The sequence below is a fragment of the Aquarana catesbeiana genome, linkage group LG02 (genome assembly GCF_042186555.1).
Source record: "Aquarana catesbeiana isolate 2022-GZ linkage group LG02, ASM4218655v1, whole genome shotgun sequence".
Taxonomy (NCBI): Eukaryota; Metazoa; Chordata; class Amphibia; order Anura; family Ranidae; genus Aquarana; species Aquarana catesbeiana.
Window position 1 is genome coordinate 154,606,168 of NC_133325.1, and position 60,948 is coordinate 154,667,115.

At 43.7% G+C, this 60,948-nt stretch overlaps 1 long non-coding RNA gene across 1 annotated transcript; it reads right to left on the reverse strand.

Annotated features, from left to right (window-relative positions):
• Positions 1–55,194: 55,194 nt before the first annotated feature.
• On the reverse strand, positions 55,195–59,682 carry LOC141129827 (uncharacterized). The gene is made up of 3 exons (XR_012241877.1): positions 59,428–59,682; positions 59,210–59,307; positions 55,195–55,798 (listed from the first exon to the last, which is right to left on the reverse strand). It is a non-coding gene; the product is annotated as an uncharacterized lncRNA (long non-coding RNA).
• Positions 59,683–60,948: the final 1,266 nt, after the last annotated feature.

Consider the following 60,948-nt stretch of genomic DNA (forward strand, 5'->3'; position numbering starts at 1 on the left):
CAGTGTTCAACTAAAGCTACAAGTTAGTTTAGTGTGACCTCTGCACAGTGTTCAGCTAAAGCTACAAGTTAGTGTAGTGCGTCCTCTGAACAATGTTCAGCTAAAGCTACAAGTTAGTGTAGTGCACAGTGTTCAGCTAAAGCTACAAGTTAGTGTAGTGCGTCCTCCTCACAGTGTTCAGCTAAAGCTACAAGTTAGTGTAGTGCGTCCTCCTCACAGTGTTCAGCTAAAACTACAAGTTAGTGTAGTGCGTCCTCTGAACAGTGTTCAGCTAAAGCTACAATAGGTGTAGTGCGTCCACTGAACAGTGTTCAGCTAAAGCTACAAGTTAGTTTAGTGTGACCTTTGCACAGTGTTCAGCTAAAGCTACAAGTTAGTGTAGTGCGTCCTCTGAACAGTGTTCAACTAAAGCTACACGTTAGTTTAGTGTGACCTCTGCACAGTGTTCAGCTAAAGCTACAAGTTAATGTAGTGCGTCCTCTGAACAGTGTTCAGCTAAAGCTACAAGTTAGTGTAGTGCACAGTGTTCAGCTAAAGCTACAAGTTAGTGTAGTGCGTCCTCCTCACAGTGTTCAGCTAAAGCTACAAGTTAGTGTAGTGCGTCCTCCTCACAGTGTTCAGCTAAAACTACAAGTTAGTGTAGTGCGTGCTCTGAACAGTGTTCAGCTAAAGCTACAAGTTAGTGTAGTGCGACCTCTGCACAGTGTTCAGCTAAAGCTACAAGTTAGTGTAGTGCGTCCTCTGAACAGTGTTCAGCTAAAGCTACAAGTTAGTGTAGTGCATCCTCTGAACAGTGTTCAGCTAAAGCTACAAGTTAGTGTAGTGTATCCTCTGAACAGTGTTCAGCTAAAGCTACAAGTTAGTGTAGTGCGTCCTCACAGTGTTCAGCTAAAGCTACAAGTTAGTGTAGTGCGTCCTCCTCACAGTGTTCAGCTAAAGCTACAAGTTAGTGTAGTGCGTCCTCCTCACAGTGTTCAGCTAAAACTACAAGTTAGTGTAGTGCGTCCTCTGAACAGTGTTCAGCTAAAGCTACAAGTTAGTGTAGTGTGTCCTCTGAACAGTGTTCAGCTAAAGCTACAAGTTAGTTTAGTGTGACCTCTGCACAGTGTTCAGCTAAAGCTACAAGTTAGTGTAGTGCGTCCTCTGAACAGTGTTCAGCTAAAGCTACAAGTTAGTGTAGTGCGTCCTCCTTACAGTGTTCAGCTAAAGCTACAAGTTAGTGTGGTGCGTCCTCCTCACAGTGTTCAGCTAAAACTACAAGTTAGTATAGTGCGTCCTCTGAACTGTATTCAGCTAAAGCTACAAGTTAGTGTAGTGCGACCTCTGAACAGTGTTCAGCTAAAGCTACAAGTTAGTGTAGTGCATCCTCTGAACAGTGTTCAGCTAAAGCTACAAGTTAGTGTAGTGCGTCCTCACAGTGTTCAGCTAAAGCTACAAGTTAGTGTAGTGCTTCCTCCTCACAGCGTTCAGCTAAAGCTACAAGTTAGTGTAGTGCGTCCTCCTCACAGTGTTCAGCTAAAACTACAAGTTAGTGTAGTGCGTCCTCTGAACAGTGTTTAGCTAAAGCTACAAGTTAGTGTAGTGCGACCTCTGCACAGTGTTCAGCTAAAGCTACAAGTTAGTGTAGTGCGTCCTCCCCACAGTGTTCAGCTAACCCTACAAGTTAGTGTAGTGCATCCTCTGAACAGTGTTCAGCTAAAGCTACAAGTTAGTGTAGTGCGACCTCTGCACAGAGTTCAGCTAAAGCTACAAGTTAGTGTAGTGCGTCCTCCCCACAGTGTTCAGCTAACGCTACAAGTTAGTGTAGTGCGTCCTCTGAACAGTGTTCAGCTAAAGCTACAAGTTAGTTTAGTGTGACCTCTGCACAGTGTTCAGCTAAAGCTACAAGTTAGTGTAGTGCGTCCTCTGAACAGTGTTCAGCTAAAGCTACAAGTTAGTGTAGTGCGTCCTCCTTACAGTGTTCAGCTAAAGCTACAAGTTAGTGTGGTGCGTCCTCCTCACAGTGTTCAGCTAAAACTACAAGTTAGTATAGTGCGTCCTCTGAACTGTGTTCAGCTAAAGCTACAAGTTAGTGTAGTGCGACCTCTGAACAGTGTTCAGCTAAAGCTACAAGTTAGTGTAGTGCATCCTCTTAACAGTGTTCAGCTAAAGCTACAAGTTATTGTAGTGCGTCCTCACAGTGTTCAGCTAAAGCTACAAGTTAGTGTAGTGCGTCCTCCTCACAGTGTTCAGCTAAAGCTACAAGTTAGTGTAGTGCATCCTCCTCACAGTGTTCATCTAAAACTACAAGTTAGTGTAGTGCGTCCTCTGAACAGTGTTTAGCTAAAGCTACAAGTTAGTGTAGTGCGACCTCTGCACAGTGTTCAGCTAAAGCTACAAGTTAGTGTAGTGCGTCCTCCCCACAGTGTTCAGCTAACGCTACAAGTTAGTGTAGTGCGTCCTCTGAACAGTGTTCAGCTAAAGCTACAAGTTAGTGTAGTGCGACCTCTGCACAGTGTTCAGCTAAAGCTACAAGTTAGTGTAGTGCGTCCTCCCCACAGTGTTCAGCTAACGCTACAAGTTAGTGTAGTGCGTCCTCTGAACAGTGTTCAGCTAAAGCTACAAGTTAGTGTAGTGCGTCCTCCTTACAGTGTTCAGCTAAAGCTACAAGTTAGTGTGGTGCGTCCTCCTCACAGTGTTTAGCTAAAACTACAAGTTAGTATAGTGTGTCCTCTGAACTGTGTTCAGCTAAAGCTACAAGTTAGTGTAGTGCGACCTCTGAACAGTGTTCAGCTAAAGCTACAAGTTAGTGTAGTGCATCCTCTGAACAGTGTTCAGCTAAAGCTACAAGTTAGTGTAGTGCGTCCCAGCTTAGTGCAGCTACAGGCCATTTGTCTGGAAGGCCAACAAGGAGAGGCAGACAGTCACAAGCCAATAAAAGAGGGCAAGCAGGCTCTGTGTCTAGAGGCAACAGTGCTGGTCATGGAGACAGAGCATCCTCATCAGCACGTGGCCGTGGGACACGCTTGGCCTTTTTTTTGGTAGCTAGCCATGTTGAGCCGCAACATGCGGAAGACTTGGTCGAGTGGATGACTCATCCTCCTCATCCTCTCTCACCCATGCTCAGGGTACTTTGTCTGGCAAAGCAGCTGCCAACGCGGCCTCTTCGCTCTGCTCAATGGCATCAGTGACTCCTTCCTTAACTCCACCATGTCCTCCTGAGGAGTCCCTCGAACTGTTTGACCACAGTGTTGGGTACATGCTCCAGGAGGATGCCCAGCGTTTAGAAGGCTCTGATGATGATACTGAGCTAGATGAAGGCAGTAACGTGAGCATGGACAGAGGGGGTGCCCAAGAAGGACAGCAATCTGGCAGTCATGCTCTGCCTGCTGCAGCATACTGCCAGATTTGCTCCAGTGATAAGGAGGGGGGGGATGATGAGGTCACTGACTCAACGTGGGTGCCTGATAGAAGAGAGGAGGAGGAGGAGGAGGCACATCACCAACGAGGCAGGGTGCCCTCCAGGGGCCAGCCTAAGGGAAGCACACTGACTGCATCACACCGCAAAGCTCCGCATATGCAGGGCGCTGCTGTCTCTGCGCGTTATTCTAAAAGTTCTTTGGTGTGGGCCTTTTTTGAGACAAGTGCATCAGATCGCACCGCTGCTATTTGCAACATATGTCTCAAGCGTATCTCGTGTGGCCAAAACATCTCCCGCTTGACCAGACATATGTTGACCTGCCATGCAGTTCATTGGCAAGTGTATCTAAAAGACCCACAGCAAAGAACAAAGAGGACCTTTCCTTGCTCCTCATCAGCTGAGATCTCCAACCCCACTCCTCTCTGAGACCTGCACTGAGAGGAATGAAGGTGTAGAATTAGGTGTGTCACAGCCAAGTACTTGTGGGCAATCTGTTTTCGGTACACCGACGTCCGATTGTACCAGGCAAATTTCCCTGCCCCAGCTGCTGCACCGCCAAAAGAAGTTTGCTCCCAGCCATCCACATGCCCAGCGGTTGAATGCTAGCTTGGCAAAATTGCTAGCACTTCAACTGCTACCTTTTCAGTTGGTAGACTCTGTCCCCTTCCATGAGTTTGTGGAATGTGCGGTTCCTCAGTGGCAAGTACCCAAACGCCACTTTTTCTCATGGAAGGCGATTCCGGCTCTCTACAGGCATGTGGAAGGCAATGTCTTGGCCTCGCTGGACAGGGCGGTCAGCGGTAAGGTGCATATTACCGCTGACTCATGGTCCAGCAGGCGTGGATAGGGACGTTACCTAAGTTTCACGGCGCATTGGGTCACTCTGCTGGCAGTTGGGAAGGATGCAGGACAAGGTGCAGTAGTGTTGGAGGTTGTTCTGCCACCATGCCTCCAAAATGCCACTACTAATGATAGTGACACACCTCTCTCCTCCACCCCCTCCTCTTCTTCATCCTCCATGGCCTCTTCCTGTGCTTTGTCCTCAGAACCAGCGGTGCTCCGTAGGCATTCAAGGGGCTACGCAAGTACGCAGGCCAAAAGATGCCATGCGGTGCTTGAGCTGGTGTGCTTGGGGGACAGGAGCCACACTGGGGCAGAGGTTCTGTCAGCTCTGTAGGGGCAGGTTCAGAGGTGGTTGACGCCACGCCAACTTAAGGCAGGAATGGTGGTTTGAGACAATGGCACCAACCTCCTCTCCGCCCTCTGACAGGGACAACTGACCCATGTGCCCTTTTTGGCTCATGTACTTAACTTGGTGGTGCAGCGGTTCTTGGGCAGGTACCCGGGCTTACAGGATGTCCTGAGGCAGGCCGGGAAAGTCTGTGTGCATTTCCGCCGGTCATATAATGCCAGTGCTCGGTTGGTAGACCTCCAAAAGGAATTTAACCTGCCCAAGAACAGCCTAATCTGTGACATGCCCACCAGGTGGAACTCAACGTTGGCCATGCTGCAGCGGCTACACACGCAGCAGATGGCCATCAATGAGTACCTGTGCGACTATGGCACCAGGACAGGGTCAGGGGAGCTTGTTTTTTTTTTCCCCACACCAGTGGGCCATGATCAGGGATGCATGCACTGTCCTGTCACCATTTGAGGAGGCCACGAGGATGGTGAGCAGTGACAGTGCATGCATCAGTGACACTGTCCCCCTTGTCCACCTGTTGGAGCACACGCTGCGTGGAATAATGAACAGGGCACTTGAGGCAGAACAGAGGCAGGAAGAGGAGGACTTCCTTAGCTCTCAAGGCCCCCTTTATCCACACAGTGTTCCTGCGTGCCCGTTGATCACACAGAAAGAGGACGAGGAGGAGGATTGTGTCAGTATGGAGGTGGAGCCTGGCACTCAGCATCAGCAGCAGTCTTTAAGGGATCAGTCCCAAAAAACACATGGACTCGTACGTGGCTGGGAGGAGGTGGCTGCGGACCATGTCGTCCTTAGTGACCCAGAGGACTCTGGACCGAATGCCTCAGCAAACCTACACTGCATGGCCTCCTTGATCCTGCAAAGCCTGCGTAAGGATCCTCATAATCGTGGTATCAAGGAGAAGGACCAATACTGGCTGGCAACCCTCCTTGATCCACGTTACAAGGGTAAGGTTGCGGACCTTATCTTGCCGTCGCAGAGGGAGTAGTGCATGAAACATCTTCAGGAGGCCTTGCAGAAAGGTCTGTGCAACACGTTCCCAGAGACTGGGAGGTTACAAACTCCTGTTTGTGGACAACGTGTTGCTGAGGCTTCGGCCAGTCAAAGAAGGAGCGGTGGAGAAGGTGGCCATCTGACCAATGCGTTCAGACAATTTTTTAGTCCGCAGCCCCAAGGTATGATCGGTTCCAGCAACCATCGCCAGCGTCTGTTTTACATGGTGTAGAAATACCTAGGGGCAAGATCTGACTTGGACACCGAAAATCCTCTGGGTTACTGGGTCTTGAGGATGGATTACTGGCCAGAGCTTGCACAGTATGCAATTGAGCTACTGGCCTGTCCTGCATCCAGCATTCTTTCGGAACGCACATTCAGTGCTGCTGGAGGCTTTGTAACCGATCACAGGGTGCGTCTGTCCACCGACCCGGTCGATCGACTGACCTTCATAAAAATGAATCAGTCTTGGATCACCACCAGCTACCAAGCACCTGATGCTGATGTAACCGAATAATTTTTTTTGAAATGTCAGATCCCTTCAAAGACTGCCTATGCTGATGCTGAGTGACTATCCTGTTATGCTGAGTAATTATCCTCTTCCTCCTCAATGATCATGCTGATAGCTTGTAAGAACATTTTTGGTTCTGGGCGCCGCCATCAGTGCCTAAGGCCCAATTTTTAAGCCCCTGTTTAACAGGGGCATGTGATTACAATTTTTGATGCAATTTTTCGCAGCAGGGCTAGTTCCTGCTCTCCAACTAGAGTATCTGTGAGGGGTTGCAGTGTTGTGGCACCAGCACCAGTGACTAAGGCCCAATTTTTCAGCCCCTGTTTAACAGGGGCGTGTAATTACAATTTTTGATGCAATACTTTGCAGCAGGGCTCGTTCCTGCCTTCCAACTAGAGTATCTGTGAGGGGTTGCAGTGTTGTGCCACCACCACCACCAAAGGCCCAATTTTTCAGCCCCTGTTCAACAGGGGCATGTAATTACAATTCTTGATATAATATTTCACAGCAGGGCCCGTTCCAGCGCCCACCAAGAGTAACTGTGAGGACTTACAGTGTTGTGGCACCAGCCCCACCACCACCATCACCAAAGGCCCAATTTTTCTGGCCCTGTTCAACAGGGGCATGTAATTATAATTCTTGATCTAATATTTCACAGCAGGGCCCTGTGAGGGCTTACAGTGTTGAGGCCACAACAACACCTAAGGCCCAAATTTCTGCTGAGTATATAGGGCAGGCCCCTACTTTCAAACATCCAACTTACAAACGGCTCCTACTTGCAAACGGAAGGAGACAACAGGAAGTGAGATGAAATCTACCCCATAGGAAGAGAAATTCTCTCCTGTAAGAGTTAATATGGGAAAAACTTTTCTCCTTTCCACTGATGCTTTATCACCAATCCTTGTTTCACTAAAAACCCCAAATTTTCAAAAAACATTTGTCATTGGGACAAAAAGTGAGGTGAAATCTTCTGAAGAGGAGCACAGACAGCAAAACAAATGTCACAGGGGTGATAACCCTTCCCTATGTTTTCCAAAAAGCTTAAAAACAGATTTTTTGGCTGGAGCTTCACTTTAAAAATGTACCAGTTCAAAATTACAAACAGATTCTACTTAACAACAAACCTACAGTCCCTGTCTTGTTTGCACTGTATTTATACTGCTGTTCAGAGTATATAGGGCCTGGGGGCCCCATGCCTTTCCTTTTTTAATTTGGGTGCGGGTTTCCCCTTAATATCCATACAGGACCCAAAGGGCCTGGTAATGGGCTGGAGGGTACCCATGCCGTTTGTCTCACTGATTTTCATCCATATTGCCAGGACCCGACATTACATTAAAGCCGCAAGCAGTTTTTAATGACTTTTTTTTCTTTAAAAATGTCATTTAGTGCAGGGACTGTTCTAAGCACTGGAAACACGCGCCACTTTACAGGCATACTTTAAGCATCATTAAAATCACTGCTCCCGAAAAAACTGACGTTTTTAAAAGTTTTTTTTGCATTAATACATGTCCCCTGGGGCAGGACCTGGGTCCCCAAACCCTTTTTAGGACAATACCATGAAAATTAGCCTTTAAAATGAGCACTTTTGATTTCGAACGTTCGAGTCCCATAAACGTGTAGCAATAACTCTCGATGGAGCTGCTGGTTTAAGCGGGCTTGTTACCTTCACTCTCCTTCCCTCTGTTTTACCGGCACCGGGTCTAGGGTTCCATTGAGTTTACCTCTGGACGATACACGCACCAACACTTGAGTACGTTTTCAATGCTTTATTAAACAATTTACTAACGAAGTAGCAGGAAAGAGGCAGAAAGGAAACTGCAGAAGAAACTCAAATATCTTCTTGTAAGATTCTTGATAAATGTCCTGGTAGAATTTGGATATTACAATAGAATGCGCTCCCCTCGTGGGACACACTCTTTGCTCGCCTGGATAGGCCTCTCTCACTTGCCTAGCAGCCAGTACGTAGCACAAACAAAAGTCTCTGCCACAGACTTGTTTGGGATAAACCTGTACGATCCTCTGCCACAGGATGTATTGGTCTTTCTGCAATGAACGTCAGTCACAGTGCTTGAACCTTTAAGCCAACCCGGCAACACTATGCTGTATAGTTACTTTAGGATACGTCCTCCAACCGAGTCACCAGGCCCCTCTCCAGACCAGCACGCTGCGTGATCCTTCCATGACGGGTCCTCCCCTGCGATCTCCTCGGTTGTCCAGCTTCTTCACTCTGGATAGACAGCTCATGACCATTCCTCGGCTGCTGTGGTAGGCCCCAGACAAGCTTCTGGGCCCACCCCTGCACCGCGGCGACGTGGGCCTCCGGAACGGAGGACCACGAGATTGCTCTCTAACGCATACCCGTCGGCCAGGAGGGCCAGCAGGTGGCTGTAAAACGAACCCCACAATATGGCGTCTGTCCCATAAATACCCTCGCCCAGAATGCAACTTGGAGGACCACCTCCACCGAGTTACATAGTTACATAGTTAGTCAGGTTTAAAAAAGACACAAGTCCATCCAGTTCAACCATAAAAAAAAAAATAAATAAAAAACAAAAAAAAAATATCGTACAATCCAATAGACCCAATTCTATACCCACAGTTGATCCAGAGGAAGGCAAAAAACCCCAGCAGAGCATGCTCCAATTTGCTACAGCAGGGGAAAAAATTCCTTCCTGATCCCCCAAGAGGCAATCGGATTTTCCCTGGATAAACTTCGACTGGAGTTGTCTCCAGGACAGAAGACCATCCATACGCTTCAACACGTTGCCTTTCCAACACTGACCAGTGATAACAGCGACACCCACCGGTCAGTATGGAAACACACACAACGTCAGCCAAGCTGGAACAGAAGCAAACCTAACCTTCCTAACGAACAAGTTACTAAATTTACCTAACATATGGTAGATCGCAAATCTACCAGCGCTACAGACGTCTAACGTTCGTGCGAATTTTCAGTCCGTTCGCAGGTTCTAGTGCGAACCGAACCGGGGGGTGTTCGGCTCATCCCTAGTAGTTATGCTGACCCACTAAAATTCAAAGATTCTGGAAACCAACAGCAAGTATTTTCAGCAGTGTGTAGTGGGTTTTGAGAGGAGTTTTTCAGCTGTAAAACTGCTCTAGCTTTGAAAAAAGTATAAAAACCCAAAAAAAACTTGGCTATTCAGCGTTTATTAGCATTTTTGAGCCATAAGCTTTTGTGGGAGTATAATTTTCTTTGAAAAAAAAGCTAAAAAACGCTACTGCAAAAATGCTGAAAAACTCATTCTACAGCTACAGCTTTCTACAGCTATTGCTACTGGCTTTTTTTATAACATCCAGTGTGCATTAGGCCTAAAAGTCACCAGCTACAGTATTTGTAGCTACTGACTTTTATTTTTTGGGGGGGGAGACTGGAGCTCCTCTGTCTGCACCTTGCAAAACCTTGAGATCAGTGTACATGCTTTCTACAAGTGTGTTTTTTTGTTTTCCTTTAGCCATGATAACTACAGCTCTCTTACACGGGTTCAATTAAAGTGGTTAAATATATATCTAAACCTGATCTCGATCCAGCGATGTGCACAACAGCCAAGGCTCTCTTGCTCCCCACTGGCTCAGATACAATGGCTCCCGCAACTGTCAATCACAGCCAGTGGCGAGGGAGCAGGGGGCGTGGCCAAGTACCACTCTGTGTGACAAGTAGCTTATTATGGGGACACTCAGCGGGGGGGAGGGGGTGTATTTTTATTTAAAATAGGAGTTGTTCTACAAGAGAAATATCATTAAACCAATGCCAACATCGATTTTGGCATTTTGAATACCTTCAAGTGCAAAGGAGGGATTTGGGGTCTTTTAGACCCCCGATCCCTCCATAAATGGTACCTGTCACTGCCTATTACTGTCACAAGGGATATTTGCATTCCTTGTGACAGCAAAGAAAGTTTTCATAAAGAGGCAGTGTTAAATTTTTTTTAGAGCGCCCCCATCCCCACGTGCACCAAAGAAAATGCATACGTAAGTCACAGCCGCAAATGTAAACAATGTTTAAATCACACATGTGAGGTATCACCAAAATCGTTTGAGCGAGAGCAATAATTCTAGCAAAAGACCTCCTCTGTAACTCTAAACTGGTAAAGGTTAAAAAAAATGTAAACGTTGTCTATGGAGATTTTTATGTACAGTCGTTTGTCGCCATTCCACTAGTGCGTGCAATTTTAAAGCGTGACATGTTAGGTATCTATTTACTTGGCGTAACATCATCTTTTACAATATGCAAATAAATTGGACTAACTTTACGGTTTTCTTATTTTTAAATTTTAGAAAAGTGTATTTTCTTCCAAAAAAATTTGCGTTTGAAAGACCGCGCTGCTCAGATACTGTGTGACATAAAATATTGCAATGACTGCCATTTTATTCTCCAGAGTCTTTGCTAAAAATACATATATATATATATAATGTTTGGGGGTTCTAAGTAATTTTCTAGCAAAAAATAAACAAGTGTCAAAAATAGGCTCGGTCCAGAAGTGCTTAAAGTGATTGCACAGAGCAGGTAAAAAATAAACAAACAAGCTTTCCCATCACTGTAATGTCTGGCATTGGTTTAATGATGTGCGTCTTGTAGAACGACTCCTATTGTGAATGAAAATACATTCCCTGCCTACAATGTCTTGCTACATGCGCAGCAAAAAAAACATTTCCCTGGAAAATTTTAGCAACTATGCATATGTGTTATGTGGGTAGCAAGGGGTTAAAAATGTATGTGGAATTTTCTTTTCTTTCCATGTTGGCATCCCCATCTTGTTGCTTGGCACTGAGATTATCAGTCCAGCCTGTAATAAGAGGAATGCAAGGCTTGTTAAAAAAAAAGTCAGTTAGCAGGTGACAGTTGGAAAAAGAGGATGGGGGGGGGGACTTGGCTCAGTGTAAACAGATCTAAAAATAGCTGCTTGCTTCTCTTGATTTAAAAATAAATCTTCAGACTGGTGTTTACAAACAAAAGCCAGCAATGTCTATGGCCATCCCTATACATGTGTATGTATGGGGGGTGTGACTGTTATCAATGGGGGAAAAAGAATCCAATGAAAGTGTTTTATATCTATTAATATCCACAATACTTACCAGCCCCATGTTCTGTGTTCTGGTGAGGTCCATTGGCTTTAGAGCTGATACCAAAACATCCGATAAGGGCTCTGAAGCTGCACAGTACAAACGCCCCTGTCCTCATAATTTTGATCGGCGTCTTTCTTGGGGGATCTACAAGCTGTTGATTGATATCGTCTTCCATAGCTGGGCTTCCTGTGGTTTGTTTCTCAATGTTATTGTTTTGAGAAACAATCTGTTCACCTCATTTTTTAACCCTTTCGCTGTCAAAACAAATTTTAATTATGACTGGTATTATTTAACGCTTTCACTGCCAAAAAAAAAAAGTAAATAAAATAAAAAATGTCATCCCTTTCACTGCCAGTCCATTTTTTCCATTTTTTAACCCATTCACTGCCAAACTTTTTTTTTTTTCAGTTTTGGATAGAGTGGAGAGGGATTAGAACACCTGTCAGTTTTCATTGCTGTCTGTGCCCCCTCTGGGGAAATTCCGTCTCTCCATCTTTCATATTTAGCACCAAAAATGCTGGATCACGTATCTGACACATGATCAGCGTATCCCTGTAGGGGGCGCACATGCGCCTGCCGCCCCGGCTGTGCTGTTATTTGTTACAGCACAAGCTGCTCAGCGGGTGCTGGCCAGTGATTGATTGCTAGCACCCACTGATTGGCTCTGTCATTCAGGGAAGGGAGCTAAGTGTTGTAAACAACACAGAGCTCCGAATACTGACAGGCAATCTTGCTGTTTTATTATTCCCTGCAAAACAGGGAAAAAAACAGTGAGGTCGCTTAGTAAAAGCACCACATAACACATGCAGTAAACATTGTTAAGCACACATTTAACCCCTTGATCGCCCCTAGATGTTATCCCCTTCCTAGCCAGTGTCATTAGTACAGTGACAGTGTATAATATTAGCACTGATTACTGTATTAGTGTCACTATTGACAGTGTCAGTTAGAATATCCCCCATAACAGCGTCATCTAGTATCAGATTGCCCACCATACTATCACAGTCCCACCATAATTTGCTGATGACCACCATTACTAGTATAACAAAAAAAATTCCAGTATCTATACCAGACACTATAACTTTCATGCAAACCAAATAATATACAGTTATTGGGATTTATTTGGGATTTTTTTTTTACCACAGACATGTAGCAGAATACATTTTGGCCTAAATTCATGAAGAAATTCAATTTTAATTTTTTTAATTGGATATGATTTATAGCAGAAAATAGAAGATAGTTTTTGTTTTCAAAATCTTCAGTCTTTTTTCATTTATATCACAATAAAATAAAAAACCTAGCGTTGATCAAATACCACCATAATAAAGCTCTATTTGTGTGGAAAAAAAAAGATAAAAATGCATTCAGTGTTGCATGACCGCACAATTGCCAGTTAAAGTAGCACAGTGCTGCATAGCAAAAAATGCCCTGGTCATAAAGGGGGTAAAATCTTCCAGAGGTCAAGTGGTTAAAGCGGTATTGATCCCAAAAGCATACATTTATTATATTGCAGCCTACCAACGCTTAGATGTGGTGGCTGCATTACTTCTCAGATGACATATAGGCTACCACACAAATATATTATACAAAAAAGGTTTCATTCATTTGCATCTCTAAAGTGACTATTGGCTGCTAGCAAAAAGAATTATAGTGGGGTTTCCATATCCATTCTGCCATCTATATACTGTAATCCCTGGGTGTCCCCATTGGAAGATTTCCCCTCTAATTCCTGTTCTGGTGTCAACCCAAAATCTGGAATTTTCTTTCACTTTTGGTGGTAATGCTAAACATGAAAAATAAAGAGGGTGGCTTTCCATAGAGAGGGCGCAGACAGCAATAAAAACCTGACAGGGGTTCTAATCCATCTCCACTCCATCCAACACTAACAATAAAAATATTTTCCTTCATTTATAATTGAACATATGGGCGAGAAATGGGGAAAAAAAAGAACTGGCAGTGAAAGGGTTAAAGTGTAAGTGTGTGTGTGTGTGTGTTAGGGGGGAGGGGGGTTACTTGGTTTGACAGTTAAAGGGTTGAAACAAATGAACAATATAGTTTGGTAGTGAAATGGTTAAATCTCAATCACAATAACTGTCACTTCAAGAAAAACATGTTATTACAGGAGCCATATCCCTATTATAGCTGTATACTGAGCCTACAAGTTGAATTCACAAAGCTCACAAACAGGGGGGGGGGGGGGGGGGTGAGCGCTCACATAGTCATTTTGAGGGTCATTTTAACCCTTTCACTGTTTGGACTTTTTTTTTTTTAATTTTTGCACATGTGCTAATTGCTGATTTCCGCTCTCCCAGCATTCCATAGTTTGTGAAATGATGAAGGCCCCAGTCACACCTCTGACATACACCTGGATGGCAAACACCCAACAAGCATAGAGCAGCTCATTGATTTCAGTGCCCTGCCCTATGAGCAACAAGCATGGCAAAGTAGTCCATGGCGTGTTCCGGTTTGTTTTATTTACCACATTTGTTGTATTGGCGTCTCACATTTTGGGGTGACAGTTACAATAAATGGCACATATTTTTGCATGTTCCACCTCTTCCCTTGCTCCACATAGTCCCATTTTTGCATGTGGAACGTGTAGATGGGAACGGAGACTAACTGATATGGTGGAAATTTGTCACAGCGGCATGCCGTTTTCCGCTATATCTCCATTTTTTTTCCTTTGTTCTCTGTTCCAATTTTTCCTTTTTCCCCAAGTATGGGGCATGAGTGATTGTACATACAGAGCAGGAGATCTATGGAAGGAGGAAGAATATTCAGTAGATCAATAGAGCGTATGACTGGAAGCAGGGCCAAGACAAAGGGGGGAGGGTCACATGACCTGGGCACTATGCTCGGGGGCAGGGCACAGGTGACAACTGCAGGCTCCCTCTTTCATATATTTAATTATTTATATATTTATTTATAAATCATCTTTGTATCAATATATGAATTTTGAATGTATTTGAACTGAGAATGTTTGGTGCTGTAGTGCCACGATATTCAGAGCCCGCCTCCAGGATCCACTTATAAGGCTCCAATAGTCCCAATCCCCCCCCCCCCCCCCCCCCATATGCAGTTTCGCTCTTCACCCCCTTCTCAGTCTGAATTCTCCTATCTTCTTTCATACACCGATAAATGAGATGAATGAAAATGGATGGTGGAGCGCCCACAAGTTCCTGGTTCAGTGAGCAGCGGGGGGGGGGGGGGGAGAGGGGTGATGGGTGATCAGACACTTGTGTTGTCCTTATCTGGTGTCTCTGCATTTATCGGTTACCACCATACAAAAACTTACGCTGGACTTTTTTTTAGAAGCAGGCAGATATGTGGAGCAAGGGAAGAGGTGGAATCCTTATGGATAGAATTACAAAGGGAGGAAACCACGGAGAAAGTAATACTGGGAGTATGCTATAGGCCCCCTAACCAGAGGGAGGAGGGGGAGACGAATCTCCTATCACAGTTTGGAATGACGGCAAGAATGGGAAGTGTCATTATAATGGGGGATTTTAATTATTCAGACATCCAGGTGAGCTGCCATCTAGATGAAGGAAGGCCCGTAGACGTGGTGTATCTGGATTTTGCAAAGGCATTTGATACAGTTCCCCACAAACGTTAAGGGCCCTTTCACACTGGAGCGGTTTGCAGGCGCTATTGCGCTAATAATAGTGCCCGCAAACCGACCCGAAAGTGGCGCTGCTGTCTCTCCAGTGTGAAAGCCCTCGGGGCTTTCACACTGGAGCGGTGCGCTAGCAGGACGGGAAAAAAAGTCCTGCTAGCAGCATCTTCGGAGCAGTGAAGGAGCGGTGTGTATACCGCTCCTTCACCGCTCCTGCCCATTGAAATCAATGGGACAGCGTGGCTATACCGCTGCTATAGCGCCTCTGCAGAGGCGCTTTGCGGTGGCTTTTAACCCTTTCTCAGCCGCTAGCTAGGGGTAAAACCGCCCCGCTAGCGGCCGAATACCGATGGTATTACAATAGCGGCGCTTTAACGCCAATGCCGCCCCACTGTGAAAGGGCCCTTACTGTACAAACAAAGGTCTCTTGGCATGGACCAATTGGTGAGTACCTGGATTGAAAACTGGCTTCAGGGGCGAGTTCAGAAGGTAGTGATAAATGGGGAGAAATCATAATGATCCGGTGTGGAAAGTGGGGTCCCCCAGGGTTCTGTCCTGGGACCAATCCTATTTAATTTATTCATAAATGATCTGGAGGATGGGATAAACTGCTCAATCTTAGTATTTGCAGACAATACTAAGCTAAGCAGGGCAATAACTTCTCCGCAGGATGTGGAAACCTTGCAAGAAGATCTGCACAAATTAATGGGATGGGCAACTACATGGCAAATGAGGTTTAAAGCGGTGTTCCAGCTGCAAAAATTTTTTTTTTTAAAGTCAGCAGCTACAAACACTGTAGCTGCTGACTTTTAGTAAGGACACTTACCTGTCCAGGGAGCCTGCGATATCGCCCCCCCCCCCCCGGGGGGCCCATCCGTCCATCGGATCAGGTGCAGGTGCCACCATTCCAACTAAGGGAAACTGGCAGTGGAGCCTTGCGGTTTTACTGCCAGTCTCCGACTGTGCATGAGCAAGTCCTGCAGCGCTTTGTGAATGCCCCCCCTCCCCCCCCTCCCCCCCCCCCACCAGAGCTGCTAGCATCAGTTAGCATCAGTTATTTCACAACCGGAATTGACACAATGCTAGGAGGAGATGGGCACCATTTTTAATTTGGGAATTCAATCTTTTGTCTGTATTGGTAGTGGGTGGTAGTGAAAGTATCGGTAGCGAGTGGAAGTGGCAGGAACAACAGGAGCAGCATTGCCAATCAGAGGTGAATTTATAGCACTGTACCTGGAAAACTAGGTTAGTGCTTGCTGCCGGGTTTTATTCTTGAGTGACACATTGCCATAACAACAGGGTAGGAATTTCCTCTGATGCTACCATTGCTATGACAACCTGAACACAATGAATGCGCCAGGCTTTGTTGTTTATGTGCATGCTTGAGATCAGGAGGTGGATGCTGGGTAGCCAGCAGCACCGAATCCTGGGAACAGGATAGCAGTGGGCTTCAGCTGCCCACAATGGAGATGGGAGCTGTCAGGTCACCTGAGGCCAGGTGATAGATGCACCCTGTTGGGGTCAGGAGTGCACCTCTAAGGTAGTGGACCCTACGGCTGACTGCTGTGGATGGAGCTCTGGGTGGTTCAGGAAAGCAGGTACTCTGGAGCACCAACACAGATCACACCAGGGCATGGAATCTAAGAGCCAGCAGGTGTTCACCAGGAGCCCCTGAAGGTGGGGATGGATTTTGCTACAGTCTGGCTGCAGGTCAAGGCCCCAAGGGTCTCCCAGCTCATGCTCACAGTAGGCTAATGGAGGGTAGAAAAGAAGCAGCAGCTTGGGACAACAAGGGATAGTTGGGAGATAGCCAAAAGGTCAGGGCAACAAGCAGATAAGGATAGTCAAGAACACCACAAAGGTCAGGATATGAAGCAGACAAGGACAGTCAAGAACAAGCCAAGAACAATAACCAGAATCAGACGTAGAGAACATGGCAAGACACACACGCAGGAAGCCAAACACACAATATTGATCAGCAAGGCTGGCTTGCAGTGCACAGGTTAATATAGTGTTCCCAGTAAGAGGCTGAAGTGGAGCCATGCTTGAGGGGAGATTACTTAAGCAGCCAGGTTAAGCTGAACACACGGAGAGGTAAGCAGACAGACATGAACATTACCGCAGATCCATGACAGGAGCACGATCAGGGGGACTACAAAGTAACTTTTTTAAGTTACATGACACTGGTACATGATACTGGTACATGATCATGTACTCTCTTACAGAACTCTACAGATGGAAGCATCCCACTATTATAGCCTATACCTAAAAAGGTACCAACCAACATAAATAATAGAAACAATAACTAGGTGCAGCTGCCCCTTTAAGTGTAAAAAATCACCTACAATAGTAAACAGAAATTAAAGGTAGGCGTTACTTTTAAATAGTGTAAAAATCTACATACATAAAGATTATCACCAAACAATATCATCAAATGTGGCCATGGTGTTGCAGCTAACAACAAACAATCTGCCAAATCACCCCACTGCCAGACTTCATACATCACTTCCAGAGACAATGAACAGTCTTTTGTGAGTTTTGTTTTTGTTGTTTCTATTGGGGGGTACAACTTGGATAGGGATTGGAATATGGGATGCCCATAGGATTTATTATTGCCATCATATTTATAATTTAAGCACAAAAGCACAATGTTAGAGCCAGAAGATTAGATGTGCATGAACTTTAAATGTAAATCTCCTCCTGCATCTCCATGCAGACTGTTGCTCCTCCTCTGCTCTTCTCCCGCAATACCGAGAGAATGAAGACACCACTTCTGACCGTGTAGAAATGATGTTCCCAGAAACCTCTTTCCTCCTGCACAAAGCTTAGTTCCTTCCACCCACACTGGTTTCCTCCTGCACAAACTTGTGGTTACTGAAATGAAGTATGTTGAATCCTATTCTACAAATCTAAATTAAGGTAACTAGCTCCTGGCTTTTAAGTCTGTGAGAGGGACTTATCCAGGAGTTCTACTGGCTGCTAAGTCTGTGAGAGAGGCTTGTCCAGACATTCTACCGGCTGCTAGGTCTGTGTGAGACCTATCCGGGTATCCAAGATCTTTTAAAAGAAAGCTGTTTTGCCTTTGGATTCCAGGAGTCTGTAAGTGATCTGCTAAAATGGGTATCTGAAACCTCCCCTAACCCTTTCTCCTACTACTTCTCTCAAGTTCTCATTAAAGCATTGAAAAATACATAAAGTGACTGGCGCCCAAAATTCTGTTCTAGCTTCCCATTATGGTCATGGACTCAGCCCTAAGGTGAATGTAAGCTCGCTCCCTGTATCTGGAGGTACCTCTTTGCTCCCAGTAGATCCAGGGGGCGCTACAGCAGGATAAGTGGGGGCAGTAAAAATGTGACTCAACCACATATCTTTACTGCCCCATAACCACATGTCTAACAGTGCCTTGCTTTGTAATGATGAAAAGCAAAGCCCCTCACTGCCCCAATACAATGGACACCAGCCACTCCCACCTTAGCATCTGCTTCTTCCACATCTGGCTACAACACATGTGGGCTGGCTCGAGCAAGCCTTACTGCTCTGTCTTCTTATGCCGTGTACACACGACCGGACTTTTCAACCGAACTGGTCCGACGGAACGAATCCGTCAGACAATTTGATCGTGTGTGGGCTTCATCGGACCTTTTCTGTCGAAAAATCTGTCGGATTTTAGAAATAGAACATGTTTCAAATCTTTCCGACGGACTCGAGTCCGATCAAAAAATCCGTTCGTCTGTATGCTAGTCCGACAGACAAAAAAGGACGCAAGGGCAGCTATTGGCTACTGGCTATGAACTTCCTTATTCTAGTCCGGTTGTACGTCATCATGTATGAATCCGTCGGACTTTGGTGTGATCGTGTGTAGGCAAGTCCGTTTCGTTGGAACTCCGTCGAAAAGTCCTTTGGGAGATTCCTCCCCTACAGCTAGCTTCACACTAGAGCATTGTGGTAATGTGCAGGCATACCAGAAGGGCTTTTCTTTTATTATAATTTACCACTACTATTCCTTCATACTGGTTTTTGAAATTTACAAATGCAGCAATTTAGAAATTGGATGAAAGGTTTAGCACTGGGAAACACTGCATTTTATATACAACTATATAGATCAGACCAAAATGACGAGGGACAGAGGGACATTTCTCCAAATCAGGGAGAGTCCCTCGAAATCAGGGACAGTTGGGAGCTATGCTATAGGAAAACTTTTTTTTTCATTTTGAATAGAGTAAGGGAGGGTTATAACCTCTGTCAGGTTTTTTTTTTTGCCATCTGTGTCCCATTGGAGAGATTTCCCCATCCTTCCTGTCCTATAGCCAAAACAGGAATGAGACAAAATTCCTGCAAACTAAGGAAATTCCTTGGGGACCCTCAGCTCACGAGAACTAGTGTCCCCATTGGAGGATTTTCCCTCTATTACTTTTCAGGGGACAACCCAAAATTTGGGATTTTGGTTTACTTTCACTTTCAATGATAACGGTAAACAGGACAAACAGAGAGGGGGGAATCTCCCTAATGCCGTGTGCACACGGGCGGACTTTACGTCATCAAAGGTCCGACGGTCTTTCCGACGGACTTTTGACGGACTTCCGATGGACTTTCGAAAGAACGGACTTGCCTACACACGATCACACGACGGATTCGTACATGATGACGTACAACCGGACTAAAATAAGGAAGTTGATAACCAGTAGCCAATAGCTGCCCTAGCATTGGTTTTTGTCCGTCGGACTAGCATACAGACGAGCGGATTTTTCGACCGGACTCGAGTCCGCCAGAAAGATTTGAAACATGTTCCAAATCTAAAGTCCGTCTGATTTTCAACCGAAAAAGTCCAGTGCAGGTCCGATAAAGCCCACACAAGGGCTGTGCAGCGAATTCGTCCCGTCGGACCAGTCCAGTCGAAAAGTCCGCCCGTGTGTACACGGCATTAGGCTACTTTCACACTGAAGGCGTTTTTCAGGCGTTTTAGCGCTAAAAATAGTGCCTGAAAACTGCTACCTATATGCCACCCCAGTGTGAAAGCCCAAGTGCTTAGACACTGGGGTGGTGCACTTGCGGGACTTTACAAAAAGTCCTGCAAGTAGCATCTTTGGAGCACTTTGGAAGTGCTGTATACAGCTCTCCTAACCTGCCTTTGCCCATTGGAATGCATGGGCTGTGATTCTGAAGCACATGAAAGGCGATTTGGAAGCGCCGCAACTCGGGCGGTTTTAACCCTTTCTTCGGCTGATAGCGGGGGTTAAAAGCTCCCCCACTAGCAGCCAAAAAGCGCAGCTAAAACGACGGTAAAACGCTGCTAAAACGAGTGGCAATTTATCGCTAACGCAGTGTGGCCCCAGTGTGAAAGTAGACAGCAATAAAAACCCAATAGGTGTTCTAATCCTTCCCCACTCTGTCCACAAGATCCCAAAAACCTTTACCTTTAGTTATACTTTAACGCACAACACTGTAGTGGCATTCACTACAAAACTACAGTAGTCCGCAATGCATCCACCCTGCAACGCAAAGAAGAAAAAAAAAAAAAAATAAAGCGCAACACAATGCTTAGATGCCTACAGCGTATAATCTTGTATGTATCTAAACGCAGCACTATAGGAATCAATGGGGCCATTCATACAGCTGTATCTACAAATGAAAATGCACGCCATGTTTAGCAGTGTACGTATTATACAGTGTCCTGTGCCCTGCATATCTGCAGATTTTTTGCAAGTAAAGGTGAGTAAATGCGAATACTCATTCACATGTAAATACTGTATGCATGTAGCTTAGGTACATATTTTACGCAGAACCGTCTGCTAACTTTGCTTGTAATAACCTGATTTCCATGCAGAAAACATGCATAAACCCATGTGAGTGAGCCCAAATGTGGTGTATTTTCTCACCAAGCTATTTTAGAAAGCTATATTATATTTTGGGCTCTAGATGGCGATGACAAACATATTATGTGGCAAATATGAATGAAGCCTGTACGAATGTGTATGAAGTTTGGCCAATGAATGTTTTATAAATATATGCCTCAGTGTCCGGCCTCGTCTTCCATGCCAATCCGCCGGGACAGGCATAAGCTGAAGCATGGAGGATTGCTTCGCCTGATCCTGAGCAAATTGTCCCCTCTCTATCCCAGCCTCTGCTGGCAGGAATACCGTGCATTTACAATAAGGGGTATTGAAAGTGTCGTGGAGTTGAGGGGGCACTGTCAGACAGGCTGTTGGGGCCCCATGATTTCTAAGGAAGGCCCTGTTTGCAGCTGCCAAAGAGCAGGAAAGTAGCAGCATTTGAAGACCCGGGCTAAGCTTTTTTTTTTTTTGTTTAACTTTTAACCCTGGGGAAAATTGATTATGGAGACCTCAGGAGTCTAAACAGACCCCAGATGTCTCCACTTTATGTTCAGTCCTCATTCTCCTCTGCTAACTGGCACAACCAGTGTTGTATTTAAGTTTTGTGCTGCCCTAGGCCTGACTAAACTTGCGCACCATCTCATTTTAAAGATAACCAACCCCTTCCTGTCAAGGCCACACCCCTTCCTGTTAAGACCCACCCTGTCATCTTCGCTGGATGAGGACAGAGGGACGCCGTGGGAGGAGGACAGAGGGGTGCCGTGGGAGGACAGAGGGACATGGCATTTTTGATTTGGGGGAGAGGGGGTAGGGGATTATGTGCTGGGGGGTGCTTTGGGAGGGGAGAGGACATGTGTTGGTGGGAGGGGGGTCCCTCTCCCCTCGAAAGCACCTCCAACACAAATCCTCTACCCCCTCCTCTCCCCTCACTCTATGTGTGTATCTGTGTTACCTGCCCCCCCCTCCCAGTTACTGTGTCCCCCTCCACTGCAAACAATGCACAGAACAGCGCGGCTCTGCAGTGCAGTAATGTCCCTCCTCCGTGGCTCCTCCTCCTGGCTGTGTATACGAGAACTTTGGATCTGAGGAGGAGGATCTTTGGTGATCTGTGTGCAGCTGCCAGTGGGGAGAGAGGTGTCAACTGCCACAAAAAGGTGATTGGTTCGCCGCATGTGGGACACTGGGCGGCAGATGACCCGGGTGCCCACACTAGCATACCCCTGTCAGGTCAGTTACCGGGGCTCAGTGCCGGAACTTGTTGTGGCACTGGGCTCCGGGATTCAACTGTACCCCCCTGATGGTGGCCCTGTGTGCAGGAGGAGGGCTAGGGGGCTTTTTTCGTGCCGGGTGGCTTTTTTGCCGCCCCCAAGCAAAGTGCCGCCTTAGGCCTGGGCCTTGTCGGCCCAGGCCAAGACACATCTCTGCTCATATGTCTATTTCCCAAAGACAACCTCTGGATAGGACGCTGAGCACGTGCACTCAACTTCTTTGGTCAACCATGGCGAGGCCTGTTCTGAGTGGAACCTGTCCTGTTAAACTGCTGTATGGTCTTGGCCACTGTGCTGCAGCTCAGTTTCAGGGTCTTGGCAATCTTCTTATAGCCTAGGCCATCTTTATGTAGAGCAACAATTCTTTTTTTTCAGATTCTCAGAGAGTTCTTTGCCATAAGGTGCCATGTTGAACTTCCAGTGTCATTTCTTCAGTGTAGTCACATTAAAAAAGATAGAATAAAATATTTACAAAAATGTGAAGGGTCTATTCACTTTTGTGAGATACATATATATACAGTGGTTATAAAAAGTCTACACACCCCTGTTAAAATGTCAGGTTTCTGTGATGTAAAAAATGAGACAAAGATAAATAATTTCAGAACTTTTTCCACCTTTAGCCCGGGTTCACACCTATGCGAATTAGATGTGCGTTTCCCCACATCTAATTCGCATAGTAGGAGAATGTGACCGGCTCCCTATGGAGCCGGTTCACATATCTCCGGGGCGGCTGCGGAGCGCACTGCACAAAAACGCTGTGCGTCTTTGGCTCCGTTTCAGGGCCGAATTCAGGCATAGAATCGGCCCTGATTCGTCCCTGAAACGGGGAACAGGGACACACAGCGCTCCTGTGCGATCCGCAGCCCGTTATAGTGTGAACCCGAGCTCAATGTAACCTATAAACTGTACAACTCAGTTGAACAACACACTGAAATCTTTAAGGTGGATGGAAGTAAAAATAAAATAATATGGTTGCATAAGTGTGCACACCCTTAAACTAATACTTTGTTGAAGCACCTTTTGGATTTTATTACAACAATCAGTCTTTTTGGGGCTGAGTCTATCAGCACGGCACATCTTGACTTGGCAATATTTGCCCACTCTTCTTTACAAAAACACTCCAAATCTGTCAGATTGCGAGGGCATTTCCTGTGCACAGCCCTCTTCAGATCACCTCACAGATTTTCAGATTCAGATTCAGGTCTGGGCTCTGGCTGGGCTATTCCAAAACTTTAATCTTCTTCTGGTGAAGCCATTCCTTTGTTGATTTTGATGTATGCTTTGGGTCGTTGTCATGCTAAAAGATGAAGTTCCTCTTCATTAGGGATGAGCTGAACACCCCCCGGTTCGGTTCGCAGCAGAACATGCGAACAGGAAAAAAATTTGTTTGAACACGCAAACACCGTTAAAGTCTATAGGACACGAACATGAATGGTCAAAAGTGCTAATTTTAAAGGCTTATTTGCAAGTTATTGTCATAAAAAGTGTTTGGGGACCTGGGTCTTGCTACAGGGGACATGTATCAATGCAAAAAAAAGTTTTAAAAACGTCAGTTTTTTCGGGAGCAGTGATTTTATTAATGCTTAAAGTGAAACAATAAAAGTGAAATATTCCTTTAAATTTCGTACCTGGGGGGTGTTTATAGTATGCCTGTAAAGTGGCACACGTTTCCCGTGTTTAGAACAGTCCGAGAGCAAAATTACATTTCTAAAGGAAAAAAAGTCATTTAAAAGTACTCGCCACTATTATGAATGGTCGGTCCCGGCAATACACATAAAAGTAATTGAAAAAAACGGCATGGGATTCCCCCACAGTCAATTACCAGACCCTTTGGGTCTGGTATGAATACTACGGGGAACCCTAAACCAAAATTTAAAAAAAAATTGCGTGGGGGTCCCCCCAAATTCCATACCAGGCCCTTCAGGTCTGGTATGAATATTAAGGGAAACCCAGCGCCAAAGTTTTTTTAAAAAATAGCGTGGGGTCCCCCTCAAAATCCATACTAGACCCTTCAGGTCTGGTATGGATTTTAAGGGGAACCCCGTGTCAAATTTTTTTTTTTAAATGGCGCGGAGGTCCCCCCAAAAATCCATACCAGACCCTTATCCGAGCACGCAACCTGGCAGGCCGCAGGAAAAGAGGGGGGACGAGAGAGCACCCCCCCTCCTGAACCGTACCAGGCCACATGCCCTCAACATGGGGAGGGTGCTTTGGGGTACGTTGGGGTTTTTTTTTCAGTCCGTCGGTGGGGCAAGAGAAGAAGAAGACTTTGTGGGACAGTTTTATTTTTTTATTTTTTAATAAAGGACTTGTCCCCAAGCCGTGTCATGTCATTTTTACCATAATTTTCACACTTTTTTTGTGAAATGGTAGGGGTACATTTGTACCCCGTTACCCATTCACACAGGGGGGGAGGCCGGGATCTGGGAGTCCCCTTGTTGATTCCGATAACCTCCCCGCCCGCAGCCCCCCACAACCACCGGGCAAGGGTTGTGGGGATGAGGCCCTTGTCCCCATTTTTTCCTTTAGAAACGTCATTTTGCTCTCGGACTGTTCTAAACATGGGAAACATGCGCCACTTTACAGGCATACTATAGACGACCCCCAGGTATGAAATTTAAAGAAATATTTCAGTTTTATTGTTTCACTTTAAGCATTATTAAAATCACTGCTCCCGAAAAAACGGCCGTTTTTAAAACTTTTTTTTGCATTGATACATGTCCCCTGGGGCAGGACCCAGGTCCCCAAACACTTTTTATGACAATACCATGCATATAAGCCTTTAAAATTAGCACTTTTGATTTCTCCCATAGACTTTTAAAGAGTGTTCAGCGGCTTTCGAAATTGCCGCGAACACCCCAAATTGTTCACTATTCGGTGAACACCCGATGTTCGAGTCGAACTTACGTTCGACTCGAACATCGGGCTCATCCCTACTCTTCATATTCAGATTTCTAGCAGAAGCCTGAAGGTTTTGTGCCAATATTGACTGGTATTTGGAACTGTTTATAATTCCCTCTACCTTGACTAAGGCCCCTTTTCCAGCTGAAGATAAACAACCCCAAAGCATGCTGCTGCCACCACCATGCTTCACAGTGGATATGGTGTTCTTTTGGTGATGTGCAGTGTTGTTTTGCGCCAAACATATCTTTTGAAATTATGGCTAAAATGTTCAACATTGGTTTCATCAGACCATAACACATTTTCCCACATCCTTTTGGGAGACTTCAGATGTGTGTTTCGCAAAATGTAGCCAGGCTTGGATGTTTTTCTTCATAAGAAAAGGCTTCTGCCTTGCCACTCTACCCCATAGCCCAGACATATGAAGAATACGGGAGATTGTTGTCACATGTACCACGCAGCCAGTACTTGCCAGATATTCCTGCAGCTCCTTTAATGTTGCTGTAGGCCTCTTGGCAGCCTCCTTGACCAGTTTTCTTCTCGTCCTTTCATTCATTTTAGAGGGACGTCCAGTTCTTGGTAATGTCACTATTGTGCTATATTTTCTCCATTTGATGATGACTATCTTCACTGTGCTCCATGGTATATCTAATGCCTTTGACACTCTCTTGTACCCTTCTCCTGACTGATACCTTTTAACAATTGAATCCCTCTGATGCTAAGGGTGTGCACACTTATGCAACCACATTTTTTTTTTTTTTTTATGTTCACCCCCCCACACACACACACACACACACTAAAATAAGTTTGTTTCTCAATTGAGTTGTACAGTTTATAGGTCACATTAAAGGTGGAAAAAGTTCTGAAATGATTCATCTTCGTCTCATATATTTACATCACAGAAACCTGACATTTTAACAGGGGTGTGTAGACTTTTTATTTCCATTGTGTATTCTTTTTTCATACTATGGTGAGTTTCTCTTTCTCTTTCTCTTTCTCTTTCTCTTTCTCTTTCTCTCTCTCTTTCTCTCTCTCTTTCTCTCTCTTTCTCTTTCTCTTTCTCTTTCTCTCTCTCTCTATCTATATATATGCAGTGTGGATGGAAAGTATTCAGACCCCCTTACATTGTTCACACTTTGTTATATTGCAGCCATTTGCTAAAATCATTTAAGTTCATTTTTTTTCCTCATTAATGTACACACAGAACCCCATATTGACAGAAAAACACAGAATTGTTGACATTTTTGCAGATTTATTAAAAAAGAAAAACTGAAATATCACATGCTCCTAAGTAATTAGACCCTTTGCTATGACACTCATATATTTAACTCAGGTGCTGTCCATTTCTTCTGAACATCCTTGAGATGGTTCTACACCTTCAATTGAGTTCAGCTGTGTTTGATTATACTGATTTGACTTGATTAGGAAAGCCACATACCTGTCTATATAAGACCTTACAGCTCACAGTGCATGTCAGAGCAAATGAGAATCATGAGGTCAAAGGAACTGCCTGAAGAGCTCAGAGACAAAATTGTGGCAAGGCACAGATCTGGCCAAGGTTACAAAAAAATTTCTGCTGCACTTAAGGATCCTAAGAGCAAAGTGGCCTCCATAATCCTTAAATGGAAGACATTTGGGACGACCAGAACCCTTCCTAGAGCTGGCCGTCCGGCCAAACTGAGCTATCGGGGGAGAGGAGCCTTGGCGAGAGAGGTTAAGCACAACCCAAAGATCACTGTGGCTGAGCTCCAGAGATGCAGTCGGAGATGGGAGAAAGTTGTAGAAAGTCAACCATCACTACAGCCCTCCACCAGTTGGGGCTTTATGGCAGAGTGGCCCAACGGAAGCCTCTCCTCAGTGCAAGACACATGAAAGCCCGCAGGGAGTTTGCTAAAAAACACCTGAAGGACTCCAAGATGGTGAGAAATAAGATTCTCTGGTCTGATGAGACCAAGATAGAACTTTTTGTTTTTAATTCTAAGCGGTATGTGTGGAGAAAACCAGGCACTGCTCATCACCTGTCCAATACAGTCCCAACAGTGAAGCATGGTGGTGGCAGCATCATGCCGTGGGGGTGTTTTTCAGCTGCACAGACAGGATGACTGTTTGCAATCGAGGGAAAGATGAATGCGGCCAAGTACAGTGATATCCTGGATGAAAACCTTCTCCAGAGTGCTCAGTGCCTCAGACTGGGCCAAAGGTTTACCTTCCAACAAGTCAATGACCCTAAGCACACAGCTAAAATAACGAAGGAGTGGTTTCACAACAACTCTGTGACTGTTTTTGAATGACCCAGCCAGAGCCCTGACTTAAACCCAATTGAGCATCTCTGGAGAGACCTAAAAATGGCTGTCCACCAACGTTTACCATCCAACCTGACAAACTGGAGAGGATCTGCAAGGAGGATTGGCAGAGGATCCCCAAATCCAGGTGTGAAAAACTTGTTGCATCTTTCCCAAAAAGACTCATGGCCGTATTAGATCAAAAGGGTGCTTCTACTAAATACTGAGAAAAGGGTCTGAATACTTAGGACCATGTGATATTTCAGTTTTTCTTTTTTAATAAATCTGCAAAAATGTCAACAATTCTGTGTTTTTCTGTCAATATGGGGTGCTGTGTGTACATTAATGAGGAAAAAAAATGAACTTAAATGATTTTAGAAAATGGCTGCAATATAACAAAGAGTGAAGGGGGTCTGAATACTTTCCGTCCTCACTGTATATATATATATATATATATATATATATATATATATATATACAGTGGGGCAAAAAAGTATTTAGTCCGCCACCAACTGAGCAAGTTCTCCCACTTAAAAAGATGAGACAGGCCTGTAATTGTCATCATAGGTATACCTCAACTATGAGAGACAAAATGTGGAAAACAAATCCAGACAATCACATTGTCTGATTTTTGAAAGAATTTATTTGCATATTATGGTGGAAAATAAGTATTTGGTCACCTACAAACAAGCAAGATTTCTGGCTCTCACAGACCTGTATCTTCTTCTTTAAGAGGCTCCTCTGTCCTCCACTCATTATCTGTATTAATGGCACCTGTTTGAACTTGTTATCAGTATAAAAGACAACTGTCCACAACCTCATACAGTAACACTCCAAACTCCACTATGGTGAAGACCAAAGAGCTGTCAAAGGACACCAGAAACAAAATTGTAGACCTGCACCAGACTGGGAAGACTGAATCTGCAAAAGGCAAGCAGCTTGGTGTGAAGAAATCAACTGTGGGAGCAATAATTAGAAAATGGAAGACATACAAGACCACTGATAATCTCCCTCGATCTGGGGCTCCACGCAAGATCTCACCCCATGGGGTCAAAATGATCACAAGAACGGTGAGCAAAAATCCCAGAACCACATGGGGGGACCTAGTGAATGACCTGCAGAGAACTGGGACCAACGTAACAAAGGCTACCATCAGTAACACACTACGCCGCCAGGGACTCAGATCCTGCAGTGCCAGACATGTCCCCCTGCTTAAGCCAGTACATGTCCGGGCCCGTCTGAGGTTTGCTAGAGAGCATTTGGATGATCCAGAAGAGGATTGGGAGAATGTCATATGGTCAGATGAAACCAAAGTAGAACTGTTTGGTAGAAACACAACTTGTTGTGTTTGGAGGAGAGAGAATGAGTTGCAACCAAAGAACACCATACCTACTGTGAAGCATGGGGGTGGCAACATCATGCTTTGGGGCTGTTTCTCTTCAAAGGGAACAGGACGACTGATCCGTGTACATTAAAGAATTAATGGGGCCATGTATCGTGAGATTTTGAGTGCAAACCTCCTCCCATCAGCAAGGGCATTGAAGATGAAACGTGGCTGGGTCTTTCAGCATGACATCAATCCCAAACACACCGCCCGGGCAACAAAGGAGTGGCTTCATAAGAAGCATTTCAAGGTCCTGGAGTGGCCTAGCCAGTCTCCAGATCTCAACCCCACAGAAAACCTTTAGAGGGAGTTGAAAGTCCGTGTTGCCCAGCGACAGCACCAAAACACCACTGCTCTAGAGGAGATCTGCATGGAGGAATGGGCCAACATACCAGCAACAGTGTGTGTGACAACCTTGTGAAGACTTACAGAAAACGGTTGACCTCTGTCATTGCCAACAAAGGATATATAACAAATTATTGAGATGAACTTTTGATATTGACCAAATACTTATTTTCCACCATAATTTGCAAATAAATTCTTTCAAAAATCAGACAATGTGATTGTCTGGATTCGTTTCCACATTTTGTCTCTCATAGTTGAGGTATACCTATGATGACAATTACAGGCCTCTCTCCTCTTTTTAAAGCGGGGTTCCACCCAAATTTTGAACATTATCTCTATGCATTCTCTTCCTTGCCTAGATGCTGACATGCTGTGTAAAAAAATTTAAATCGCCGTAATTACCTTTTTTTTTTCTAATCTTCTTAGCACTTCCTGATTTTCCTCCCATGGGAGTAGGCGTGTTTCTAGCCTCTCCCAGACCTCCCACAGTCCCCTGGGAGCTAGTCTCAGGCTTCCCAGCATGCATTGTGCAACAGCATCATCACAACATCTCTGTGAATGCTGGGAGCACAGCATTCACCGCATCCAGGAAATACATGCTTGTGGGCTTCAAATGACCACAATGAAGATGGAAACCGCCTTCAGTGAATTTTATAAGTTATTCTTTACAACGAAATCGGACACAGGTGGACTTATTACACAGAACATGTGAGTAGATAATCATGAGAAGAAAAGTTTGTGAATGAACTCAAAAAAAAAAAAACGATAGATAAGTGGACCCCCGCTTTAAGTGGGAGAACTTGCACAATTGGTGGCTGACTAAATACTTTTTTGCCCCACTGTATATATATATATATATATATATATATATATATCGCTATCGCCCATGAAGTGTTAAAGGAGCGTGACTACATGTTAACACTAAAGATACTAAATGAATTAATAAAAAGATTTTGGGAACGATACTAAATGAATCTGCACAGTGCTATACATCCATTCCAGCAATTGTTACATTAAAATAGGGATTTTTAGTTCACATGCATTGCAATACATGTTTAAGCTGGCCAACTGCGTCAAAGTAATCCCTCCCTGGCCAGGCCCTACACTACTCTACTTTACTTCTACTCTAATGCGGTGTACACATGGGCTGACTTTTCGGCATCAAAGGTCCGAAGGTCTTTCCGACGGAATTTCGACGGACTTTTAAACAAACTGACTTGCCTACACACGATCACACCAAAGTCCGACGGACAAGCGTATTTTTTGACCAGACTAGAGTCCGCCGGAAAGATTTGAAACATGTTCCAAATCGAAACTCCATCTGATTTTTGACCGAAAAAGTCCGCTGTAGGTCTGATGAAGCCCACACACGGTCGGATTGTCCGACGGATTCGTCCCGTCGGACCAGTCTGGTCGAAAAGTCCGCCCGTGTGTACACGGCATAACTCTTTTTCTGGTCTTGTCTTCTCTTGTCTACTTTAGTCTCCTCTGCTTTACTTCTACTGCAACTTCTCGTCTTCTCCTAGTCTATTCTATGTAAGTCTGTTTATATTTCTTTTTTTTATTTTGTATTACTTTATTCCTAATTTAATCTAATCCTACTCTAGTTTGCTGTAATCTACTATATGCCTGCTCCAAGTCTACCTCTGCTCCTCCCCTCCCCTACCTCTAGTCTGCTCCTCCCCTCTCCTACCTCTAGTTTCCTTCTCTGCTCCCCTACCTCTAGTTTGTTCCTCTCCTCCTCTACTTCGTTTGCTCCTCTCCTCCTCTCCCCTACCTCTAGTCTGCTCTTCCCCTCCCCTACCTCTAGTTTGCTCCTCTCCTCCCCTACCTCTAGTTTGTTCCTCCTCTCCTCCTCTACCACTAGTTTTGATCCTCTTCTCCCCCTCCCCTCCCCTACCTCTAGTTTTGATCCTCTTCTCCCCTCCCCGCCCCTACCTCTAATTTTGCTCCTCTCCTCCCCTACCTCTAGTCTGCTCCTCTTCTGCTTCTACTCCTTTCCTCCCCTACCCCTCTTCCTCTCCCTTTTTTTATATTTAATTTTGTAACTATTTTTTAAAAATTATTTAACATTTTTATTTTATATATTTTATTTTTTACTCTATTCCTACTCCAGTCTGCTCTACTATCTCATAGTCTACTTCTATTCCTACTCCTCTTCTACTCCTACTCCTCTTCTACCCCTACTCCTCTCCTAGTCCTCTCCTACTCCTTCTCCTTTTCTACTCCTACTCCTTCTCCTTTTCTACTCCTACTCCTCTTTTACCCCTACTCCTCTCCTAGTCCTCTCCTACTCCTTCTCCTTTTCTACTCCTACTCCTTCTCCTTTTCTACTCCTACTCCTTCTACTCTTTTACTCTTAATCCTACTCCACTTCTACTCCTCTTCTACTTCTACTCCTTCTCCTTTTCTACTCCTACTCCTACTCCTCTTTTACTTCTCTCCTACGCTTCTTCTACACTCCAACTCCTACTCCTTTTCTACTCCTACTACTACTCCTCTTCTACTCCTACTCCGCTTCTACTCCTTTTCTTCTACAACTACCCCTACTTCTCTTCTACTGCTAAGACTCCTATTCCTATTCTACACCCCCTTTTCTACTCCTCCTTTTCTACTTCTTCTCCTCTTCTACTCCTCTTCTTTTCCTATTCCACATATCCTACTCCTACTACTACTCCTACTCCTCTTCTACTTCTACTCCTATTCTACACCTACTACTGCTCTTACTCCTACTCCTCTTTTACTCTTTCTCCTTTTCTACTTTACTCCTTCTCTTCTACTATTACTCTTCTTCTTTTCTTATTTTTTTCTACTCCTTCTCCTCTTCTACTCCTACTCCTGTTCTTCTCCTCTTCTACTTCTTCTACTAATCCCTACTCCTTTTCCAATGTTTCTTCTCTTCTAATGCTACTCCTTCTTCTCCTATTCTTCTCTTACTTCTCCTCTACTCCTACTCCTCTTCTTTTCCTACTCCTCGCCTACTCTTATTCCTCTTCTACTCCTCCTACCCCTCTTCTACTCCTTCTCCTATTTTACTCCTACTCCTCTTCTACTCTTACTCCTACTCCTTTTCTACTCCTCCTCCACTAATTCCTCCACCTCCTCCTATTCCTTCTTCTCCTCCTCCTATTCCTCCTATTTATCCACATCCTCCTCTTCTTTCCTATCCCTATTCCTCCTTCTGCTCCTTTCCTACTGCTCCTCCTATTGGTTCTCCTCCTCCTCCTCCTCATATTCCTTCTCCTCCTTCTATTCATTCTCCTCCTCCTCCTATTCCTTCTCCTCCTCCTATTCATTCTCCTTCTGCTCCTCTTTCTCCTATTCATCCTCCTCCTCCTATTCATCTTCCTCCTATTCACCCTTCTCCTCCTCCTGTGGTGGTTGTGGGCTTTTTTGGTGATGGATGCCTGTGTTTAGGAAATTGGGTGCATTTTTTATTTTCTAAACACTGGATAAAATGGGGCCTTAGGAGCTTTTTGACATACTTACATTCTGAATTACCTCCAGTAGTCAAAAGCTCAACCATATTTGCAGTGGAGTACATTACACACCGTAATCATCTGCTGCCTGCTGCTGCACATTTAAAAATGTAATGTACTTTAGAGGGTCTTTAAGCAGAACTCTATAGCATTCCTTGATCTGGTTAACCACTTGCCGACCAGCCCGCAGTTTTACTGCGGCAGAATGGCACGGCTGGGCGAAACAACGTTATGTAACGTTACTTTGCCCTGTGACCACTAGGGGTCAATCAAGGGCAGATGATGTTTAATCGATACTCGACTGCTGTCAGCCATCACCACCCATTTACCATTAAAGGCAGCTACAAAAATGTGTCCATCATTAATGTGCAAATGAATCGTTGGTTTTACCACTGGCAATACACGTGAGCCAACCCATCTAATGTCCATACCCTGTGTGCCTTGAAATTGATTATTTAATATAGTGACTACAGCCTTGGCAACAACATGCCTGACAGGCTCACCATTTTGAATTTCAGCCTTATCCTACATGCTTAAACCCAATTCTGGGATCCAGGATGCAGTAGGTGCAAATGTTTTAACCCTCTTTGTTGACATGTAATACTTACGGTCTTCCCATGATGATCTCTTTTTCTTCTTTCCATGATCCTGCTGGCATTGGAAAGCATGCCGCCCCCCCTGTAGAGCAGTTTACGCTTTTTTTCTCAGAGAATAGGTGCAAGAACCCACCCTCCCCAGTCAACTCCCCACCCCCAACCCCACCCCTTCCCTGCTCCCAATCCTGCCATTCCTTGGGAAAGAGAAGTAAAGTGTTGCCAAACAATGGGTCACCTTCCTCCCACCCCGGTCCACAGCTCACCTCCCCCATCCACATCCCACCCTCTACCCCCGTCTATGTTCACATCCCCCCATCCACAGCCCACCCTCTATCCCCCTGTCTACAGTTCACATCCCCCCATCCACCGCCCACCCTCTCCCCCTCGTCTACAGTTCTCATCACCTTCTCTTCTCTCGTCCACAGCTCACTCACCCCATGCCTAGCTTACCTTCCCCCCATACACAGGTTACCTTCTCTTCTCTCGTCCACAGCTTACCTTCCCCCCATGCACAGGTAACCTTCTCTTCTCTTGTCCACAGCTCACCCCCCCATGCACAGCTTACCTTCCCCCCATGCACAGGTTGCCTTCTCTTCTCTTGTCCACAGCTCCCCCCCTTCCCCCACAGCTCGCCCTCTCTCCCCCACTCCACAGCTACCCCCCACCCATAGGTTACCCTCTCTTCTTCTCTCATCCACAGTACACCTCCTCCCCTCCACAGCTCACCCCCCCCATCACCCACCCACCCTCCCACAGATTACCTCTTCTCTTGTCCATAGTTCACTGCCCCCCCCCCCACCCCCACCATATCCACAGCTCACCCTCTTCGCCCCCACATTCCACAATTCACCTTAGCATGCGCAGCCCCTTTCCCCCCATCCACAACTCCCCTTTTAACCTCTGTCAACATGTCACCTCTGCACCCCCATCCACAGCTTATCTTTCCCCCCTCCACATTTCACTTTTGCACCCCATCTACAGCTCACCCCAGTCCACAGCTGTAAACCTCTACAACCCCCCCATCTTCCATCTCTGCACGCCAAGCGCCCCCCCAGCTCTCTTAACCAAGTACAAATCCCCCTGCCCACAGTTCTCACTTTACACAATCAATCACCACTCTCTCTGTACAACCAGCCCCCTTCCTCCCCCTTTCCCTTGGCAGCTCTCTCACCAGCATTAGAGCAGTGCAGCAGACTTACGTTCTGTTAGGCAGATCAGGCTTTTTTTTTTCCCCCCTCAGCCTGCTGTGAAGTCTCCTCTGTGCAGCTCCGCCTGTCAGATCAGTATAGCACAGAACCGAGGAGGAGTTTCAGAGTGCTTCATTTGGCTCTGTGCTACACGGATCTGACAGACAGCAGGCAGGGATAGCTGCCTCTTTAATCCTCATTAATGCTGATAGTTGCGGCGTCTGCACCTGATCCCAAGGCATCAATCAGTCAGCTGTGGGGCACATACCCTGGGTGCCGGAGCTAGCATACAGAAGTCGGTGGAGGAAGTGAATGGTATAGACAAATATATATATATATATATATATATATATATATATATATATATATATATATATATATATATACACATACAGTATCTCACAATAGTGAGTACACCCCTCACATCTTATCTTTTCATGTGACAACACTGAAGAAATTACACTTTGTTACAATGTAAAGTAGTGAGTGTACAGCTTGTATAACAGCGTAAATGTCTAAACCACTGGCAACAAATGTGAGAGGTGTACTCACTTTTGTGAGATACTGTATATATTGGGCTACCTTTACGGTTTTGTTTTTTTAAATTCATTGAAGTATATTTTTTCCTAAAAAATAGCTTTTGAAAGACCACTGCACAAATACAGTGTGACATAAAATATTGCAATGATCAGGGTCTCAGCTAAAAAAAAAAAAAAAATATTATATATATATATATATATATATATATATATATATATATATATATATATATATATATATATATATATATATATATATATATATATAAAATGTTTGGGGTTCTTAATAATTTTCTAGCAAAAAATACAGATTTTAACTTGTAAGCAACAAGTGTCGAAAAAAGTTTAGTCTTTAAGTGGTTAAACTGACAGGCGGAAGTTCATTCCTTTCACTAAAAGAATTGAGAGATGCATTGTTTCTCTTTATCGCTTTTGAAAAGGATGAGTGTTTTTTTTTTTTTTTTTACAGCTCTGAGCATAGAATGGCTCTGCACTTGTTAACCCTTTCATGACTAAGCCTATTTTTGAAATTTGGTGTTTACAAGTTAAAATCCGTATTTTTTGCTAGAAAATTACTTGGAACCCCCAAACATTATATATATTTTTTTAGAAGAGAATCTAGAGAATAAAGTGGCGATTGTTGCAATATTTTTTATCACACGGTATTTGTGCAGCGGTGTTTTAAACGCAAATTTTTGGAAAAGTGACACTTTCATGAATTTTAAAAAATCCAAACAGTAAAGTTACCCCAATTTTTTTGTATAATGTGAAAGATGATGTTACGCCAAGTAAATAGATACCAAACATGTCACCCTTTATAATTGCACGCACTCGTGGAATGGCGACCAACTACGGTACCTATGAATTTCCATAGGCGACGCTTTAAAATTTTTTTACGGTTACCAGGTTTGAGCTACAGAGGAGGTCTAGGGCTAGAATTATTGCTCTCGCTCTGACGATCGCGGCGATACCTCACATGTGTGGTTTGAACACCGTTTACATATGGGGGCGTGACTTCCGTATGCGTTTTCTTCGCTGCGCGAGCTCGCGGGGACAGGGGCACTTTAAATTTTTTTTTTTTTTTATTTATTTTTGTACTTTTATAAATTGTGTTTAAATTTTTTTTTTTTTTTTTTTTACTTTTATTGCTGTCACAAGCAATGTAAACATCCCTTGTGACAGTAATAGGTGGTGACAGGTACTCTTTATGGAGGGATGGGGGGTCTAAAAGACCCCCCATCCCTCCTTTACACTTCAAAGTATTCAGATCGCCGAAAACGGCGATTCTGAATACTGTGTACTTTTTTAAATTCGGTGCCATTGGCAGCCGAGTAAACGGGAAGTGACGTCATGACGTCGCTTCCGCGTTTACAACAAGGAGGCTGGAACGAAGCCGCTCACAGCTTCGTTCCAGCCCGCCCCCAGCCACCGAAGATTCCCGATTGGACACCGGGCCTCCCGATCGCACGGGAGGCCCGGTAACAGCGGCGGGAGGCGGCGGGAGGGCGGGGGATGTCCCCTCCCGCTCCTCCGGTATAACAGCCGAGCGGCTTTTAGCCGCATCGGTTGTTATACTCGGGTAGGCGATCGCCCGCTGAAAACAACAGTACCGGGATGATGCCTGCAGCTGCGGGCATCATCCCGGTATAACCCCGGAAAGCCGAGTACGCATATGTGCGTACGGTCGGCGGGAAGGGGTTTAATATGAATTGGGGAAATGCTGGATTAAGATCGTGAGGGGGCTTGAATTGGATCACGATTTTTTAACAATTAATAGTACAGCTCTAATATATATATATATATATTTTTTTTTTTTTCTCTCAAAGTGGAGGAAAGCCACACCCAATCTAGTGCAATGCGATCTGGTCATCCCACTGACCCAATCTAAGAAAGAGTTCAGAGGAACGCTGGACTTTTTTTATATATATACATATATATATTTATATAATAATAATAATATAATAATATATAAAGTACAAGCTATATATATATATATATATATATATACACACATATATACCTTAACTTACTATCTCTTAATATGAAATGAATCAATAGTATTGTAACACCCCTAAAACCCTCATATGAAACAACAAGTCTACACAAAGGCTATACTACATATATTCATTGCCAAATCCCCCCCCCCCCCCCAAAAAAAAAACCCCATAAAAACACTTGTGTTTTTAAAAAAATGCTCACTCACCAGACTGTATGGGCCCCTTAATAATAATTAGGTCTGAGTATACTTTGGATATCCACACTCTCCTGGAGTTTCACTCCACCTTGCTCCTCTCCACACCCAGAAGGTAAAAATATCTGTATCACCAAGGGGTCTTCTTCTTTCCTTTAACCATCAGATACCCAAAGCAGGCCACTAAACAGTCACTTCATAAAAGGCCATGTAAAGACACAAACTGGGAAGAACTCTCATCATGTACCAGGCTTTTTTTTTTTTTCTAAACCCATGTAAAAACATAAGCATATTCTCTGACATTGCCTGGTGCATGATCTGGCACCTGGAATGAAAAACCTGCATAAACTGTAAGGGAGCCCCGCTGCTCCGCTAATCACCAGGAGCCAGAGAGTGTTCCACCCTAAGCGGAGGAGACATCATCAACAGAACCCACGCTCTACATGTGTTGTCACATCTGAACATCATCAGGCAGCGGTATGGCCGTGACATCCTCCGCTCTCTAAGTGCTATGTTACATTTAACCATTTGCATGCTGGTTAGCCGGCTAGGACAATGATATATCAATTTATACAGTCACTTTTAATAAATACCATGTAAAAGAGGAAGATCATAGAACAATTTAATATTAATGGTAAAGAAGAGGTAAGGGGATTATCACGGTGCCAACAGAAAGTTAAGATGCATAAATTATAAAAATTATAATGTTTTATTGACAATTAATACTTTAAAAAATTGTACAAAATTACATATCAAGGGTGTGCACAAAAAAAATGGGAAAGTTAAAAGCCAGCTGTGTAGCAGTTTTACAAGACCCACAGCCTAGGAACGTGGTGGCCAGTCTTGTAAACAGGTAGTAATAGTCCTACATGTTTCCTCAGGGACAGTTGGTTGTACCTGTATCGCTATTCTGAACTCTATAATAAAAAGTCACATTCAGAAAAGAAGTCTACCAGAGGCTGTGATGCCGCCGTTCTGATCTGCTTCACAGTCTATTGCACTATCCGCTCCGTGTATTACACACGCAGCGTCAGATATTCCCGCAAAGCTCCCTGGACCTTGTAGGCCCAGGAAGTCTCTGTCGGGCGCATGCGCAGTGGCGCTTTCTGTCCGCTCACACGTCTAGCGACGTCAGACGCTGCACGTGTGTGGGGGGTATAAGAGGCCGCGTCTCCGGCCATAATACTGCCGGGGACTCCAGGGCACCCACGTTTATGCTGTCACACACTATGGTAAGTCTGTAAGTCTCCCGCTACCCATCTGTCTTGATTTTTACATAACCCTAGCCTCATATACCTGGTTTCTCCTTATGCTTCCCCTGTAGTGCGATGCCTTTGAGCTACTCACATCACTTTCATCTATGAAAAACGCATAGCTCAGACTACCTCAATATCACTTTTGAATCCTTGGGTAAGTTTGCTTACTTTCCCTTGCATTTCAAACACACTATATCCCTTGGAATTCTTTGCCCTATAACATATCCTCTTTTTCCTTATGATTTCCATAACACTTTGTATGGATTTTCCATCCACTGGATCCTATTCCAATAATAATTTTTTATTTCATTTTATTCTTAGATCTTCCCTACCCATTTTTTGTCATTATCCATTCGCCATTCCTGGTGACATTATTTCAGCATACTGGGTGCCCTGTTTTTTCCTTTTCTTTGACAATTGTATATACTGTAAGTATTTTTTGATACTATGTTAGCCCAACTTTATGTCTTTGGTTTGCAGACCCAGATTGTTTCTGGAATCTATTCAAACCCTCTAACTTATTTTATATTTTATATATTGTTTGCTATTCGCCAGGTCCTCTTATATGCCCCCTGCAGCCTCCTATTGAGCATTTACACCTTGGATTCGCCCCGGGATCCCCCTATGCCTGCCCCTTGTGACCCGCTGGTAGGTATCCTACCATTCCATCTCTAGGCTCTCTGGGATACCCGCTGGACTGTGGGGTTTACTTAGGTGGGTGGTGGCTATAGGTGCCCATTCACTTCAGCTCTATGTGGGTTTATGTGTGTTCATGTCTGACAGCCCCACAAAATATATACCCTCTATTTTTGTTATGAGTAATTGATGTTATTATATTGTTACTTGTTTTCTGAATGTGATTTTTTTTTTATTATAGAGTTCAGAATAGCGATACAGGTACAACCAACCGTCCCTGAGGAAGCCGTTTCAGGTGAAACATGTAGGACTATTACTACCTGTTTACAAGACTGGCCACCACGTTCCTAGGCTGGGTCTTGTAAAACTGCTACACAGCTGGCTTTTAACTTTCCCATATTTTTTTTGTGCACACCCTTGATATGTAATTTTGTACAATTTTTTAAAGTATTAATTGTCAATAAAACATTATAATTTTTATAACTTATGCATCTTAACTTTCTGTTGGCACCGTGATAATCCCCTTACCTCTTCTTTACCATTAATATTAAATTTATTTGGATGAGGTGCCGTATTGTACCGAGGACTATCCAGTCATTTAAACCTCTTTCTATCATAGAACAATTACATTGAAATTATTTGTACCTGGTATTATTAATCCCCTAACCTGCTATCTAAGAAAATTGGCCAGTCTATTGTCGTCTAGTGTTGCTGTTCTATTTAACCATTATCATCAAAAATGCATATACAATCTAATGCCATCTAGTGGCAATTTATGATATATCCCCAGCCTGTTCCTACTGGGATAAAAGTTTCTTAGTACCTGATTTATGGAACAAATGTAAAAATATAACAAGTCAAATGAGAAATATCCCTCAGTTGCACTCACTAATTTTGTTTGCATATTATTAAAGGCTCATGTGTGTATAACTTTAATTGCACTTTATTTTTAGGTTAATATTCATATACATGGTTTGCTTTTTATTATAGTAAACTATATTCTAAAGATGAGCTATATTTTACAAATTCACACACTTTTTTTTTTTCTAAGAATATTCTTGTCTTGTTACAGATCTAGAAGCAGCTGCTGGGTTCATTCACTAGTACCACAGTAATAAATATAGATTAGAGCATTTGTGTTCCTTTTATATATCTGAAAGCAATTATATGCACTGCGAGATAGATAAATATATACACACAGTTCACAGTACTGTGTAAAAATTTTAGGCAGGTGTGACAAAATGCTATAAATTAAGAGTGCTTTCAGAAATAGAAGTGTTAATATCTGGTGTGACTACCCTTGTCTTTAAAATGGCACCAATCCCCCTGAGTACTCTTGCACACCGTTTTTGAAGGATCTTGGCAGGCAGGTTGTTCCAAACTTCTTGGAGAAATAGTCCCAGATCTTCTGTGGATGTAGGCTGCCTCACATCATTCTGCCTCTTCATGTAATCCCAGACAGACTTGATGATTATGAGATCAGGGCTCTGTGGTGGCGAAACCATCACTTCCAGGACTCCTTGTTCTTCTTTTCGATGATGATAGTTCTTAATATCATTGGCTGCATGCTTGGGGTCATTGTCCTGCTACAGAATACATTCCTCAGCATTGAGGACATCCTTGATCTTGACCAAATCTCCAACTCCATTTGCAGAAATGCAGCTCCAAACTTGTAAGGAACTTTCACAATGCTTCACTGTTGCCTGCAGACACTCATTATTGTACCGCTCTCATTGAAAACAAGCTGTCCCCTGCTACATCCAAATATTTCAAATTCTGACTCATCAGTCCAGGGCACCTGCTGCCATTTTTCTACACCCCACTTTCTATGTTTTCATATGTAGTTCAGACGCTTAGCCTGGTTTCCACATGTTATGCATGAAAACATAGGAAGTGAGATGCAGAAAAATGGCAGAAGGTGCCCTAGACACATGAGTCAAAATTTGAAACATTTGGCTGTAGCTGGAGGCAGTTTTTTTTTCAAAGGTCTGGAGGACGGTACAATAATGAGTGTCTGCAGGCAACAGTGAAGCATTGTGAAAGTTCCTTGCAGGTTTGGAGCTGCATTTTTGTAACTGGAGTTAGTTGGAGATTTGGTTAGGATCAATAGTGTCCTCCATGCTTAGAAATGTAGACAGATACTTATCCATCATGCCATGCCATCAGTGAGGTGCGTGATTGCCCTTAAATTTATTCTGCAGCAGAACAATGACACCAGACATATAGAAAATGTCATTGATAACAATCTTCAACATAAAGAAGAACAAGGAGTCCTGAAAGTGCTGGCTTGGCCCCTGCAGGGCCCTGATCTCAACATCATGGACTTTATCTGGGATTACACGAAGAGACAGAAGGATTTGAGGCAGCCTACATCCACAGAAGATCTGTGGTTAGTTCTCCAAGATGTTTGGAACAACCTACCTGCCGAGTTCCTTCTAAAACTGTGTGCAAGTATAGAAGAATTGATGCTGGCTTAAAGGCTAAGGCTGGTCACACCAAATATTGATTTGAGCTTCTCTTCTGTTCATTTACTTTTAATTTTGTTCATTGATAAAAATAAACTATTAAGACTTTTATTTCTAAAAGCATTTCTAATTTACAGCATTTTTTCACACCTGCATAAAAATTATGCACAGTACCATGTGTGTGTGTGCACAGTATATATATTAAGTATATTACAATATACTTTTTTTTTCTGAAAATAGGCATAAGACCCCCAACCCACCCCAAGGTCACACTTTTCTCCACCCCCTACCCACCTCCTAGCACTGCTCCCTAAAGAACATGAAACGAAGTATAATTTTGTGGGAATATGTATTGTTAAAAAAATTTTAATAAAAATACAAAACATTTGAAATATACACTTACTAAAAGAAGCTGCAAGGGACCGTGCTACTAAATATTAAGGCTTTGTTCAGACAGGCGCTTGTACCTGTACTGTGTGAAGGATGCATTTGTTTTAGATTTAAGGTTGCCACCTTTTCTTCAAGTCAAACCCGAACAGTTTAGCAGCGCATGGCAATTTTTTTTTTTTTTTTATAGTATAAACTATACATATATTTTGCTATTAAATAACATTTCTAATCATATGAAGTTCAGAACAAGAGTCCCACTTTACATCAGAGTCCACAGAGTTCCCCTTTTACATCTGAACTCACAGAGTTTCCTTTCACTGTAATGCCCCGTACACACGATCGGACATTGATCGGACATTCTGACAACAAAATCCATGGATTTTTTTCGACGGATGTTGGCTCAAACTTGTTTTGCGTACACGCGGTCGCACAAAGTTGTCGGAATTTCCGATCGCCAAGAACGCGGTGACGTACACCACGTACGACGAGACTAGAAAAGGCCAGTTCAGAACCAAGCACGGCACCCTTTGGGCTCCTTTTGCTAATCTCGTGTTAGTAAAAGTTTGGTGAGAGACGATTCGCGCTTTTTCAGACTCGTGGTTTTCAGATCGTTTTCTGCTTTTCAGTTTGTGCTTGTGGGTTTGTATCTGCTCTTCAGTGCATGCAGTGAGTTACGGGTGACTCTTGTCATTGTGTTCTTGTTCGTTCGTTACTGTTTTTCAGGTCGCTCTTCACAGGCCTTGCTGTTCTTCAGTGCGTTCTGTTACTTCGTTCTGAGCAGCCGACTGTTTTCTAGCCATGTTGCGTATACGTACTCCTTGTAGAGTTCGTGCTGTGCAGGGGCTTGGTGTTGGGGTCCTTACCTTGACACAAGTCCAGTCCATGAACAGGGTGGGGAGGAGTTCATGGACCAAGAATTGGTTGCTTCAGCCTGACCAGTTCTGTCATATGCCTTTGCTCCGTGAGATCCGTGAGAATAATCCTGATGATTTCAGGAATTTTATCAGGATGACGGACCCTGTTTTTCACCGTTTGTTGGGTTTGCTGACCCCCTATATCAGCAGGCAGGATACCTGCATGAGGCAAACCATCACTCCGCAGCAGAGGCTCGTCGCCACCCTGTGGTACTTGGCGACGGGGAGAAGTCTGCAGGACTTGAAGTTCTCGACAGGCATCTCCCCCCAGGCTCTGGGGATCATTATCCCAGAGACCTGTTCTGCCATCATTCAGGTCCTGCAGAAGGAGTATATTCGGGTAAGATCTTTATCCTTTAATATCACATTTTATTGTATTTAATGTTTGATAATATATTGTATTTCTTTCCTCATTCCCTAATTACCATGTTTGTAATATGCTGCGAATGTCCCCTTTGTCCTCATGCATGCTGGATTTTTATGTATTTTTTTTTCTCCTTCATACATATTTGCCTTCACTTACCTCCCCAACATGGTCTCCTGGCCCTATATTCACCTCATGTAGTCACTTAACAATGTATTTTATCAGCTCCAAAGTAGTGCTTTACCCCAAACACCCCCTAAAATGTTTTTAAATGTGATTTGTGCTTTAAATTCAGGCAGAGTGCCAGAGGCTTTTTTGGGGGGGTCCCCAAATCATTTTGAACCCTCCCTCCCCCCAACTGCTAAGTCAGCTGATAACAATTCTCTATCTATCCTCAATCATGTATCTGCTGACTTTGCCAAACCCATACACACACTATACCCACCTCTTTTGTGGTCAGATGTATGGATGAATTACCCAAAGCATGTAGTGCAAGGGCCTGCCTGTATACTTTCAAATGGTACTGTTTAAAGTTTTTGTATCCTATTATAATATTGATAGGTAATAGCAGAATTTCCAAATATGCTCAAATATGTACAGTGTGTATTCATATCTTTGTATTATGACACTTCCTACCTGTCCAGTGGGCTGCCAATAGTGTAACTAAGGATGGGCTGGCCAAAGTAATACACATTATTTAGGCATTCATCTCTCAATGAAGTGGAGAGGGGTACCTGTCCAAGAGCCCCCCCCCCCAAAAATGTTAGAAATGGCCCATGAGAGGGGGGAGGGGGAATCTGATAGGTGTACCTTATACTTTGGTCTTTAAAAACTCCCTCAAATAAATGTTATCTTGATGTTGGCCAAGAATGTTTGTGTCTAATCTGCTTTCCCTGTTTATGTGCAAAATGACTATTTTTTGTTGTTGTTTGACTCCACAGTTTCCTTCCACGCCACAGGAATGGCAGACTGTGGCCTCCCTCTTTGCCCAGCCATGGGACTTTCCTAACTGCGGAGGGGCAATTGATGGGAAACACGTCCACATTGTCCCACCACCCAATTCGGGGTCATACTATTTCAACTATAAGGGGTTCAATAGTATTGTGATGTTGGCGGTGATGTCGGCTACTTACGAGTTCCTGTATGTGGACGTGGGGAAGAATGGCCGGATGTCCGATGGTGGAGTCATCGCCCAGACGGAGTTCTACAGGCATCTCCAGAATGGCAGCTTGGACTTGCCACCTCCAGAAGACAATGTGGAAGGACTCCCATTCGTCTTCGTTGCGGATGAAGCATTTGCGCTGGGGGACCATCCTATGCGGCCATTACCGATGAGGACCCTCACCCTGGACCAGAGGGTTTTTAATTACTGGCTGGCCAGAGCCAGAAGAGTGGTGGAGAACATGTTTGGAATCATGGCCATCCGGTTCCGCCTATTTCTTACACCCATACACATGGCGGAGTACAAACTGAATCATATCATCCTGGCATGCTGTGTTCTACACAACTTTTTAGGGCAACATTCTGCCAACTATGCTGGCTCAGTTGGGCCTGAGGCTGGAATTCCAAATGAACCAACCCTGACGGCGCTTGAAAGTGGCCGTCCTGGCTTGCCCCCCCTGAGTGCCCGTGATATCCGTCTAAGATACCTTGAATACTTTGCGGGTAGGGGGGCTATCGATATGCCAGACAATGTCTGAAACCTTTTTCAAATAAAAAAAAATAACTACTAAAATCTTTGGTGACATTTACTGCTTGTGTTTCTTTTAGCTGACCCTGACAGAAATGTGGTGAGTCCTGATGGCATGATTGTGTAACATTACAAAGCATTGTTGGGTGTTATTTACTAAAGGCAAAGACACTTTGCACTCCAAGTGCACTTGAAACTGCACTTGGAGTGCAAAGTGAATTTTCCCTTAGGAAATAATCCCCATTGTCACAGAAAACACCAGTTAGAGCACAACAAAAGTTTTGGAGCGTTGAAACAATAATCCACACATTCTTGATTAACAATCTTTTTAATACCAGCACAATCACATGTGCATTTAGAAAAGGTTTTTAAAACAAACCAACATGTTTGTTGTATAACAATTTTTGGGGTCACATTAGAAAAAGTAGAAATGTCCATTTAAGGTAAAAAAGGCATGTTTAAAACCAACAAGAAAGACACAAATCTTGAACTTACAAAATTTACATTTGGTAGAACTTGAAGGCAATATCAGACATGAGTATTTACAAACTGTGTTTGATATTGCGCTCAGATGGGGTGAAGTCACCCCTAGAAAAGCCAAATTTTGAAGATGCACACCAATTGCCAAATGTCAACATGTGTTAGCTGCCATCACGGGGGATCAAGGGACGTGTTTTGTGGGTGCAACACCTTCCTCACAGATACTTTATTATTGAGGAAGGGGTTGCACCCCCAAAACGCATACTGTGATCTCCCGTGATGGCAGATAGCACATGTTGACACACTGTGTGCATCTTCAAAATTTGGCTTTTCGCAAATATGTCAAAAAATGGTAAAAATGTTTACCTCACAAAAAGCACCAAAAAACAAAGGGATTTTGAGGGGTTTTAAACTCTCCCTAAAACACCAATGATGTTCTTCATTTTTTTTTAACATCATTGATGCTTTTCTGGATGTTTTCCAAGTCCCTATTACACCCCATGATCTCCCCGATCAGGATCTGTGCACTTTCAGAGGTGAAATAATCTGGATCCACAACATCACGATCACCTAAAAAGATAGAAACAAAAACACACCATGTATTATAAATATGCTGGCATCCATCTCTTACCTGAGCCTGTGGTCGCAGACACTCACCTGTTGTGGTGACTAGTTCCACCACATCTCCTTCCTCTTCTTCCTCCTGTTGGCTTTGGTGGGTCTCCACTTATTCATGTGGTGGGGGGTCTCTGGTCTCCTCGGATGAGGGGTGTCCTCCGAGTCTTTTATCCCCTATGTAAAAAAAAATGGTATACTTAGCACACAGATATTTGATGGCAGAAATAGGAATATGAAACATTGCTTGGAAGTAAGGTACGAGGTACAAGATGTATAATTTTTAGTGTCCTTTGTCAAGCTTCAATACTTTACCTGTTTAGTACAAGCTTCACAAATGGAGACACCCCTATAGTATACACTGGAGCACCTGTGTGGGGCCCCCTAATAAAAAGGGTGTTCTTGTGTCCCACACTAGTGCTCCAGTGTCCAGATGTGAAAACTGCTGAGTGTCCACTCCTTACACAGAATCTAGTTTGCATTTCATTCTAGTTACAAACCCATCTACACAATCAAATTATTTTCTGACAAGTAGGCCATAAAAAATGTTGGCAAATGCATATGGCCAAAACAATGGTGTTTTCTAGGCCGAACGAACAATGTTTTATACGAACGAATAATGTGCCCATGAACATGAAAGTTGACATTTTAAACTGGACAACAGTTAAGAAAAGCACATGGAGCAGCACGAACGTAATAAGCATAAAGAATAGGAACACAGGACAACTACTTACTTTTTTGCAGCACTCTCCGGATCCTTCTGTACTGCTCATGCTCACTTAATTTGAGGTCCGACCACCGCTTCCTGAGCTGATCTTTCGATCGTCGTACCCCAAAATTCCGGTGCAGACTCTTGGCCTTTCCGACATTGGGGTTGGGGTAAGGTCCATACTTCCTGTCATAGTCAGCCTTCTTCAGGATGTCGACCATCTCCAACATCTCCCCAAAGGACATATTTGATGCCTTAAATCGTCTCCTTCTGGATCGGGACGTTTCAGGCTCCGGGCTTTCCTCCTCCTCCTCGTTGGTGTAATTATCTGACACCTGCTGTGTCTCCGCCATGTGCTCTTCCCCCACTGCGCCGAACGAGAAGGGGCAGGGAATAGTCTAGAAAGAACGTCAGGGGCGGACGGAGTTTCACGCATGCGCAGTGTCTATAAAGCGTAACACGCGTGCGTAGTACGTACGATCTGTGAGTGGAGGAAGGAGTATTGGAGGCGCCGATCGTGATAACGAAGGTGAGATCTAAACTTGGACCTATACTGCTTCTAGACTGAGGTCTGTATTTGCACTAGTTTAGAAGACTTTAGGCTGACATTAGGGTTTGTCTTGTGTTGTGTCTTGCAGTGAAAATGGATATCTTGAAGGATCAGCACTTTATGCCAATCTTCATAGATATGTTCAGGGAGCTACCCTGTCTGTGGCAGGTAAACCACCCTGAATATAAGAACCAAACAAAGAGGAAGGCAGCGCTGGATAATTTGTTGGAATTTGTGAAGACGGTGATCCCCACGGCAGACATCACCTATTTGAAGATCCTAAATCTGGGGAGCACTTATCTAAGGGAGCACAAGAAGGTCCAGGATTCCCAGAGATCAGGAGCTGCAGATGACATTTATGTCCCCAGGCTGTGGTACTATGACAGACTGCATTTTCAGACTGAACCCAGGCCAGCACTCTCCACTCTTCCTTCCACGCTTCCTTCCCCCCCAGCTGAGGCTTCAGATGCCCAACCTGGGCCTTCCAGGCAGCAACATGTGGAGGAGCCCAGCTGGAGCCAGGTATAGCATTCTTCTAAATATTTCTGGTTGTCCAATCAATGATGTTAACTAGATGTTAGTTTGGAGTACGAATTTATGATTGTGATTGATGATGCAAAAACTAAAACCATGTCCCTTTTTCATACACAGGAAAGTCTCAGCCAGGAGGTGGGCAAGCCAAGCAGGCTGCCCGATATCCAGGTCCCTCCCCTACACCTTCAAAGACAAAGTGGCAGGAAAAGAAGTAACCTGGAGGAGGTAGCAATAGGCCTCTTTTGGAAGGCTACAGAGGCCCTCAGAACACCCCACAGTATGTAGGAGGACTTTGCTGGCATAACTGCATGCAAAATGATGCAGATGGAGGAGGGCCAACGACTCCTGTGTGAGCTCTTAATTTTGGAAGCTCTAAATAAGGGGTTGAGGGGCCAAATCACATGTGCAACCCACATTTGTGACCTCACACATAGTCTTCCTCCTCCTCCTCCTCCTGCTCCTCCAGGTCCTACTCCTACTCCTGCTCCTCCAGGTCCTACTCCTCCTCCTGCCACATCTCCAACACCAGAGCCACAGCGTGGAAGGAAGACCAGAGAGTGATGACCCTGGGCTCAGTCTGGTCTGGCAAAATATGCAGCCTCTTGTAGTACCACAGCCTGGGGACATAGATGTCATCTGCTGCTTTCCGGATCTCTGGGACTTCTGGACCAGACTGCACTCCCTTAGATATGGACTCCTCAGGCCACCAATTTTGCTGTAAAAGAATTGATGTATGCCCTGGGGGTCCAAGGCTTTGCCAATTTCTGCTGTTTCTCCAGCGTTGCCTCCCTTTTTGTTTGGTTCTGAGCCCTTAATAAAGGAATTTTTGTTACAATTATACTTGCCTATGTGTGTTTTCCTTCAAAAAGGACAGTTTGTTTGTGAGGAGGCAGGTACATTTCAAAAATACAATGTGAAATTAACAAGAGACACCAACACCAAACAACCTCCTTGAGATTAAATAATACAAGATAATAATGGTGTTGTGGTAACTTGACACACAAAACACACACAAAAATATTCTGGAGTAAAAAAAAATAAATAAAAAAAACATCAGCCTTGAAACAAATACAAAACCAAAAAAAAAATCAGCCTTGAAAAAAATACAAAACAAAAATAAAAAAAACAAAAAAAAAATGTTGTCAGATGTGACAAATCAAAATATATTAAGGGAATGACGATAAATAATATAGAAATACGTTTGTAAGAACTCTGTGTGAATATGAGCAGCAAAACTATTTCATTCTTCTAGCATTATAAAGAAGAAGAGAGTGCACTGTATTAAACAATTTTAAACATTGTAGCCTGACAAAAGTGCTGTATCAATTCCGAACGCTAATTTTACCAGACCGAGCAGTTCCATCTCGGAATTTCTTCTGAGCATGCGTGGCACTTTGTGCGTCGGAATTGTCCACACACGGTTGGAATTGACGCGATCGGATTTTGTTGTCGGAAAATTTTACAGCCTGCTCTCAAACTCTGTGTGTCGGAAAATCCGATGGAAAAAGTCTGATGGAGCCCACACACGGTCGGATTTTCCAACAACATGCTCCGATCGCATATTTTCCGTCGGAAAATCTGACCGTGTGTACGGGGCATAAGAGGAGACTCTGCAGACTCTGATGTAAGGGAGAACTCTGGGACCTGTAACATAAGGGATCCTCTGGGAACCCTGATTTAGACATCCCAGCGATAACTGCATACAGGGACAAGAGCCTACAGCGATAAATGCCCTGAACGTAGACTGTGTTCAGAGCATATGTCACTATACACATAGGTCACGGAAAACAAGTACCACTGTGGAGGTGCAGAACTATTTTGGTACTGCTGCTGTGTATTTCAGTTTGCTATTGCTTTCTACTAGCTGCACGCAAGACCTATGATTTGCTAGCATAGAAACGCACTCAGTTTTTACACTGTACAGCTTTAAGCGCCCCTGTGCATGAGTCATTAGTGCAGCAGCAATTACCCCCACTAACTCCAGCAAAGATAAACACCCCTCCCCCAGCAGCAATTATAGACCCTTTCCAGCAAAAGTAATTACCCCAGTAGCAAGAATACTCACCTCAGCAACAACAGTAAATACATCAGCAACAACAATAGATAGCAACAATAATTACCTCAGCATTAAGAATAGATGCAGCAAAAATTACACAAGTCATATCACAATTGAATGTTATTAAAAATTACTTTTCCTTTTCAATCTGCAGCCGCTGTCATTTTCTGTCAATGCAGTGCAATGTGGCTACCTATGCACAGAGTGCATACTGACCACTCCCCAGAAACCTAATTTCCTGCTTGTGTGATTGGCACACCAATTTTCCCAGAAGTCTGCCTAAGGTACAAGTCAGATTTCAGGCATCCCCTGCAACAATAATGTCATTTTTGGTGAGATACTCCCTGTAGGAACATGTCTATAGGGATGCAGGCCCAGCAGAATTCCTCATTAGTGCTCTGCAAGTGCACAGCTGAGAGATAATTATGAAACTACTCCCATTAGACCCACTTAGCAAAGATAAACAGGGGCACAGAGGAACATACGGGGATTTCTTCAGAATAACAAAGGTTATTATAATCCTTGCAATGTACATAGATCACCCAGAGGGGAATGTTTTTTTCTCAACAAAAGTGGAGTTACGCTTTAAGTGTCAAAAACAGCCTAATAATTGTATGTGATGCATGAAAATAGAAGCATCGCTAGTAAAAAGCCATTTATGTCCACCTGTAGACTGATCACACACTACATAATTGACACCAGCTGTAGGATTGACTGTAAAAATGTTCTGTCTTGCTGGAAAATCTGTGCCAACTGTCAGGAAGAATAGTCTGTGTAAGGATTATCATTGATGTTGGGAGCAACCAAAGCAATTGCAAGAATGTCCAATTCTTAGATCTTTCATCATTCTTCAAACTCGTATACAGCCAGCTTTACTGCCTAGTGGGGGTGGAAACTAACTGCGGCAATACCCTAGAAGTATAAACAGTGCTACACTAAAATCCATCTTGAAACTTTTAAGGAAGGAAGCACTGATTACAGAGCAGCTAATTAGGAAATGAATGAACACGGGGAAGCTGTTCTATGTTTACTTCTATTACCATTAGGCGGTGTTAACTCCTGCACTGCTGCTGAATGTGTGTGTGTATATATATATATATATATATATATATATTTATATATATATACTGTATTTCTGCCTAAAGATGCCTATGGACATTAGGGAAAAATCGGCACAAGCAAACTATTTAATGCACTTATTTTTAAAAGTTTTAAGACAAGGGTCTTTTGACAATTAGTCATTTTATATGGATATTAACTGGACTATTGATCTACCTAGTTCTTTCTTTCTATTTAAAGTGTAATTTTTCAGAATGTGCATTTGCATTGAGTTTCGGGGAGGAGAATAGTATGAAATAGAATAGAATTATCCAAATAAAGACTTAAAAAAAATGGTATTCCATTATAACTGATCCTTCTGAAATACCTTTAAATGGAACTCCAGGCAAAATTGTATTTGTAGTATCTCAGCCAGTGGTGGCTGGTGTTCAAAATTTTTGGGGGGGCGCAAACAAACTGAAAACATTTTGAAAAAAAAAAATCAATCGGAGCCACTGTGCCCATCAAATGCAGCCACTGTGCCCATCAAATGCAGCCACTGTGCCCATCAAACGCAGCCACTGTGCCATCATATGCTGCCACTGTGCCATCAAATGCTGCCACTGTGCCCATCAAATGCTGCCACTGTGCCCATCAAACGCTGCCACTGTGCCATCAAATGCAGCCACTGTGCCCATCAACTGCTGCCAGTGTGCCCATCATATGCTGCCAGTGTGCCCAACTGCCCATCAGATGCTGCCAGTGTGCCCATCAAATGCTGCCAGTGTGCCCCCCGCCTGCTCGGCACTTACCCTGAGTCTGTGGGACATCGGGTGACGGCGACAAGCGGGGTCCCTCGTGCGTCTCCTTTCCTGCCTCATCTCCAGTCCTCTCCTCCTGATAGGCGTCCAATAGCGGCGCCTGTTGTTTCAGCCAATCAGGTGACAGGTAACAGACCCGAGCACCTGATTGACGGAGAGGCGGTTCAGTGTTAGGAAAGCGAATAGTCATTCGCTTTCCTAACACAGCTGAGTGGACTGCGAGGGCCAAGCATGGCCCTCGCAGTTCACCTATTTTGCAGCCTTAGAGCCTTACTTACTAGCTCCGCTTGGGCCGTGTGTTCCACGGAGCTTCAGATGTCACTTCTAGTTTCCCTGTAGCACAGGGAAACCGGAAGTAACCTCTTAACTAGATCAACAAAGCACCCGCCCGCAGTGATACTACGGACAGAAGTTGTTCGGTAAAAATCCTGCAAATGAAGCGCCTCGTCTGCAATCTCGTGATTGCATTTTTTATTTATTTATTTATTTTTTACTGCTGGGGGGGCGGTGCCCGTGCGCATATGGACGGGCCGCCACTGATCTCAGCCATATATATACCTTACTCTAATTGCAGGAAACTTCCACTAAGTGCAGCACCCTTCATCCCTTCAAATTATGTCAGTGGTACTCACCCATTTGATTTGTGACTAGAGAAACAAAATATCCTTATAACTCTGATTGCCTGTAAACTGCTCCTTTTTAGCTGATTCTTGCATGGGAAGCTTCTTGTGACGTGCAGTACTTTTACAAAGCTACATCTTCATTCCCTTCTGCAAAAACTGCAGGTTTTTTTGCCTTCCTCTGGATCAACTGTGGGTATAGGAGTAGTATATATATTTTTTTTCCTTCTATTGGTTGAACTAGATGGACTGGTGTCTTTTTTCAACCAGACTAAATATGTAACTCCAAATCTGCAGTCTACAATTCTGCTGCCCATGTAAAGGCCCCATACTGTTCTTTTTATTGTGTACATGTGATGTCTGAGTCCTCAGTTGAACCTTCCTCTTCCCATCTGTCCTGATGGTTATACAGCCCTTGTCAACCAACTTTTTGCACGCAGCAACTACTTCTATAGTCAAAACTTTGCATCCCTTCACACAATCTTCCCTTATAGTATCCCTAGCAACTCCAGATCCATGTGCATTTATGTTTGAACCTGCTTGTTACTTTCTTTTCACGTGTCTCCTGTACGCCACATATTTGTCTCTGTGAAATCAATCTAGGGAACTGAAAAGCAGCAAATCTGACTAAAGCAGGCCATAGATGATTTGATTTTCTTTCCTACCTCCACGAGTGGAAGGAAAGAAAATCATTTGATTACCTCATCAACACAGACATTTTTATTGGGGGGATGTCTCCTGCATCGCTATTGTGTTCTGCTCGTGCAGGGAGCCTTCCCAGCCAGCAGAACACAATGATTACTGGTTGTACTCAAGTCGATTGATGGATCGGCTTGGGTACAATCAGCCTGCCCATAGATGGATCAAATCTCGGCCGGTCCCTGCTGAATCAGCCAAATTTCGATCCATGTAATGCAGACTTTAGTGGTCACTTTCAGTCCTGGTAATATGGGTTATCAGGAGAAAAAGAGTGAATCTCCCCTGTGGAAACAGTGGACCGTAAAAAAAAAAACTGACACCACTCTAACACAAAAAAGTCTTTAGACAGGCTTTAATATATGTTTGTCAGTGTCTGTAGTGACCATCAGCGTGCTGACTCTGCAACTGTCTAGTGTTTGTGCTCACCATCTGTTCATGAACTTACACCACTGTAGCATCTGCCTGTTATTTGGCTGTTCATCTTGGTGACACAATGAATCTACCAAACTCTCTGATAGACGTAAAATTGCTTGCTTTATTGAGATATACCTGGAAACAAAGCTAGCATTGTGATTTAATGCTTAGATTGGACCTTTTAGAAAATTTACAAGTCTGCTGGAATACATTACTTACATATCACAATGTACAGTATTATTTTTAAAAAAAGCTGTTCTTTTGATCATCAAAAGCAATCCTTGTCCTCCAGTCTGGTGACTTTACCTATGATGAGATGATGCCATCAGTCTACTGCAGGCAGGAGGAAGAATTCCTCAATCTTCTCTATCCCATTGATGAGACTGCAGCATTGACTGTAACAATGTCACAACCTGAGAGACTGCAGCAGGGGAGCTAATCACATCGTTGAACAAAAAATGTAGTTAACAAAAATTGCACAGGCACCAGGATTTGCTTGATTGTGTCATCCTAATCCAGAAACCTATACACTTCTAGACAGATAAAGAGATGAAGGTATTGTCAGAGGGAGCCATGTTGTGCCTAAGAGAGGGTATACATTTCTCCAAGGCTGGCCATACATGAGTCAGTTGATTTTGTTCAACCAGCAGGTTGAATGAAAAAACTGACCTGATTCTTCCATCCACACATTCTCCACTGAACCAGCCAAAGTTTGATCTACAGTATGGCCAACTTAAAGGGGATCTTTAGCCTGTTTGCAAAAAATTAAAATTCAGCAACACTGCACATCACTGCGAACACACCATCTCCACCGTGAAACATGGTGGTGTCAGCATCATGTTGTGTGGATGCTTTTCTTTAGCAGGGACACGGAGGTTGGTCAGAGTTGATGGGAAGATAGAAGTTGTGGAGAAGTTTAAAGCAGGGATAGGTTATAAAAAAATATCCCTAGCTTTGAACATCTCATAGAGCACTGTTCAATCCATTAATCAGAGAAGCAGCCATGGTAACTCTGGAGAAGCTGCAGAGATCCACAGCTCAGGTGGGAGAATTTGTCCACAGGACAACTATTAGTCGTGCACTCCACAAATCTGGCCTTCATAGAAGAGTGACTAGAAGAAAACCATTGTTGAAAGAAAACCATAAGAAGTCCTGTTTGCAGTTTGCGAGAAGCCATGTGGGGGACACAGCAAACATGTGGAAGAAGGTGCTCTGGTCAGATGAAACCATAATTGAACTTTTTGGCCTAAAAGCAAAGCACTATGTGTGGCGGAAAATTAACACTGCACATCATCCTAAACACACCATCCCCACTGTGAAACATGGTGATGGCAGCATCATGTGGGGATGCTTTTCTTCAGCAGAGACAGGGAAGCTGGTCAGAGTTGATGGGGAGATGGATGGAGCCAAATCCAGGTCAATCGTGGAAGAAAACCTGTTAGAGTCTGCAAAAGATATGAGAATGGGGCAGATGTTCACCTTCCAGCAGGACAATGACCCTAAACATACAGCCATAGCTGAGATGGAATGATTTAGGTCAAAGCATATTCATATGTTAGAATGACCCAGTCAAAGTCCAGACCTAAATCCAATTTAGAATCTGTGGCAAGACTTGAAAATTGCTGTTCACAGACACTCTCCATCCAATCTGACAGAGCTTGAGCTATTTTTCAAATAACAATGGGTAAAAACTTTCACTGTCTAGATGTGCAAAGCTGGTACAGACATCCCCAAAAAGACTTGCAGCTGTAATTGCAGAGAAAGGTGGTTCTACAAAGTATTGACTGAATACAAATGCACGCAACACTTTTCAGATATTTATTTGTAAAAAAAATTGAAAACCATTTATCATTTTCCTTCCACCTCACAATCATGTGCCACTTTGTGTTGGTCTATCACATAAAATCACAATAAAACATATTTACGTTTTTGGTTGTAACATGACAAATTGTGAAAAAATGCAAGGGGTATGAATACTTTTTCAAGTATATATATATATATATATATATATATATATATATATATATATATATATATATATATATATATACACACAATATATATTTTATATATAGTATATATCTTATGTAGACCTCTTCTTATTTGTAAAGAGCTTGTATGTGGAGGGTGCAGTGATTATAGTGGTGGTGCACAACTGAAAAGTTTGGTTGAGAACCTTGGTAATCTGCATGCAAGCAGTTCTTACACATTGCCAGTTGTTATGCGGCTTTTTTTAGGAGCAATTTTACATCTTCATGTGGGCCATGTAAACTTTGACCTTTGGTGAGAACATTTGTGGGGTGGCAATCTGTCTGTGGTTTCGTTATCTGATCATTTTTTTTCCTTCTTATGGCTGTAGGGATGATTTATTTAAATCCTATTTTATTCTTATTCCATATCAAGCAAATGAAACTTAGTGATCACAAAGATATGCAATGATTTTGTAGAACAAGGGTCTTAGCATTGCGTATGGGAAGAATGGAGGGAGTCTGTTGAACTGTCACTTCCAGATACTTTGCAGGCTTTGCATGTTCTTCTTCATTTGCCATATGAGGTTTCTGTACAGGGTACTCTTCTCTGATGTTGGATATAATGCAAAGATGTGTGGGTTAACAGCCTGGTATGTTAAGGCCCAAATGCCGGTCTGTCTTCCCTTTCACAAGTTTTTCTGTACAGGAGAGGCCTGCAAATTGTGCAACCAAAGTAACTGCAAACCGCCGGCAATTGCTTCCTTCCTGAGATGAAACACAGAGCAGCCCCTATTATTAACGTTTTCTCCATCCAGACCTGGTTGTGTTTATTTAAAGTGGTTTGAAAAGCCTCCAGCAAATCAGAAGAGGGCGGGGGACAAGTATGAATACGTACCAGTGGGGTTATTCATAAAGCTGCCACGGTCATGGCACAAATGTGTCCCAATTTATTTTTTTCCAGTGTTGTGAGTAACCCCTTATGTCCTTCACCTCACACAAAATTAACTACACACATTCACCTTAAACAGGCTATGGAGTACTTTCATGGTTATGCTCAAGGGATGGATTTAAACTCAGATGTGAACTTTCACAGAAAAGCTTACAATAGTGATGTGTGAGAATGTTTACCTAAACCAATGTTTTATGTAATTGTCAGATTTTTTTAAAGGGCATTTCTGCCAACTGTCAGTCTTTATAGTGCATAGGGTGTGTTGGGAAAGATGCAATTAGTGATCATTAAAGGGGAACTCCAGTAAATTTAAAGGCCAAAGTCGTTTAACCAGAATATATATATATATATATATATATATATATATATATATATATATATATATATATATATTCTATATTACCAAAAGTATCGGGTCACACATGGCACTTTAATGGCACCCCAGTCTTAGTGCATAGGGTTCGATAGTGAGTTGGCCTACACAGGGCCGGGACAAGGGGTGGGCAGGAGGGGCGGCTGCCCCTGGCGCAATGGTTTATTACAGGGGTGGGGGGCACCCTGACCCTAACCCTAACCCTAAGGCAAAGGGGGGCGCAGTTTGGCATCTTTGCCCTGGGCGCTGGATGACCTTGTCCCAGCACTGGGCCCACACCTTTGAAGCTATGACAGCTTCAACTCTTCTGGGAAGGTTGTCCACAAGGTTTAGGAGTGTGTCTATGGGAATGTTTGACCATTCTTCCAGAAGCACATATGTGAGGTCAGGCATTGATGTTGGATGAGAAGGCCTGGCTCGCAGTCTCCGCTCTAATTCATCCCGAAGGTGTTCTATCGGGTTGAGGTTAGGACTCTGCAGGCCAGTCAAATTCCTCCACCCCAAACTCGCTCATCCATGTCTTTATGGGCCTTGTTTGTGCACTGGTGCGCAGTCATGTTGGAAAAGGAAGGGGCCATCCCCAAACTGTTCCCACAAAGTTGGGAGCATTAAATTGTCCAATATGTCTTGGTAAGCTGACGCCTTAAGAGTTCCCTTCACTGGAACTAACGGGCCAAGCCCAACCCCTGAAAGACAACCCCACACCATAATCCCCCCTCCACCAAATGATTTGGACCAGTGCACAAAGCAAGATCCATAAAGACATGGATGAGCGAGTTTAGGGTGAAGGAACTTGACTGGTCTGCACAGAGTCCTGACCCCAACCCATCAGAATACCTTTGGGATGTGTTGGAATTCAACAATAGCATGTGCTCAGAGTTTAATAGACCAACTAATTATAGGGACTAGACAAATTAATACACAGATATAATATTAATAATTATATCGATTACTTCAGGATGAATTAGAATGGAGACTGCGAAAAGCTGCAAAGGGTGGTCCAACTCAATATTGAACTCTGCGGACTAAGACTGGGATGCCATTAAACTTCATGTGCGTGTAAAGGCAGGCGTTCCAATACTTTTGGTAATATAGTGTGTATATATATGGTGTACATATATATGTATATATATATATATATATATATATATATATATATAGATAGATAGATAGATAGATAGATAGATAGATAGATAGATAGATAGATAGATATAGATATATATATATACATATAAATATATACAGTGAGGGAAAAAAGTATTTGATGTCCTGCTGATTTTGTACGTTTGCCCACTGACAAAGAATCGATCAGTCTGTAATTTTAATGGTAGGTTTATTTTAACAGTGAGAGACAGAATAGCAACAAAAATATCCAGAAAACACATTTCAAAAAAGTTATAAATTGATTTGCATTTTAATGAGTGAAATAAGTATTTGATCCCCTATCAATAAGCAAGATTTCTGGCTCCTAGGTGTCTTCTATACAGGTAACGAGCAGAGACCTGTATAAAAGACACCTGTCCACAGAAGCAATCAATCAATCTGATTCCAATCTCTCCACCATGGCCAAGACCAAACAGCTGTCCAAGGATGTCAGGGACAAGATTGTAGACCCACACAAGGCTGGAATGTTCTAAAAGACCATCGCCAAGCAGCTTGGTGAGAAGGTGACAACAGTTGGTGCGATTATTCGCAAATGGGTCTGGGGCTCCATGCAAGATCTCACCTCGTGGAGTTTCGATGATCATGAGAACGGTGAGTAATCAGCCCAGAACTACACAGGAGAATCTTGTCAATGATCTCAAGGCAGCTGGGACCATATTCACCATGTAAACAATTGGTAACACACTACGCCGTGAAGGACTGACATCCTGCAGCGCCCGCAAGGTCCCCCTGCTCAAGAAAGCACATGTACAGGCCCGTCTGAAGTTTGCTAATGAACATCTGAATTATTCGGGGGAGAACTGGGTGAAAGTGTTGTGGTCAGATGAGACCAAAATCAAGCTTTTTGGCATCAACTCAACTGTTTGGAGGAGGAGGAATGCTGCCTATAACCCCCAGAACACAATCCGCACCGTCAAACATGGAGGTGGAAACTTTATGCTTTGGGGGTGTTTTTCTGCTAAGGGGATAGGACAACTTCACTGTATCAAAGGGACAATGGACAGGGCCATGTACTGTCAAATCTTGGATGAGAACCTCGATCCCTCGGCCAGGGCATTGAAAATGGGTCATGAATGGGTATTCCAGCATGACAATGACCCAAAACACATGGCCAAGGCAACAAAAGAGTGACTCAAGAAGAAGCACATGAAGGTCCCGGAGTGGACTAGATTAAGTCTCCAGACCTTAATCCCATAAAAAATATGTAGAGGGAGCTGAAGGTTTGAGATACCAAATGTCAGCCTCGAAACCTTAATGACTAGGAGAGGATCTGCAAAGTGAAGTGGGGCAAAATCCCCCCTGAGATGTGTACAAACCTGTTGGCCAACTGCAAGAAATGTCTGACCTCTGTGATTTGCAACCAAGGGTTTTGCCACCAAGTACTAAGTCATGTTTTGCAAAGGGGTCAAATACTTATTTCACTCATTAAAATGCAAATCAATTTATACGTTTTTTGAAATGCGTTTTTCTGGATTTTTTGTTGTTATTCTGTCTCTCACTGTTAAAATAAACCTACCATTAAAATTATAGACTAATCATTTCTTTGTCAGTGGGCAAATGTACAAAATCAGCAGGGGGTCAAATAATTTTTCCCCTCACTGTGTATATATATATATATATATATATACACAAAAATGTTTTATACATCGAAAATTATGTAACCAAAATGCAATTTGCTTATCCAACTTACCCAAATCACTCAATGACCTCCTAAAGTGGTCCAAAGGGGCTCTTACCAGTTCATTTGAACTACTGCTCTCCAAAAGGACGCCTGTACTCCAAAACATTCTATGAGGAAACAGAGGGTTAAAGCCCAACTCTGGGCTGCTTTTAAATGTAATGTACACACACACTGCATGGTTTAAATGCTAGTTTGACTAGGTAGAAGGAATAACATTAAATACTTACCCAATATCTTGCTCCCCCAGAAGCCGGCATTCTCCACCACTGTCAGAGCTCTAGGTTGTGGGCAAGCCCTTGTTCTACAATACAAAGCAGGACCAGCGGTCTCTTCCCCTGTCACAACAACACTGAGCTCAGCTATAGCTGCTATGGAGGAGAGAGACCACACAGAGCATGTGCAGCTTTTGAAGTAAGATAAAGTGACCAGATTTTTAAAATGAAATCCAGGGACATATTTTTTTTTTTTATTGGCAAATAGTAAACTATTTTATAAGGATATTTTCCTCAAATGATATATGCATTGTATGTGGTATGTGTTTATGGAATGATATATATGTTATTTCTCACATTTTGTCCATGAAATAAAAAAAGGATATTTCTTTGAAATTTTTTGGGATATAACTATCAAATGTTAAGAAAATAAGATAGAGAAAAAACTTTATAAAGTATATGTGTAGGGTGCGGAGGGTATAGCAGTGGGTAGTATGTGCAGAAGAGGGGTGCAAGTGGATGATATAAAAGTATATGGTGTGAATGAGTCATAATTCATTGCTCCAACACTGCAGAGGCCACTTGACAGTGGCATGCATAGAGCAATTGAAATTCGCTGTACAGGACTAGTACTGGCCTCATACCCTGCTGCAGACACTGCTGTCACTGCCCCACCCCCCATCTCAAGCCCCTGCACACAAGTCTCAACATCTTGCAAAACCCACCAACTCACCTCCCTCCACACATCCCACAGAACAAACTCCTGCAGTCATCCTTCCAGAGGGATCATTAGCAACCAGAAGCTCCATCTCCAACCTCTATAGTCTTTCTGCAAGCAGCACTGGAGGGCACTGAGCAGGGGCGCTGGGGAGTGCCGATAAAGGCAGAGGGAGGAGACTTCAGGTCTGTGCTTTAGCCACATAGCAGCGCTGTATTCATATGGCAGTGCCGTACATTTACTTAGCAGCATTGCTGCGGCTGCAGAGGGAGACGGTCAGAGACCGACTGGGTATAAAAACCAGCCCTGGAAATCATTTCATACCCGCCCCATAGCATTATTATACCAATCCAACCGCATAACGTCATAATTTTCTTGTTCATAAAAGGGAAAACCATGCATTTTAAAGCACATTTGAAGAATGTATTATACTCACCAATGCTCATCAGCTCAGCCTCATCAGTGCCCACCAATGCAGCCTCACCAGTGCCCATCAATGCAGCCTCACCAGTGCCCATCCAATGCAGCCTCACCAGTGCCCATCCAATGCAGTCTCACCAGTGCCCATCCAGTGCAGCCTCACCAGTAACCATCAGCTCAACTTCACCAGTGCCCATCAATGCAGCCTCACCAGTGTCCATCAACGCAGCCTCATCAGTGCCCAGCAATGCAGCCTCATCAGTACCCATTAATGCAGCCTCATCAGTGCCCATCAGCTCAGCCTCATCAGTGCCCATCAGTGCAGCCTCACCAGTGTCCATCAATGAAGCCTCACCAGTGTCCATCAATGCAGCCTGATCAGTGCCCATCAATGCAGC